General features: G+C 44.5%; 1 protein-coding gene across 1 annotated transcript; it reads right to left on the reverse strand.

The window, feature by feature from the left end:
• Positions 1–2,046: 2,046 nt before the first annotated feature.
• COLQ (collagen like tail subunit of asymmetric acetylcholinesterase) lies at positions 2,047–55,180 on the reverse strand. The gene is made up of 18 exons (XM_054384892.1): positions 55,036–55,180; positions 54,858–54,989; positions 38,125–38,237; positions 36,506–36,610; positions 32,978–33,022; positions 32,272–32,298; positions 30,002–30,073; positions 27,224–27,286; positions 26,144–26,170; positions 25,307–25,351; positions 24,571–24,606; positions 23,678–23,758; positions 19,287–19,383; positions 16,297–16,436; positions 11,970–12,089; positions 7,688–7,808; positions 7,101–7,203; positions 2,047–2,116 (listed from the first exon to the last, which is right to left on the reverse strand). The coding sequence occupies exons 1-18, from the start codon at positions 55,178–55,180 to the stop codon at positions 2,047–2,049; spliced, it is 1,542 nt and encodes a 513-aa protein (XP_054240867.1).
• Positions 55,181–64,007: the final 8,827 nt, after the last annotated feature.

Here is a 64,007-nt window from a genome sequence, read left to right on the forward strand (position 1 = left end):
AAGATTAAAAGGCAGCTATGCTAGTGCCCAGGTTTCCATAGCTCAGGGCAAGTTCCTTGCTCCAGTAGTCCCTTGACCTTTTATTAAGACCTTGGTTAAAAAAAATAAATAATCATAGAATTGTCAGGGTTGGAAGGGACCTCAAGGATCATCCAGTTCCAATCCCCCTGCCATGGGCAGGGACACCTCACACTACAGCAGGTTGCCCAGGACCACATCCAGCCTGGCTGCAAAAACCTCCAGGGCTGAGGCTTCTACCACCTCCCTGGGCAACCTGTTCCAGTGTCTCACCACTCATAATAATACCAAAAAAAAAAACTTAACAAGAAGAAATATTTTGAACTGTTGAACTGGGCTGCAAATGCTGGTGGCTTAGCTTCTTAGCAATATAAATAGCCCAAGTAGGTGGACAGGCACAAAGAGTACACTCATCTTGTTTTGTTTTCTTTCTTTTAATTATTTCCAGCATCAATTTGGACATGCAGAGTTAAAGTCTTCTATGCAGGTGGTAAAAGTTGATTACTTTCTTGATTGCTGTAATGCATTATCCTTACAATGCAACACCCAACTTTGTTTAACCTTCACAGGAGTGCCAGTTCAAGGGCAGCTGTGTGCAGCACTTATTGAGAAGCAGCAAAGAGTGGCTTGTATGAAAAGACCACTTTTTCTTTTCTTTTTTTTTTTTGAGGCTTTTAGTCTTTAATTCTGCACATCCTTCACTTCATTTTCTTCTGTCACAGACTTCTTTTCATGTAACATTCTTCCCACGTGAAATTTGCTTTCTTAATGGTTGCTAATAAATAGTTATATAGTGACCCTGACTGCTTTCAGAGCTAATATGGTTAAGCAAACTTTCTAGAAAAGGAAAATGCATGAACATTGCACAGCATGAACGAGAATCCATCAACAGCCTGCTCCAAGATCTGATTTACAGTGATACAAAAGTGATAATGGACACTGGGGGACCCCTCAACATGATGGAGGAGACAGTGAGGGAGAGAGAGGGGGAGAGAGGAAAGGATGGAACTGGTGAATGCATGATGATGATCAGGTGGCCAAGGGGATGAACCCAAACAGAGCTTCCAGTACAGAAACCAGAGTGAAGGCAATACTACACTGTCAGGCAGGTAACTGAAGCTGTCCCAGCCCCTTCAGGATCATACAGCAACCAGCCAGCTTGACAGAGGTGACAACCAAGGAAAGAAGTTCCTTCTTTATCTTCCTCCCTTGTCTAATTATCAGCTGGGAGAGAACTCTTTGGCTATTTCACAGCTTATTTGTCCACTTTGGCCTTCATGGTCTATGATTTCAGGGCTCCTGTGACTGATGGCACTTCTTGCCATGCACACAGACATACACAGCCCAATGTCTTAGCCTGAGGAGAAGTTAACCAGGTTTGGTGGCTGATTTGCTGATCTTGCAAGCACTTACTGAAGGACCTCCGCTCCTTCCACCCGTGAAGGTGTGTGGTTAACCTTAATGGGGCTGAAGTCATCACTCACGTGGGTACAACCCTTGGAAAGTTCACATTGTAACAGAAGAGAAAGTCTCTATGGATGCCTCATCCAAGCTATGCTCCGTGCTTCTGCAGAGAAGGCTTAAAGACAAAACCCCTGAAGAGCTCACATGGAGAGATGTAACAGTGCTAAGTCGAGGTAATTGTTACACAACATTCCTGGTTAGTGAAGTTCAATTTCCAGTAGCTTGATGTTGCAGTTGTGATGGAGAGCAAGCTGCCATCCACAGCCACACAAAAGTCTTACTGGCAAACACTGTTTGATGGTTCTCTATTAAGACAGGATTCACTGGTCCTATTTTTTTCCCAATCTGACTTAATTTAAGAACAAAACAAAAAAAAAAAAAAAAAAAAAACAACCCACAACAAAACAGAAAAACATCTTAAAATGGCCATCAGCAGCATGACATCCCTTTGTTTGTCTTCACACAGAGATGAGTGAGGTTTTTAAGTCCCAGTCCTTCTCCAAGCAGTAATAGTTAGCACCTAGCACCCCACCACGTGTAGGGTGCTACCCACCTCTGCTCCCCTCATGTGAAGTATCGACACTGTGTAGAGTCAATGTAGCAGTAGGAAGTGCATCTCAATTTTCCATAAGACCTGAAAGAAAAGAGAAGAGCTCACTTTCAATGTATGGCATAGTTCATACTTTCTAGTTTCAGTGTGAGAGCTGAAATCCCCCTCCCCCCACCCCCCAACAATACCCAGGCTAGCTCAGTCTGGAAAGCAAATGCAAGCTGTATTTACAGGCAGATCTATGATGAAATGCGATGAATAGGTACAAATAGACACAATTCACAACATTTACAAATATATACAATCAATAGAAAAGCACAACCAAGCTCCCTTTGCTTCCCCCAAAGGGGCCTTTCCCAAGGGGCCTCTCTCTCCCCCTGCCCCCCCAAAGAAATCCCTCCAGACCCCCCCGGCAGAAGGCAGAGAGATAAGAAGCAGAGAAGCTGTTAGACTTAGCTTGCCAAGGTCAGTGTGTTATCTTCAGCCAGAGGAGAAGAAGCAGCAGCCAGACAGCCCAGCAAGCAAGCTGAGAACTGACTGCCCCAACTTTGTTTTGAGCAGTGGTTCTTAAACATTTCTATCTATCCAATGGAAGTGTTTAGAACAATCATTATTTTGCTTTCTTACACCCAATAGTGACTTATTTACACTCTTTCTCTTTCTCTGCTTGAACTTTGAGAAGAAAAATTAAAGAGTTTTAAACCATCACAGTGGTGTAACTCAGTGGGAGTGGAAAACATCAGCAACTGCCAGGTGCAGCAACATGTGGGAACCAAAAGGAGAGGATAATCTCCATCGGTGCTCAACGGTGCTCCCCCTGGCCAGCAAAATGGGAGTTCAGGAGAAATTGTGAGTGAAGAATGAAGTCCCAGGGAAATCAATTAAAAAAACAACCAACCAACCAACCAAAACCTCCCCATTGTCAGTGGGACTGGAGTGTCAGGCAGGGATGGGTGCAGGAGGCTTTGGCGCTCACCCACAGCAACTGTGCAGTGAAATATCTGAGGCTCTGAGATAAAGGTTTTTTCCAGTTACTTCCAGCAGGTGTGACTGTGCCTGTGTCCTGCAACTTATTTTTCAGGTACTTGAAATAATGACACTGACACATGGGCAGCTTGGAAATTAAACAACAACAACAACAACAAAAGAAGGTAAATGGAAGTGTCTCAGCAAAAAAAGGAAAACCAGGGATTTTTGTCTTTCTGCTAACTTGGAATGAGCTGCAGTCACCCTACCTACTGAAGACCTGACCAGAGATGATAATAAAATAAGCATTAATAAGGACAAGTGCAGGGTCCTACATCTGGGGAGAAATAACAACAGGCACCAGTACAGGTTGGGGGCTGCCCTGCTGGAAAGCAGCTCCACAGAGAAAGACCTTGGAGTGCTGGTGGACAGCAAGTTCTCCATGGAACAACAATGTGCTCTTGTGGCCAAGAGAGCCAATGGGATCCTGGGATGCATTAAGAAAAGTGTGGCCAGCAGGGCTAGGGAAGTTCTTCTACCTCTCTACTCTGCCCTGGTGAAACCACACCTGCAATACTGTGTCCAGTTTGGGGCTCCCCAGTTCAAGAGAGACAGAGACCTGCTGGAGAGAGTCCAAAGGAGAGCCACAAGGATGATTAGGAGACTTGAGCACCTCCCCTATGAAGAGAGACTGAGAGCCCTGGGGCTGTTTAGTCTGGAGAAGAGAAGACTGAGAGGGGATCTGATCAATGTCTATCAATATCTGAGGGGTGGGTGTCAAGTGGAGGGGGCCAGGCTCTTTTCGGTGCTTCACAGTGATAAGACAAGAAATAACAGGTACAAGCTTGAACAGAGAAGATTTCAGCTCAACATGAGGAGAAACTTCTTCACAGTGAGGGTGACAGAGCACTGGAACAGGCTGCCCAGAGAGGTTGTGGAGTCTCCTTCTCTGGAGAGTTTCAAACCCCACCTGGATGCATTCCTGTGCAGACTCCCCTAAGTGATCCTGCTCTGGCAGGGGGGTTGGACCTGATGATCTCTGGAGGTCCCTTCCAACCTCTGATATACTGTGAGACTGTGATTTTGGGGAGTTTTTATTGCTAGCACATGTCTAAATTAGTAGGCCATCCATCACATAATCCACAACTTGTGGATTAAGCAGCCATTAAGTGGGTCCTTAAAGCTATGTTTTCTCCAGCTTTAAGTTGGAGAAGAGCAGATCTAGACTGGATGTTAGGAATAAGTTCTTTACTATGAGGGTGGTGGAACACTGCAACAGGTTGCCCAGGGAGGTGGTTGAGGTCCCATCCCTGGAGATATTCAAGGTGAGGCTGGACAAGGCTCTGAGCAACCTGATCTAGTGGAGGATGTCCCTGCTGACTGCAGGGGTTGGGCTGGATGACCTTTGGAGGTTCCTTAGGGCCTGGACCATTCTATGATTTTATGTAGGCTATCCCACTTTCTCAGAAAACCAAGGTAAACTCTGAGCTGAAGCTGTGTGAAATAGGAGGGACTTGGCGGGGGGGGGGGGTGTGGAAAGAGTAGAAATGGGGAAATGAGTTGCAGCAAGTGAGATGCTTCAAGATGAAACTACCACAGGAGTGCTGTGCTCACGTACTTATCCCATTTTATTCACGAGTCACAGCTTTTTTTCCTTTAGTTTAGCAGATACTTTGCAGGCTGCACACAGAAAAAGAAAGGATCTCAGTTGCTCTTCACAAGTGGATTATGTATGGCAAGTGCCATTTACAAAAGACTCTCAGTTGTGGGGGTGCTATTTCAGAAGATAACAAAGCTCAGAATCTTCCAAGGGAATAGCTTCTACAGTAGAGAACAGCCCCATGCTGCCTGAGAAGGAGACCTCTGTAACACACTGCAGCTTGTTATGTTTGCTGGTCTTGATTTTACACCAGGAGCCCTCCAACCATGGCAGTGGAAGGATTAGCACAGCACTTAATACAGGATGATATTCTGTGGCTTCTTTTCCCTGTCAATTAGCACATTATTCTTCCATGAATGATGAGGGCTCTGTGCATAATTTCATTTGCAGATTAAATGTTTCCTGTTAGCCAGTAACAATACCTGACAGTTAAATGGAGGTACTGCTGGTGGAGGCAAAATGCTGACCAGGGGAAGCTGCTTAAGCAAAGGCAGAGAAGGCAAGCCAACAATAAGCAGATGGTTTAAATGAAGGACATTGCTGAGCAGATGCATGGCTTTGCATCTGCTGCTTAGTGAATTTCCTGGTCTTTGGAAAGGCTGCTGACCAGCTGATTCAAGAAACAAAGATCCCCAGTAGCAGTAAGGGTAAGAGGAGGTTGGTTAGAGGTTTGGGACTGATTTTTTTTTCCCTTTGGTGTGGTAACTCCCTTCTCATGGTCTTTCCTACTGTTGGTATGTTGTGGGTAAACATTTATGCAAGGAAATGTGGGATAGAAGAGCAGACAGTGAGATGGATTAGGAACTGGTTACAAAATAGAGTTCAAAGAGTGGTGGTCAATGGTGCCAAGTTCAGCTGGAGAGCTGTAACCAGTGGAGTCCCCCAGGGATCAGTGCTGGGTCTGGTCCTGTTCAACATCTTCATCAATGACACTGATGAGGGGAAAGACAGACAGACAGAGTCTGCTCAGCAGGTTTGCTGATGATACCAAACTGGGAGGCTTGGCTGAGACACCTGAAGGCTGTGAGGCCATTCAGATACGTGGACAGACTGAGAGCTGGGCACAGAGGAACCTAATGAGGGTCAACAAGGAGAAGTGCAGAGTCCTGCATCTGGGAAGGAAGAATAAACTGCACCAGTACAGGCTGGGAGGGGATCTGCTGGAGAGCAGCCCCAAGGAGAAGGACCTGGGAGTGCTGGTGGAGAACAAGTTCTGCATGGGACAGCAATGTGCCCTGGGGGGCAAGAAGGCCAATGGGATCCTGGGGTGCATTCAGAGGAGTGTGTCCAGCAGATCCAGGGAGGTTCTCCTCCCCCTCTACTCTGCCCTGGTGAGACCTCACCTGGAATATTGCATCCAGCTCTGGGCTCCCAAGTTCAAGAGGGACAGGGATCTACTGGAGAGAGTCCAAGTGAGGGCTACCAGGATGATGAAGGGACTGGAGCACTGCCCTATGAGGAGAGGCTGAGAGCCCTGGGACTGTTCAGTCTGGAGAAGACTGATGTTTTTCAATATCTGAGGGCTGGGTGTCAATAGACAGGCTCTGTTCTGTTGTACCCTGGGACAGGACAAGGGGCAATGGATAGAAACTGCAGCACAGGAGGTTCCACCTCAACATGAGGAGGAACTTCTTCACTGTGAGGGTCACAGAGCACTGGAACAGGCTGCCCAGGGAGGTTGTGAAGTCTCCTTCTCTGGAGACTTTCAAGACTCATCTGGATGTGTTCCTGTGTCATTTGCACTAGATTCTCTGGTCCTGCTCTGGCAGGGGGGTTGGACTTGATGATCTCTGGAGGTCCCTTCCAACCCCTAACATCCTGTGATCTGTGATCCTGTGATAATGCCACCAAAGGAGGAAATCTTCTCAAGCAGTGGGCAAACGTGTGTCTATGTGAGCTTCAACCCTCTTATCCAGCCAGAGACAAGTGCTTATTAGTGGGAGTTGAGATTTAGCCCTTAAAGTTAAGGATGTGCAGAAAAGATCTGATAGGCTCTGGAGTGGCCCCAGTGGAACAAGGTGTAAGTAGATAATGCTTTTCTGGTTTAAGGCTGGAAAAGAAAGAAAGAAAGAAAGAAAAGAAAGGAAAGAAAGGAAAGAAAGGAAAGAAAGAAAGAAAGAAAGAAAGAAAGAAAGAAAGAAAGAAAGAAAGAAAGAAAGAAAGAAAGAAAGAAAGAAAGAAAGAAAGAAAGAAAGAAAGAAGAAAGAAAGAAAGAAAGGAAAGAAAGAAAGAAAGAAAGAAGAAAGAAAGAAAGAAAGGAAAGAAAGAAAGAAAGAAAGAAAGAAAGAAAGAAAGAAAGAAAAGAAAGAAAGAAATAAAGAAAGAAAGAAAGAAAGAAAGAAAGAAAGAAAGAAAGAAAGAAAGAAAGAAAGAAAGAAAGAAAGAAAGAAAGAAAGAAAGAAAGCAACACCCCAAAGCAAAGTGAACACAGCTCATACATACCCAGGGAGATATGTTCTACATGTCAAATATCCAAAATCCTTCCCATCACAGTCTTCAACCCCATCGTGTCTGTAACCATCTCCACAGTAAGCACGGCGGCATCCTAATGAAAAACAGGGAAAGAGCGAGCTTCAGTGCACTTCAGAGGTGAAAGAGGCAGGTGAAGTAGGTGGAACTAGATGGCTTTTTTTTTTAAGGGTAAAGTGTCACTACTGGTCCCTTCCCAGCTTTCTTGTAGCCCCTTTCAGATGCTGGAAGGCCACAAGAAGGTCTCCTTGGAGCCTTCTCTTCTCCAAACTGAACCACCCCAACTCTTTCAGTCTGTCCTTATAGGAGAGGAGCTCCAGCCCTCTGCTCATCCTCATGGCCCTTCTCTGGACACATTCCAGCACCTCCAGATCTTTCCTGTAACAGGGGCTCCAGAACTGGCTACAATACTGCAGCGGGGGTCTCAGCAGAGTGGAGTAGAGGGGGAGAATCACCTCCCTCGCCCTGCTGGCTATGCTTCTCTTGCTGCAGCCCAGGCTCTGGTTGGCTTTCTGGGCTGCAAGCGCACACTGGGCTGCTCCTGAGGCACTGTGACTTACTGATGCAGTCGTCCGTCACCACCGCGTTGCCGTCGTCGCACTCCTCCCCAGCCTGCACGATCCCATCGCCACAGGTGCCTCCGTCCCCAAAGCCGTAATCCACGGGATAGAGAGGGGGGATCTGCCCAAACAAACACACTCCAGTCACTGAGCTGGACCAACAGCAGCCTGGCCAGCAAGCAGAGGTGGAGGGCTGCGGGAGGCAGATCCCACAGCCAGGAGTTCATTCTGCTGTTTGGTGGTTGGCAGTGTTTATACCGAGTCCGATTCAAAGGCCAGTGGACACGAGAAGGATCCTGCTCCTGATTTCAGCAGGGCTTAGCTTAGCTCCTAGAGGCTACGAGGGAACATCTGGATCCTGCTCCTGATTTCAGCAGGGCTTAGCTTAGCTCCTAGAGGCTACGAGGGAACATCTGGATCCTGCTCCTGATTTCAGCAGGGCTTAGCTTAGCTCCTAGAGGCTACGAGGGAACATCTGGATCCTGCTCCTGATTTCAGCAGGGCTTAGCTTAGCTCCTAGAGGCTACGAGGGAACATCTGGATCCTGCTCCTGATTTCAGCAGGGCTTAGCTTAGCTCCTAGAGGCTACGAGGGAACATCTGGATCCTGCTCCTGATTTCAGCAGGGCTTAGCTTAGCTCCTAGAGGCTACGAGGGAACATCTGGATCCTGCTCCTGATTTCAGCAGGGCTTAGCTTAGCTCCTAGAGGCTACGAGGGAACATCTGGATCCTGCTCCTGATTTCAGCAGGGCTTAGCTTAGCTCCTAGAGGCTACGAGGGAACATCTGGATCCTGCTCCTGATTTCAGCAGGGCTTAGCTTAGCTCCTAGAGGCTACGAGGGAACATCTGGATCCTGCTCCTGATTTCAGCAGGGCTTAGCTTAGCTCCTAGAGGCTACGAGGGAACATCTGGATCCTGCTCCTGATTTCAGCAGGGCTTAGCTTAGCTCCTAGAGGCTACGAGGGAACATCTGGATCCTGCTCCTGATTTCAGCAGGGCTTAGCTTAGCTCCTAGAGGCTACGAGGGAACATCTGGATCCTGCTCCTGATTTCAGCAGGGCTTAGCTTAGCTCCTAGAGGCTACGAGGGAACATCTGGATCCTGCTCCTGATTTCAGCAGGGCTTAGCTTAGCTCCTAGAGGCTACGAGGGAACATCTGGATCCTGCTCCTGATTTCAGCAGGGCTTAGCTTAGCTCCTAGAGGCTACGAGGGAACATCTGGATCCTGCTCCTGATTTCAGCAGGGCTTAGCTTAGCTCCTAGAGGCTACGAGGGAACATCTGGATCCTGCTCCTGATTTCAGCAGGGCTTAGCTTAGCTCCTTGAGGCTACGAGGGAACATCTGGATCCTGCTCCTGATTTCAGCAGGGCTTAGCTTAGCTCCTAGAGGCTACGAGGGAACATCTGGATCCTGCTCCTGATTTCAGCAGGGCTTAGCTTAGCTCCTAGAGGCTACGAGGGAACATCTGGATCCTGCTCCTGATTTCAGCAGGGCTTAGCTTAGCTCCTAGAGGCTACGAGGGAACATCTGGATCCTGCTCCTGATTTCAGCAGGGCTTAGCTTAGCTCCTAGAGGCTACGAGGGAACATCTGGATCCTGCTCCTGATTTCAGCAGGGCTTAGCTTAGCTCCTAGAGGCTACGAGGGAACATCTGGATCCTGCTCCTGATTTCAGCAGGGCTTAGCTTAGCTCCTAGAGGCTACGAGGGAACATCTGGATCCTGCTCCTGATTTCAGCAGGGCTTAGCTTAGCTCCTAGAGGCTACGAGGGAACATCTGGATCCTGCTCCTGATTTCAGCAGGGCTTAGCTTAGCTCCTAGAGGCTACGAGGGAACATCTGGATCCTGCTCCTGATTTCAGCAGGGCTTAGCTTAGCTCCTAGAGGCTACGAGGGAACATCTGGATCCTGCTCCTGATTTCAGCAGGGCTTAGCTTAGCTCCTAGAGGCTACGAGGGAACATCTGGATCCTGCTCCTGATTTCAGCAGGGCTTAGCTTAGCTCCTAGAGGCTACGAGGGAACATCTGGATCCTGCTCCTGATTTCAGCAGGGCTTAGCTTAGCTCCTAGAGGCTACGAGGGAACATCTGGATCCTGCTCCTGATTTCAGCAGGGCTTAGCTTAGCTCCTAGAGGCTACGAGGGAACATCTGGATCCTGCTCCTGATTTCAGCAGGGCTTAGCTTAGCTCCTAGAGGCTACGAGGGAACATCTGGATCCTGCTCCTGATTTCAGCAGGGCTTAGCTTAGCTCCTAGAGGCTACGAGGGAACATCTGGATCCTGCTCCTGATTTCAGCAGGGCTTAGCTTAGCTCCTAGAGGCTACGAGGGAACATCTGGATCCTGCTCCTGATTTCAGCAGGGCTTAGCTTAGCTCCTAGAGGCTACGAGGGAACATCTGGATCCTGCTCCTGATTTCAGCAGGGCTTAGCTTAGCTCCTAGAGGCTACGAGGGAACATCTGGATCCTGCTCCTGATTTCAGCAGGGCTTAGCTTAGCTCCTAGAGGCTACGAGGGAACATCTGGATCCTGCTCCTGATTTCAGCAGGGCTTAGCTTAGCTCCTAGAGGCTACGAGGGAACATCTGGATCCTGCTCCTGATTTCAGCAGGGCTTAGCTTAGCTCCTAGAGGCTACGAGGGAACATCTGGATCCTGCTCCTGATTTCAGCAGGGCTTAGCTTAGCTCCTAGAGGCTACGAGGGAACATCTGGATCCTGCTCCTGATTTCAGCAGGGCTTAGCTTAGCTCCTAGAGGCTACGAGGGAACATCTGGATCCTGCTCCTGATTTCAGCAGGGCTTAGCTTAGCTCCTTGAGGCTACGAGGGAACATCTGGATCCTGCTCCTGATTTCAGCAGGGCTTAGCTTAGCTCCTAGAGGCTACGAGGGAACATCTGGATCCTGCTCCTGATTTCAGCAGGGCTTAGCTTAGCTCCTAGAGGCTACGAGGGAACATCTGGATCCTGCTCCTGATTTCAGCAGGGCTTAGCTTAGCTCCTAGAGGCTACGAGGGAACATCTGGATCCTGCTCCTGATTTCAGCAGGGCTTAGCTTAGCTCCTAGAGGCTACGAGGGAACATCTGGATCCTGCTCCTGATTTCAGCAGGGCTTAGCTTAGCTCCTAGAGGCTACGAGGGAACATCTGGATCCTGCTCCTGATTTCAGCAGGGCTTAGCTTAGCTCCCTGAGGCTACGAGGGAACATCTGGATCCTGCTCCTGATTTCAGCAGGGCTTAGCTTAGCTCCTAGAGGCTACGAGGGAACATCTGGATCCTGCTCCTGATTTCAGCAGGGCTTAGCTTAGCTCCTTGAGGCAATAAGGATTCATATGAGTTTAGTTGGCAAGGTTTGCGTTTTTCTGCAGCTCTGTCCCCTGGAGAGTTTTGCCTTATTTTGTAATAAAGAAAAAAAAATGCTTTTCAGTATCTGCTATAATTTGAAGGGGGAACTTTAGCCTAGATCCTGACTGCAAAGACTGAAAAGTAAAATAAATTACCATTGGATACAAAAGAAAAATAATGCTAAGGTCTATATAATTCATTGGATTGCTAACTGGGATATAGAGTAGTGGCATAAACAGTTCTCTCTCTTTTCTTCTGTTGCTTCTGCTTGCCACTTTTCTCTCTCTATCTTCTTTCTATCTTTCTCTCTACTTTATTTCTCTCTATCTTCTCTCTACTTCTTTCTCTCTCTTCTGTGGCCTTGCAGGGGATCTTTGTTTTGACTACTGTCTGAGGTAAGAGGAAGGAGGAAGCGAGTGGGGCAGGAGGTGAATGATCCCCCTGGATCCATCTGGGGGGGTTCTGAGTGGTTTCTGTGCTGTTTATAAATTGTAAATATATCTCTATTGTACATCTATTGTATATTTTGTACATATTCATTGTATTTCATAGTTCTGGATTGTAGTTTGCTTGTAAATAGAGCTTCATTTGCTTCCATCCCAAACTGAGCAATTTTACTTTGGGGGCTAGTTCTCTCTAGTTGGGGGGGAGTAATTTCAACCCACCACAGTATCATAATTTCCCAAACTCAGTCCCAGTTTGTTCACCAGTGGAACCTGGTTCACCTGAAGTGATGAGGAGTGAATACCTCAGTAATTAAGATAACAATCACAGAACTATACACAGTTGTGGCAGCTCTCACAAATGAGCTTTTCCTCCACTGGTTTCATTGTTTCTGTGTGACATCTTGAGGACAGAAGCATTTTCTGCATTTAAAAATGAAACACATACACACACACACACACTCTCACAAGTTTTCTGAGACCACAGCCATATTTTCACCTGGATTGGAAGCCATCCAAAGGTATCCTTGAAATACAAAGACCTCTGATCTCTCCTGAAAGCTAAGGCATTTTCGGTGGTTAGTCGGTCCAGTTCTTCTTGATTATTCACCACAAAAATCTGGAGCACAGAAACAGAGGTGATTGGTAACCCTCTCAAGAGGGGCTGGATTGTCATGGAGTCTAGTCTTGCCAGCAGAGATGTGTTATCTGCAAATAGTTAAATAATTGTACAGAAAAAAATGGTTTGATTGTTTTCAGCAACACGACACCCATGGACTGGCAGACCACAAGAGGCTTCTTATGGCAAGAGGAGATAAGAGTTTCAAAGGACAATTTCTTTCCTGAGCACCTAGCTAGGGCTCCAGTGACCCCCTCGTTTAAAAAGTACATGCACAGGTGATGATCAGGCAAATATTCATGTACAATCATGTTGGCAAAAACTATCAGAGGCTCAGATGTTTGACCAGTTGAAAAATCCATATGAGCATAAGGGCTTTTTGTGGGCTCCTCTATCATTTTTAGGGTACAAAATCATAGAATCACAAAATTCTCAGGGTTGGAAGGGACTTCAAGGATCATCTAGTCCCAACCCCCTGCCACGGGCAGGGACACCTCACACTACATCAGGTTGCTCACAGCCACACCCAGCCTGGCTGCAAAAACCTCCAGGGATGAGGCTTCCACCACCTCCCTGGGCAACCTGTGCCAGTGTCTCACCACCCTCATGGGGAAGAACTTCTAACATCCAATCTGAATCTACCCATTTCTAGTTTTGCTCCATTCCCCCCAGTCCTATCATTACCTGACACCCTAAAATGTCCCTCCCCAGCTTTCTTGTAGCCCCTTTCAGATGCTGGAAGGCCACAAGAAGGTCTCCTTGGAGAATTCTCTTCTCCAACAGCCCCAATTCTCTCATTCTGTCCTCATAGCAGAGCAGCTCCAGCCCTCTGATCATCCTGGTGGCTTCCAGCACCTCCAGATCCCTTCTTGTAACAGGGGCTCCAGAACTGAACAGTACTCCAGGTGTGGTCTCAGCAGAGTGGAGCAGAGGGGGAGAATCACCTCCCTTGCCCTGCTGGCCACACTTCTCTTGCTACAGCCCAGGCTCTGGTTGGTTTTCTGGGCTACAAGTGCACACTGCTGGCTCAAGCTCATCATGAGCCACCAGTGTCCACTTGCAGCCCAGAATTTCACAAAATAAATAATGTAACCTTCACTTTTCTCTTACTACTTTGTACTTAGTTTAGATTTGATTGGCATGGAAATGAATGTTTGTTCACATGCATATACTTTAGTCTAAAGCCAAATCTTCAATTAAACAGAAAAAAAACCCCAACCTAGTTCAAAAAGGAAAAAATTGGATGCCCTGCTCTCTTACCTAATTTTTTTAATGTCTCAGCCACTGAAATTGGCTATTAAGGGCACATTAAAATAATCTCTTCCTTCAGCAGCTTAAATAAATTGATTTTAGCAAGATTCAAACCATTTTTAAATGAAGAAAAAGCAAACGGAGCGCTTGTGAGCAGAAAGGATCCAGAGCTGAGCCTGATTACCACCAGCATAAAGAGAATTGGCTCTTTTTGAAACAAATTGCCTTGGAACTTTTACATAGCAGGACATTCCCACGGCTCTCGACAAAGGCCAATTCCATTAACGAAGCACTGAATAAAAATGCCCTCAAGCTTGAATGAAAGAAAGCAAAGAAACAGAAAGCCAGCAAAGAACTGCTTGAGTACCTGTGCTCAGGAGCTCAGAGCCCTAATTGTCCTCGAATTGGGTAACGGATCTGTGCCCTCCGAAACTCTCAGGTACAGACACTGGCCTTTGAAATTGCAAATTAATTAAAAACCGGGATGAACCGTAGCCAGTGACAGAAAAACAGCTTCCTAGCCTCTTCCCTCCTCTAGCCGCACTGGCACCAGAGCAGTTGACAAATGAGAGAGAGACTGGGGACGTGCTGTGGCCAGATGCTGCTCTGGTGGAGACTGGGGACTGGAAGCACTGAGCACCCTCTCCGGGTCTTTCTCGTGTGCAGCTATAGAAATCCTGACGATAGTTTTTGAGTGCTACAAGGCAGGCTTCAAAGCTGCTGCATGGGGATCTGGACAGCCTAAGTAACAGCAATGTTCAAGCTTCTGCTGCTGACACTTAAAGGAATGAAACAAACAGGGCAGGCAAAAGTGGAGCATGGCTCTGTTAGTGTTGCACTTGGCAGAGCTGAGACTTGCTTCTGTGAAGGCAGTGGTACTTGATCATCATCAGCTGTAGTGTATTTATATTTTAGGTAGCTACATTCTCATTATCATCTTTTAAGACCTGATATAGAATCATAGAATCAGTCAGACCACAAGGATCATCCAGTTCCAACCCCCCTGCCATGGGCAGGGACACCTCACACTAGATCAGGCTGGCCAGAGCCTCATCCAGCCTGGCCTTAAACAGCTCCATAAACCTGTGTGTAATGGAGAAGGAGGGTGATGATACCTAGGTAGAATATTGCAAGCCTTATCCATTTCCTGATGAGTTTTCCATGCTGTGAGGTACCCGAGAGTTTATTTGCCACAGCCTGCAGTGTGATGTGATATTATTTCACTTTTTTCACCATTACCTTTTACCAACCACTGTGCTTTTTTTTCTAATGCAACACAGGTAGGGATAAGCAAGCAGCTGCCAAGACTTGCAGCACATGCATGCAAAAGATTTGAGTTCCATGACAGAGTTTAACGACACAGTGTTGTGAATATGTCCTTTTCACACACCCTAACAGCTTTCTGACAATGGGACGGATGGGAAATTCAACAAAGCTGATTGCTGCTTATTGTCATTCAGAGGTGACCAGACACCACACAATACCCACTGGAGGGAATGGGCTGTGCCGGTACACAGCAGCAGGGCAGCATTTTCGGTGCTGGTTAAGTGCTACAATACACAGATTAATAAGGTAGAGCCCAGCAGAAGGAAAAGTACAGAAATAATATTTACAAAGTCCACAGGAAGCAGACATAAAAATTGCTATGTCATTTGTCACCAGTGACTTCTCCTTTAAATTACTTTGTCCAATTTTCTTATAAAAATGCTTTCAAGAAGGCTAGAGATTGATATTAGCTATATAAACTGTATCTCTAGAGACAGGAGCCCAATAGTCTGACTTCCATGGCTTGTAGAGCCTCCTTTTGATTCAAGACAGAGGGCCTGTGCTTTGGCAGAATATTCTAACATGTATGCAACAATGCTTGACCCCAATATTCGATTCTGAAATCACTGTCTTTGCAGAAATAGGTATAAAAAAAATAAGCAAGAAAGAGATTCTTATTTCACTGACCAACCTTAAATATATTTCACTCTACTAAAATGAAGAGATTATGTCCAGTGTGGATGAAGAGATACATGCAGTAGGAGACAGAAGAGCATCCTCAAGTTTGAAAAAAGAGCAAGTGCTCCATTACTGATGGTTTGAAACAGCTGCATTCAGCACCTCAATCACACAACCCTCTGACCAGTTATGAGACCAAATTCTTGACTGGATCTCAGTGGTTTTGGATGTTAGAAGGCACACATTGCTCACATACAGACATATTCCTTGTTAAATCCAAAACATTGTTGAGTGTACCACCTCTTACACAGAAGTAAGAGTCACTCATGTTGTCTCCCAGAAAACATTCCTTGTTAAATCCAAAACATTATGGAGTGTACCACCTCTTACACAGAAGTAAGATCACTCATGTTGTCTCCCAGAAATTATTCCTTGTTAAATCCAAAATATTAATGAGTGTAACACCTCTTACATAGAAGTAAGATCACTCATGTTGTCTCCCAGAAATTATTCCTTGTTAAATCCAAAATATTAATGAGTGTAACACCTCTTACACAGAAGTAAGATCACTCGTGTTGTCTCCCAGAAATTATTCCTTGTTAAATCCAAAATATTAATGAGTGTAACACCTCTTACATAGAAGTAAGATCACTCATGTTGTCTCCCAGAAAACATTCCTTGTTAAATCCAAAACATTATGGAGTGTACCACCTCTTACATAGAAGAAAGAGCCTCTCATGTTGTCCCCCAGAAAACATTCCTTGTTAAATCCAAAATATTAATGAGTGTACCACCTCTTATACAGAAGTAAGATCACTCATGTTGTCTCCCAGAAATTATTCCTTGTTAAATCCAAAATATTAATGAGTGTAACACCTCTTACTTAGAAGTAAGAGTCACTTGTGTTGTCTCCCAGAAAATACTCCTTGTTAAATCCAAAACATTAATGAGTTTACTGCCTCTTACACAGAAGTAAGAACCACTCACGTCGTCTCCCAGAAGATCTGCTTACCGCAGGGACTTTTGGATGACTGTGTCCAAACACAGATTCCTCATATGAAGGGTTATTCACAGGGTGTGGGGATCTGCAGAGACACCTCCCTGGAGGCCCTGGAAGCCCTCTTTCCCCTTTTGGTCCTATTGCAAATTGCCCTAAGAAGAAAAAAACCCGAGATTGCCTTGTTATGAAGTTAAGACACAAAACACAAGTGCAGCCTTAGTGGGAAAAGTGCAGCCCAGGTGCATGTACCTGAGTTTGTAGATTGCCACATCTCCCACCAAATCCACTGGGAACTGAGGGAAGGGATTACCAGAACCACCAATTCCAGCACTTCGAGAGAAAGCTCTGAATTTGTGCCATTTGTGCCAGTTTTAAAACTAGTTTCAGATAGTTTTTGTATTTTTCCTACCAGCTTTACACAGAATCACAGAATGTTAGGGGCTGGAAGGGACCTCGAAAGATCATCCAGTCCAACCCCCCTGCCAGAGCAGGAGCACCAAGAACAGATCACACAGGAACTCATGAAGGCAGGTCTTGAATATCTCCAGAGAGGGAGACTCCACAACCCCCCTGGGCATCCTGTTCCAGTGTTCTGTCACCCTCACAGGGAAAAAATTTTTCCTCATGTTCACATGGAACTTTCTATGCCTCAACTTCCACCCAGTGCCCCTAGTCCTGTCATTGGGCATCCCTGAGCAGAGCCTGGCTCCATCCTCTTGGCACTCACTCTGCACATCTTTATCAACATGAATGAAGTCACCTCTCAGGCTCCTCCAAGCTAAAGAGCCCTCAGCTCCCTCAGTTTCTCCCCACAAGGGAGATGTTCTGCTCCCCTAAATATTTTTGTGGCTCTGTGCTGGACTCTTTCAAGCAGTTCCCTGAGGTCCTTCCTGAACTGAGGGGCCCAGAACTGGACACAATACTCCAGATGCAGCCTTACCAGGGCAGAGTAGAGAAAGAGGAGAACCTCTCCAGATCTACTAACCACAGCCCTTCTAATGCACCCCAGAATGGCATTGGCCTTCTTGGCCACAAGAGCACATTGCTGGCTCATGGTCAACCTCCCATCCACTAGGACCCCCAGCTCCTTTTCCCCTTCACTGCTCTTCAACAGGTCAGTCCCCAGCCTATACTGATAGTTGGGGTTGCTCTTTCCCAGCTGGAAGACTTTACACACTTGCCCTTGTTGAATTTCTTTCCATTTCTCCCTGCCCAGCTCTCAGCCTGTCTAAGTCTCACTGAATGGTGGCTCAACCCTCCTGTGTCTCAGCCACTCCACCCAGTTTGGTGTCATCAGCAAACTTGCTGGCAGTGCCCTCTGTGCCCTCATCCAGGTCCTTGATGAATATATATTGAACAGTCCTGGTCCCAGTACTGACCCCTGAGGGTCTCCACTAGATACTAGAAAAGGAAGACCATTTGCTTAGCATAAACATCTGCCTGTTTGAAGTTAGAGACACTCAGGGCATGCTGAATACACAAACCACTCTGCAGCAGCTCTGCACCAGGTTCAGAAGAGTCAGTCTCTGTATACATCCACAGCACACTGGACTTGTGCATTTGTACAATCACTTGAGCAATCCTCTTCCAGAGGTTTCTGTACAGAAAAGCCCAATGAGAAATACAGGAGTGCTGCAAACAAAAATAGTGCTTTCTGACTTTCAAAACTTTGGCAAGGATGCACTGCTCTGAGGAATTGGGCTGTGAGCCAACATGTTCATACTGCAAGCAGTGACATCATTACAGAAAGATCTTTTAGTATCAGAATTTATATTCTGAGGGAAAAAGATTAACAGGTCTGATAGAAACTTTCTGTGGATGAAATAAAGCCATCTCAAGGTCTTGGCTGCCTTCCTATTGACAGGGTGAAAATTCTGCCCTCTGAAAACTTTCTTCTCATTTACTCAAGGCAAAGATGTTTTGTAATGGGAGACATGAGATATGTGAAGGTCTTGAAGCATCCCTCAGCTTCACAGAGTACCATTTCCACACCACCACAAGAAGAGACTTCCTGCCCACTGAGGTAAGCAAGGAAAGAAAATGGAAAAGCAAAATGGGAGAGCAAAATTGGGAAAAGCAAAATTGAACAGATCAGCTGCAGCACAAGTAGCTGTTGTCCCTTTGAAGCAACAGTGGTTTCCAACTGCTTTTGCTTTTCTTTTCAGATACTTTAGGATATATCTACATATATATCTGTGTGTGTGGTGTGTGTGTGTTGAGAAAACCCTGCCTGAGAGTTCACTGTCACTGAACATTGTGGGTCACGTGCTGTCCTTCACACCTAGGCTTGGTCTCACAAGCTGCCCAGAATTCCTGGGCACACACAGCTGTGAAGCTCTACAATTATTGGTTACTTTTTCTCCCCACCATGATTCCTACACCATACACAATTGCAGCAAGCATCTCCAGCACCTACTTAAAGAGAGAGTTTTTCTCCACTTCGTTTCCTTCTGACTCCTGTCCCTTTCCCCTTCCTCCCTTCTTCCCTCCCTCCCTCTCTCCCTTCCTGAGTTCCTCCTTTCCTTCCTTCCTTCCTCCTTCCTTCCTTCCTTCCTCCCTCCCTTCCTCCCTTCCATCCTCCCTTCCTTCCTCCCTCCCTTCCTCCCCTCCTTGCCATTGTGAATCTTATCTGTTTTTCTTTTACAGAGCTACCCAGGATGAGTATGTCCTAGCTGATTAGAAATCACCATTTTTCACTGTAAGCTGGGATATCTAGAGAAGCACTAGGCTTTTGATGATGGAGATTAACTGGTCCCTCCAAGGCTGCCAGAGAGCTTTCCATCATCCCTGTCTTGTCCCATAGGAACCACATAAGCCATGGCTTTGTTTTTGTCTGAAACAACAGAATGCATAACGTAGGCTTCAAACTAAGGCATAGAGTCTTCATGGCATGACCCTCAGGAGAAATCCCCTCCTTGCTGTCAGTGCAGAAGTGAAAGAAGCCCTACAGCACTTTCTGTACAGTGCTGAGTCAGGGACTGGAGAGCAGGGATACAGCTTACCTGATCCTGAAGGTCCAGGGGGGCCTGGCTGGCCAGAAGGACCAGGTCTTCCAGGTGGACCCATAACACCTGCAGGTCCAGTGTCTCCCTTTAGTCCCTAGGAGAGAGGAGACAACTATTTATTTGCTAAAGCATTAATAACACACAGCCTCTTCCAGCTCCCACTGGCTTCCCTTTCAAGAAAGCCAGGACATTTGCCAACTGAAGATTGAAGCATGCAGGAGTCACCCCAGGAGGCAAGAGGTGCTATCCTCTTCTACATGGAGAGAGAAAAGCATGTTCAGGAAAGACTTTTGCTCCTAAATGTGAACAGTCCCAAGAGATCTGCTCTGTGTGGAGTCAGAAATTACTCTACTCTGACTTCAACCATTTGCTAGCCTTTCTTTAAGGATGCCTTTTTCTACCCTTGGTAGCTCCCAAGGAGTCAGTGCAGCTCAGAAAGAAAGGGCTGATGGAGATGAAATAGCTGACCCTGGAAATTCTCAGTTTCTGTAACAATATACACTGAGGGGAAAAAAAAAAAGAAAAGAGACAATTCCCTAAGGAATAGGCAAGGTCTTCCACAGTGACATTTCCCAGTCTGAGGGTGCAGTCTTTCAGAAGCATGCTAGTGACTTTTGGAGGTCCACACTGTTTTAAACAATACTTTGGGTGACTGGTATCTCTTTGACTTCACTGTGGGTGTAGATATGTTAGCAAATCCTCTCAAGGCAAGCAAGATCTTGGGTTTATAAAGAGCAAGCTAGCATGTGGCAACACCATGCTGAGAAATTGTGCCCCTCTGGTACCTTGTCCCACAGCCAAAATGCTGTAAAATTACCTGTGGGAGATGAGCTTACACACTGCTGCCATCTGCAAAACCAGCCCTAATTTGCCTCATGGGAGCTTGTTTGTGCAGCCATACCCTTAGGCATTTGGAAGTTTCATCCTAGAACTGTTCAGCACCTTCCTATTTTTGCTCCTGAATCTAATATGGTGACACTTCTTAAAAATAACTATGTTTATCTTCCTGCTCATATGCTCTCCAAGGCTTGGATTTCCCAGCTTTATATTTCAGAGGTGCATTACATAGCTTAAAGTTGAAGGATCTGATTTGATTTTTTTTTTTATGTCACAGCATACATCACTGAGCATAACAAAAAAATGGTATGCACAATACAGACTTTCTTTTAATCAACACAGAGCTGAATTCCTTGAAGATGGTGTGGCCCCAGGTTATTGTGCAGTCACAGGTGCATGATGTGTGGTTGCCTGACTGATTTCAGAGTAATGGAGCAGTGATGCATGCTAAAAGAATTTGCATGCCACTTACACCACTTCAGCAAAGGAGGGGTGATTTTGCCACAGCTTATAAAGAACTAATTGATTATTTGCTTTGCTTAATCCTATTAGGTAAGCTGTGCACCATCAAAATATTCCAGGATTTATGTGAACGTCAGTGATGCTGATCCCTAATTACTTCTTACATTATGCAACACAGAAGCAGCAGACCAGGAGTTTGTAGCTCCAAAGAGGTGGGTGGGAAACCTCTTTCCCTCACACACTAAATAGAGATCTGGAAAAGGCAAGGCAGTGCAGGTCCTACATGTACTGCCTGAAAATGAGCTGTCTTCTGTGTCTGCTGTCTTAGTGGAATGATTGATTAATCACAGAAATTACAGAAGTGGTGGAGTCACCAGCCCTGGATGTGTTTAAAGGTGGTTAGAGTCTTAAGGGTGGGATACAACAGCTTACCCCAGAAAGATCCCCACTGTCCCCATGAAGGTTGAGCTACCCACCCTGTGTAGTTGCCATTTGGAACCACAGTCACATGCCTGAGTGTTTTGTAGTCACAGAATCAGAGAAATATTCAGGCTGGAAAAGCCCCTCAGGATCACTAAATCCAACCCAGAATCCTACTCTACAAGGTTCACCCCTAAACCATAGCCCCAAGCACCACATCCAAACCACCTTTAAACACGTCCAGGACTGGTGACTCCACCACTTCCTTGGGCAGCACATTCCAATCCCTGACCACTCTTGCCATGAAAAATTACTTCCTAATAGTTTGGTTGTTTGGATGTGGTGCTTGGGGCTATGGCTTAGGGGTGAACCTTGTAGAGTAGGATTCTGGGTTGGACTTGGTGATCCTGAGGGTCTTTTCCAACCTGAATGTTTCTCTGATTAATTAATCATTCCTCCAAGACAGCAGACACAGAAGACAGCTCATTTTCAGGCAGTACATGTAGGATCTGCACTGCCTTGCCTTTGCCAGTCTAAACCTACCCAGACACAGCTTGAGGCTGTTTCCTCTTGTTCTGTCACTAATTCCCTGTGAGAAGAGACCAGCACCAGCCTCTCTACTATGTCCTTCCAGGTAGCTGTGGACAGCAATGAGGTCTCCCCTCAGCCTCCTCTTTTTCAAACTAAATGCTCCCAGGAAGATTAAATAATAACACCAGACACTCACATTAAATACTTTTGCTTTGTTTCTTTTTACCTGCACACAGGATATTCAGAGTAGCTTTTCCCATGGACAATATTTATATTTCTGTCTTTCAAAGTAACATTTTCTAAAACTCTGAGTTATTTCTCCTTATCAAGACTGAACCTCTCAAAATGCTTCTTAGGGTCAGTTTCCAAATTGCAAAGCTTTGGGTGTTGTATTTCAGTCAGAGGGCAATGAGTGGTGCTTGTGACTCCCACCTCCTGGCCACCTTTTAGGAAGAGCCTGTCCTAGAGGCAGGGAAGAGCTGAAGAAATCAGTGAGATAATCAAGACAGCACATCAAAATGGAAGTGGAAGTGACACCTTCTTAATTTAGCTGCTCTCATCTAGGAGTGCCAGCCAGATCAAGAGACAGGAAATGGTCCCATGCTGATGGAAACTATCCTCTCAGCTGAACAAGCAGCCAGACAGCTACAGTGCTTAAAGGCAGCAGCCAGATTCACCCAGCCTTAAAATGCAGCTCCCAAGTTTTTGGTTTTGTTCCCCCCCACCCCCCGAGGATTAGAAAAGGGGAAAAGAAATAGCTATCTCACCAATTACAGAAAGGAAAACCCAGTTTACATGCAGAAGATCAGTGCTGAAATTGCTTTCAGGACACCCGCAAAGAGCTTGTGTACTGAAACCTGGACCTGGAAATCCTGGTTCAGGGACAGGCTACAGTTCTTTTAGACACACTAATTCTTGCCTTGAATTATGGCACACCGTATGCCACCACTTTTTGATTAAGACACCCTGTAATGTGATAAAACATCTCAGGTCAAGTGAGAAGTGCACTGGGTTCAAGCTGATTTTCAGGTGCTGCATCCTCTTCATCTTACTCTACAGACAGACATTCTGTGCTTGTTACTTTGGCAGCACAAATCAGCACAGTTCACAAAGAAGAAACAAAGAAACAAAAACCACCAACCCAAACCAAAACAAACAAGCAAAGAACACACATTAGCTTTAAAACCTGTCAGATCAAAGACAACAAACAGTCTTGTGGGCTATCCAGCACACCTACATTGCACTTCCCTACTTGGTGGCTTATTACTCCCTCCCTAGAGTCCAACTTTTAATTTCTCCCCACAATGGCTATTCTTTCACTTCAGTTAGTAGCTGGTGGCATCAGAGCAGCAGTGAAAAGGGAATGTGTCTGTGTTTGCAATGCTGGGCACTACTAGAATGCAAATAAATTACTTTCTGCTAAGCCTGTTAACTACTGCACCTACAAGCTCCTGTGTCTGAGCAGATGGACATTAGCACCAACATTGGTGCAGCCAGATCAGGTTCCCTCTTCTGTTAGCAGAAAGAAACAGGTTCTGCAGCTGGCAATTCAGAGCACCAACTCTCTAGCCATCAGGTGAGGCTGAGAATGTAGCTCTGTATTGCTTAAAATTCAAAGGAAAGCTTCAAGGTCTGCCCCAGCTGTATTCAATGAGTTTTTTACTGAGCCAGGAAAACCAGAAATTTCCCCATGCTGCATGGCCAGGGAGCTGGATGCTGCAGAAAAGGCTCCAGCCTGCAGGCTGGGGTTTAAACTCTTGCAGAGCCTGTGCATGCATGCGAGGTGGATATAAACTACAGCCCAGGAGATTCCACCTCAACATGAGGAGGAACTTCTTCACTGTGTGCTCACAGAGCACTGGAACAGGCTACCCTGCGGGGTTGTGGAGTCTCCTTCTCTGGAGACTTTCAAGCCCCATCTGGATGCATTGCTTGTGACCTGCACTAGGTTCTCTGGTGCTGCTCTGGCAGGGGGGTTGGACTCAATGATCTCTGGAGGTCCCTTCCAACCCCTAACATCCTGTGAGCCTGCGAGGGCTACGTCCCTTCCCCGCGTGATGAAGCGCACAGCACCACGAGAGCACGGATTGCATGGTCCTATGCCAGCAGTTATGGGAAGAAAAACACTGAGGTCCTACTTGTTTGCCTCGCTTTCCAGGTCTTCCTATGGGTCCTCTGTGTCCTGGTACTCCAGATTGTCCCTTCGGGCCCATCTCTCCCTTGGTGGGTGCAGAGGGAATGAAGGAGGATGTGAGTACACAGTTACACCTGCCTTACACAAGGCACTGCTTTCATTCACACAACTCCCCTAGAGCATGCTGGCACTGATTCTTCCTCAGAAACCCAAAATTAGCATAAAATATTTGAAAACAAGTATAAAGTTAAAATAAAAATAAAAATAAAAATATCTCCAACAGTTTACACACATTTCCCTGAAAAAATCTTTTCAAAACAGGAGATCAAAAACATGCTCAAAGACTGGGAGAGGGCAAGGTTAGGAAACTCTCTCACCCCTTGGCAATACCTTGCTTTGCTGGTAATAAGATGCATGTGTAATAAAATCACTCAGGGAAGGGGAGCTGAATTCCCTACTTTGCTAGCCTCCTTAGAAGCAACTGGTATTTCCCCTCCCTAATTTCAGGGATAGTATGGGATTATGTCATAAAATTATCCTCCATAATCCATTATCTATCCATAAACCAACACCTGGAGTTAGATAATTTTGTCAAGCACAGAATAATGATGACATAAAAATGGGTCAGGGTTATCACTGCTAGTTATACCAGTGCCATTTCAATTCAGAGTGTCAAGAAGGAAACCTTTGTTAGCTTCAGGTGAATAAAACCTAAGCAATGAGGGCAGTAATGAATGTGTGATCAAGGCTTTCCTTTGTTAAGGAAGAAAGACATTGAGCAAACCAATCTTCTGGGGTGAAGAGAGAACACCTTCAATGTCTTATACTTTCCAGGATGACCCTGAAGCCACTCTTTGACCCTTTGTCAGCACTCCCCAACATACCATGCCCACTTACTTTTTGTCCTAGCATTCCAGGGAAGCCTATGTCTCCCTACAAAGTAAAAGGAGAAAAAAAAAACATCAAAAAATATAGAGTGATGTTCCTTCCTTGAAAGGAAGAAAAACAAGTGCCATGCACTGATATCAGCTTAGTAACACCACACAGTGATCCAGCACTGCAGGTGACGTAGCAGGTAGAGAATTATAAGCAAAATGTTACTGTAAAGCCCTTTGTACTGTAACACCACCCCTCTGTTTGATCCTCTGACACCTGGTTTCTCTCCTCCAGCAAAAACATCCTGATCTTGGTTTTGCCTATAGGCAACCCTGCCAGATGGACAACTCGCAAAGCCCACGTTTGGGATTGGCATTTCTCCATTTACACCAAAATAAGTTTACATTTTCTTTAACAGAACTCCCAAGCCATGAACCTCACTCACCCCTTCAGCATTATCATGTCACCAGCTAAAATCATTTTGGCAAGCTGTTGAGATTCTGAATTGCAAGGCTAGGAGAGACTGAGGGTAACCTCCAGAGAAATCCCCTTCTGACTCACCAACCCTTCTGACTCACCAACTATGCACAGAGGCTGAGGGTTCACAGCAACAGGGAGGCTGCCTCACAGCCCTTCCAGGAAGATGCCTGCAGGCTCCCTTCCTCCATACCACTCCTAGGGTTTGCTATCAGAAGTACATTAGCCCTCATGTGCACCTTCAGCTAAAGCTTCCAGCCATTTGGGAAAAGAAAATTACCTGGTCTCCTTTGACTCCTTTGTCACCTCTGTCACCTCTGGATCCCTGGAAAGAGATAACAGGGTGACAACATCTTATTTACTACTGTCTCATGAGGAAGCAAAAGATATTTCTTCTACAAGAGGCATTTTTTGGAGTGGCCACAGAATACAGTCAGATCTTCAGAGTGAGGCATGTGATGGCTACACTAAAATGTTTCCATATTATTCTCACTGACATCAGAATTAAGAGTAAAGTTTACAGAAAAAGGGGCTCATTGTTCCCAGATAATTCCTTTAAACAGATATTTTCCTATTTAAACAGATATTTTTTCCCCCCAATTGGCTTCATCCAAGATCAGGTCTCACTGTAAGGTCTTGCAGTAAAAATTGTCTCTGTGCCAGTATCTGCATAAATATCTAAAATATTTAATATTTTATATATCTAATATCTATATTATAGTTATATATTATATATGGTAATATATTTACATATTTGATATATTATATATTTATATATTAAATATTTATATATATTTTATATCAAATATTTTATATCTGTATAAATATCAAAATAAACCAGGCCAACAATTAAGGATTATTATACCCATTCTACAGATGGGGAAACAGTTGTGAGGTGCACTGTAGTGACTTGCTCAGAAGGAGATGCTCTGTAAACCTCACCTATTCAACATCCCTGCCTCAAGACTGCTCCTCCTTGATGCTTGTTTTCATTTCTCAGCAGGACCTTTAGCCTTCATCCCATCCAAATCCGAACTCATTTCTACAGTTACATTTTTTTTTTTTACATAGCTGTTTCCCATTGTTCAATTTTAGATTATTCTATTATCACACTGACCTTTTCTCCTCTAGTTCCAGGAAAACCCTAAAGGGAATGATAGACATTTTAATGCTTCTAGCTTTCAAGATCACCCAAGAAGCTGGACTTTCAAACTTTAAAGTAAAAGGGAAAAAAAAAAAGAATAAAGCACAAATAATTAATTGCATCACCAAATATTTATAGCTTCTGAAATTGCACTGAAACAGGCCTATGAAATGTGAAGGCAAGACAACTCAGCCCAAAAGCCAATGTAAAAACAGCCAGGTACAGCCAGCACTTTTGATATTGCTTTCAAATTGAAACAAGGGGGAAAGAAAGGGGTGGGGGAATGTAACTGAAAGTGAATAAAGCCTTTGATGATGTAATTAATAATCTAAATTAATTTAAGCAATAACCTTCCTCTTTTCTTTTTTTTTTTTTTTTTTTAAGGTTGGTTTGTTTGTTTTTCCCTGTGGAATATCCTTAAATTATACTTCAGTAATCTTCCAGTGTGAAGTTTATTTAAAAAACAACAACAACAAAAAAGGTTTCTTTTAAAGAAATATACAGCAAACAATGATGTTAATTTCTTCTTTCCCACCCTTTATTTGATTAAACTGCTTATTTATTTATTTATTTATAGTACCTTAGAGTGTTGTGGATTAAATGTGTAAAGGCAGGGGCTATGCCATAGACAATGATGTGCAGATACTACTAATAACACATGCATACTTTTAGTAGAGGACCAAAATGACCTCCACAGTCTTGTGAGCTGGGGGGAAAACACTGCAGACATGATTGAATGCTGCAGATATGTTTGTTCATATTTCTAGTGGGATAGAGTTAGGCACGAGTTTGGGTTTTAAATCAATTCTTTGCATTGCAAGAGTTGATTAAAAAAAAAAAAAAAAAAAAAAAAAAAAAGAAGCATTTTTATGAAAAGCCAAAAACCACAGCCAAGCCCAGACAGACAACCTTGCTGGAAGGCGAAAATATCTTTCTAGCTGTATTAGAAAAGATAGATCTTGATAGATGTTCTCCAGCAAATTCATGAGGGAAGCAGCTGTCAGCAGAGCATTAGAAACCAATGTCTGAAAATGCAGCATTTGGTTAACAAACCTTGGAGCCCATTGGTCCTCTTGTACCTGGCAATCCCATCACACCCAACTCTCCCTTTTCACCCTAAAAGGGTCAATAAAGAGAGTTATTGATTGTGGCTCTCTGCTGAGGTCGTAATTGAATGTCTGACAGTTCAGTGGTTCAGGTTTTGTGTCAGCTCTGAGACAAGCCTGACCTCAGTGTAGTACTGCAGTTGCATTCTGCCTGAGCCCTCATATGTTCCCTTATTCTATTTGCTTTCCTTTGGGTGTGTAACTTGTGCTTCAGTTTTTGCCAGCTGCTGATCAAGGGCAGGTGAGCAGATTAGCAGCAGCAGTGCATCCTTGTTCTGCATGAAGGGGCATTCTTTCTACCCAGCATGACTCCCACTGTGCTGCAGAAAAGAAAAGAAAAGGTATTTTGCTGCAAGCCTTTATGGCTTGGGGGAGGCATAGTGATTACTTTTATTCTGTTCTGAGAAATCATGTGCTTTACAGTGCTTTGGAGCCAGTAAATCATGAAAAAAGCTTTAAAACCACCCCTCTGTCTGATGTCAGCTAATTACATTTAGAGTAGTGCCAGCAGATATGCGCCACTGCTACCAGCAGAATGCAGCTGGCTGTCATTCTCCTTTCACTGCTCTAGAATGCAGATGATTTTCACATTGGCTGCTGCTGTGGCAGAAGTTCAGAAAAGACTTGAAGAAATAGACCAGGAGAAACAAGGACTGGACCAAGGCTATGTCAAAGAAATACAAGACAAGTAAGGAGACTCATCTGAAGAAGTACAAGACACAGAGATGATTATGAGGAAACCAACCCAAACAGCATCTTACTGGAGATTTAGATCAAGAAGAGGATGCAGCAAGTTACTGCAGTGAAGAGGAATATCAGGAATTTGGGGAGATCAGAAATCAGAAGAAGACAAAGGAAAGAGACACAACTGATGGAAGTTATCACAGAGATCTGCTGGCCTCTGTTTGAGTGGAGCCTTCACTAAGAGGCAGGAAACCCAATTTTATAATGACTAGAAAAAAGGAAAGTGCAAACTCATCATAAGAACAGAGAAGACAGGTATCAGAGGAGACAATGAAAGCATGAGAATTGGAATCAAACAGTAAGTAGTACAGGAAGTCAAAGTAGAGGAAAATGCATTACTACTGAATGTGAGGGATTACTCTAGGAGTGTGATGAAAAAGCAGAACCAAGAGGAGATCAAAGCAAAATTAGGAAGACTTCTTCAATAAAAATAGGGCTTTTAAAAGGAAAAGGCCAACTGAAGGAGTTTCCTGACTGCTCTGCTTCCAGTACTAGGATTGTGAGCCAAGGATTTAGTTGGATCTTCCTTCGCAAAGTGAACTTTGGCTTCTTTTTAGTATGTACTCTCTTGTATAGTATTCCCACATACTATAATAGAATGTTCTTCACCTAACATAGCTGGTAAGAGTTTGGAGGTCTGAGTCCCAGATGTGGTGTAACTTCAGAAGTCATCTACTATTATTCTTGCAGTAGAAAGAGTACTATGTCATGTCCTCTGAGGTGGGGCAACCAATCTTTATGGAGCAAAATAAGAGTCCAAGATCTACTGGAAAATGCATCTTTGAACTAAACATCGTGGGCAGCCCTTCTGCCTGATGAACACTGAAGAAAAAGAAGTTATCTCAAAAGCTGTAGTAGGAACTCCATATACTGTGACTCCTGTGAAGATCTGTAGACCTTTTGCAGGGACAGGGGTCTGCTAGAGAGAGTCCAAGGGAGGGCTATGGAGATGATGAAAGGACTGGAGAACTGCACTATGAGGAGAGGCTGAGAGCCCTGGGGCTGTTTAGTCTGGAAAAGAGAAGACTGAGAGGGGATTTAAGAAATGTTTCTAAATATCTGAGGGCTGGGGGTCAAGAAGGAGGGGACAGGCTCTGCTCAGTTGCACCCTGGGATAGGACAAGGGGCAATGGATAGAAACTCCAGCACAGGAGGTTCCACCTCAACATGAGGAGGAACTTCTTCACTGGGAGGGTCCCAGAGCACTGGAACAGGCTGCCCAGAGAGGTTGTGGAGTCTCCTTCTCTGGAGACTTTCAAGCCCCATCTGGATGCATTCCTGTGTGATCTGTGCTAGATTCTCTGGTCCTGCTCTGGCAGGGGGAGTTGGACTTGATGATCTCTGGAGGTCCCTTTCAACCCCTAACACCTTATGACGCTCTGACAACACTCAGTGAAGGGGTTCCCCTGCAGCTTTTTTATAATCAGTGCAGGTGAAGCAACCTCTCTGCAGCAGCAAAGCATGTCCTGCCATTTCTTCTGCTCTTGGGTAGTGAAAAATCCCAGGAATGACAGTTTGTTTGTATGGGAATGAACTGCAAGGATGTGATCAGCAATCCTTGTCCTCTGACACCAGCCTGGTATTTTCCCTCTGATCACATGGCCACACAGCTACACTGGCAAGGAGCACACATTGGGGCAAAGAGATCATCATGAAGAACAGTAATAATGATGATGATTAGCTTTGAAACACTTATTCATATGGTTGTGAGACACCAGTGGTTATTAATAGGTCTTCATTAGATTGATTTTCCACTTGACTTTCACATATTTTAACCAACATAGTAAGTGCTACAGGGACTAGGCTGAAGGTGGAGTAATCTAACCCTTAGGGTGGGCAGGTTTTTGCAGAGCAGTAGGTGTCCTTGCACTGCTGCAGCTTCCCATCCTCCAACAGGTAATCCTTTAGAGACTTCCTGAGACAAGTGTTCTGTTCAGACTGTGATGTTGGACAGGTTGTTCCATGTGAATTTGAGTCTTACCTTCGGCCCCACAGGTCCAGGCCATCCTACTGGTCCTGGCATCCCAGGGACACCTGGGGGACCTGGTCTACCCTTGAAAGGGAAAACAATGATTACAATGATTGCCATAACATCATTGCTACACACAGGCCTCCAATACAGGCAGAAGATGTGGAGGAATAAAGTCTTTTCAGCAAAAGACCCCCAAACCCAGGGGTTTTAACACCAAGCCCATCATTTTATATTGATAATACAGTTTGTGTTGATGCTACTGGAGGAAGTGTGGACTTGTAGAAATACCAGGTTGTACTGACTTGAGCAAGAAGATCAGCTACATGCAGTCAAACCAATCACCCCAAACCCCCAATAACACTAACTTAAATCCTCTTTTCATTTAATAATATGATGTAAATAAAACAGACCTGTGTGTGTCAGTCTGAATCAAATTTGTGTTAAAACCAGAACCAAATCTTGAACTCGGATATTTTTGTTCGTTATTTTTCTTATTCTGAACATCCCCATTTTTAGCTATAGTTGTTCTTTATTAGTTACTATTTTACTAGCAATAACTATGTATCTATTTTAAATAACCCCTCTAACTCTTTTAGTATCTTTTAGGATCTTTTTAGTATGGAGAAGACTGAGAGGGGATTTAATAAATATTTTTCAATATCTGAGGGCTGGGTGTCAAGAGGGAGGGGACAGGCTCTGCCCAGTTGCACCCTGGAATAGGACAAGGGATAATGGATAGAAACTCCAGCACAGGAGGTTCCACCTCAACATGAGGAGGAACTTCTTCACTGGGAGGGTCCCAGAGCACTGGAACAGGCTCCCCAGAGAGGTTGTGGAGTCTCCTTCTCTGGAGACTTTCAAGCCCCACCTGGTTGTGTTCCTGAGTGACCTGTGCTGGATTCTCTGGTCCTGCTCTGGCAGGGGGTTGGACTCAATGATCTCCTGAGGTCCCTTCCAGCCCCTGACATCCTGTGAGCCTGTGCTCTCCTAAAATGCTGCAGAGCAGTGAGATTCCACTGCTTTATGCCACTTGGCAATATTGATCTATGAAATATTATCACAATGGTTGGTGCTAAGAGTGTCATGAGCCAGACAGCTTTTAACAAGGGTTCTACTGTTTTACATCAAACCTAAGCAACTTCTCTTTTGGAACCTCTTAGTTTTTGTCAGAAGAGGAAGTGCCAATGTGCTGTGTTTAAGGTTTGCACTCCCTTGTAGGTTGGTGGGTGACTTCCTCTGAGACATTACTGTTCTGAACATTTGGATTTATGTGAGTAAATACTTTTGTGTTAACTGTAGGGCATTTACAGTTGAGATTAAACAAAAGACTTCTCGTTTACGTGTTTCATACTTATTTGAATTACGGATTGGGAGTGGGTATTAAAATTCTTGGTATATTATTAGGAGGCTGTTAAAATCCTGGGTGTATTATTAGAAGGTTATTTCTTTTCCTGGTTAGTGACTAGCTCTGCATATCTCCGATTTCACCCTGCATTTCTCTCCTCCTTTAAAGTTAATTACATTAGATAGAGGCACTTAGCAACTGAGATAACCTGTCCTGTTTCATCACATGTAGGGCCACATATTTTGGACAATATCTGAGGGCTTTAATGTCACCAAGCATAAGATTCTAGTCAGCATATTGCACTGGTGCCAAAACTCTGCAAGTGTAATCACCAAAGGTTTTCCCTCCTTCAGGGGTGTTTGGCTGAGCCTTGCTTAGACTTCAGAAGAGTTAAGTTTGGGTTTGCTATGGGCTCTTCTTAGTACACCTTTAGTGATAGATATTTTCTGTTTCCCTTGTTCACAGAGACACACTACAGGCCATTTCCATTCTGTTTTAACTTTCTAGCCAGAGCAGCATGCTATTGCTGAGGGAAATCATAGAACTGTAGAATTATCAGGGTTGGAAGGGACCTCAAGGGTCATCCAGTTCCAACCCCCCTGCCATGGGCAGGGACACCTCACACTACATCAGGTTGCTCACAGCCACATCCAGCCTGGCTGCAAAAACCTCCAGGGATGGGGCTTCTACCACCTCCCTGGGCAATCTTAAATCCAAACCAGCTGGGACAGCTCACCAAGCCAGAGGGTCCAGTTCTCCAGCCCTGCATCCAGAGCTCCCTACCACCCACCCTGAAGTACCAGGAGAAGCAGTACAAAAAAGGTTAAACCTCAGCACTAGCTAGTTTTTATTTCACTACTGTCTGCAGTTCTCTCTGGCAGTTGCTACTTGTCAAGTATCAGATGGCTTTCTGAGACATCACCTTTGTTCATACCTTTCTTCCTGGCCTGCCAATCTCCCCCTGCCAGAGAAAGGAATATGTTAGTCTCACAGGCACCACAAGAAGCACAGTGGCTCATTAATGAATGCATTTGTTTTAAATAAGGAAGTAAATACTGAGGATATCTTTGTGTTCAAGACACAGAGGTTGCAGAGGTAAAATGAGAAGAACTGCTTTACCAGAGCTCCTTGGTCTTCTCTGTGCCCTCACTCCTAAATGTACAGTCATTCCCTTGTACAGCAAAGCATGCAATTAAATGCCCATCTTCAGCTGTAAGGCTCTTTAAGTATCATCACGGAGCAAATGCCTTGCAGCTCTGAAGCCAGAAGTTAACACATAGGACAGATTTAATATCTGAGCTGACCCATCCAATTACCACTGCGTGGGAGAGAGCTCTGCTGCTCATGTCCTCCCAGGGGCTCAGGGCATGTAAAGGACAGACCTGTACACACGAGCTGGCTTCTGAACACATGCTCTAGACAGAGATGGCTATCATGAGAAGCCATTACAAAATAGTTCAAGGCTGAAAATGAACACTGGAAGATAAATCTTTAAATTACCGCTTCAAACCAATTCACAGCTTTACATTCAAGCTACATCTACAAGGTCTGCTGTTCATTAAACAGCCAAGGAAAAAAGTGAAGCCCCCCACTTTTTGCTCCTCAAAACCACACCAAACTCCATAACAACAGACACTTACTTTCTCCCCTTTTGGTCCCATTATACCAGGAATTCCTCGTGGACCCTGTGGAGAAAAGTAAATGCTGTTATGAAGCTGCATCAGTAAGGAGGCACTGGTGACTGTCTTCCCTCAGCCCCTGGCCCTGGACATGTCTCCTGGGACCACTGTGAACCCAGAGGTTTGAGGTATTGAACATGGCATTTGAATGAGGCCTCTTAAATGCCTGGTCAGAGACACTGCATAATGGCAAAGAGCTGGACTGGCATGAAAAGTGCAGGGCATCTTCAAGATGAAGAAAACTAGAAAGAAATAAGGCTTAGGGCAAAGGAAAGAGAAGAAGTTATTGGAGTCCTGATGACAATGACACAGAAACTCCACATCAGGTGGCAAAGCAGGTGCTAAGGGAAGTGGCATAGTCATGTGGGATACAACATGCAGTGTTGTATGGACATGGAGGATTTCCACTACTTATGAATGCTGAACATATTTCTCTTTCCAATTAGTCTGATTATCCTTTCAGGAGATTTCTTAATTCAGGAGACTTTGAAAAACCCAAACCCAATGAGTAAAACACTTCTATTTCTAGAATGTTTTAGTTCACAGAGCACCTTTTATTTGTTAATTATTAAGGAAAAAAAATCCATTAGCTTACAGCAAAGGAGCATTAAATTCACTATACAAATCACTTACACCAAGTTTGGATCCTAACTGTCTTACACTGCCCAAAACATGAAGCAAGTTGGACATGAATAGGAGCAAAGTGTGCCCTCAAATGCAAACTACTCCAACTACTTTTGTCAGTAGAGTTATTTTTGGGTTTCAGTAGTGTAAATCAGAATGCATCCTGTCAGAGTCAGAGCCAAATCTTATCTTATTGTTTTCATTTTTACCTTTGGTTATACATGGGAGGAATTCTATTCTGAGTTCTATCACTACAAATCTAGTTCTCCTTCTTAGGAAAAAAATGGTTAAAATTCAGGTCTGAGTCAACAGTCTGTGCTTTTACAAGTTCTTTGTAAGCCATGCAAGCTACAGTAGAAAAGAATTCAGGAGTATTTCTTAGATACTTGTTTTGTAATGGTAGCATTTCACAGAAATCACAGAAATTTTCAGGTTGGAAAAGATCCTCAGGATCACCAAGTCCAACCCAGAACCCTGCTCTACTAGGTTCACCCCCAAACTATATCCCCAAGCACCACATCCAAACCACGTTTAAACACATCCAGGGTTGGTGACTCAACCACCCCCCTGGGCAGCACATTCCAATGCCTGACCACTCTTGCTGGGAACAATTTCTTCCTACTGTCCAGTCTAAACCTACGCAGTCACAGCTTGAGGCCATTCCCTCTTGTTCTGTCACTAATTCCCTGTGAGAAGAGACCAGCAGCAGCCTCTCCACAATGTTCTTCCAGGTAGTTGTAGACAGCACTGAGGTCCCCCCTCAGCCTCCTCTTTTTCAAGCTAAATGCTCTCTTGTTTAACACAGACTGGTTAAATAATAACATCAGACACATTAAATATTTTTGCTTTGTTTCTTTTTACCTGCACACAGGACATTCAGAGTAGCTTTTCCCATGGACGATATTTATATTTCTCTCCTTTCTTTCAAAGTAACATTATCTAAAAACCCAAAACTTTTCAGGGGGCCATTGTAGTGACAGTACTGCACAGAGGACAGCTGCCTCTAACACTGCCCTATTACAAGACATAGCCCTGTAATTCATAATTAAAAATTCCAAACCCTGTTATACCCACCCTGCTGTCTGCCATTGTGATAAAAATCTGCCAGCCTGCTCTATTTAAAAATGTTCTCAGAGGGATCATAGATCATTTGGTCTCAAGATTAATATTATTTATAGCATCGAACCTTGTAGAAAATATTGCTGTTCTTCCCATTTGAGTCAGGAGGATGCTTTTTTTAAAAGGGCAGCCAAGTGAAGTAACAACTGCTGCTTCCACATGCACTGCAGCTCTGGGTTATGGCAAACCACACTGCAGGGTTTTTTCATAAGGCAGAGAAGACTTTTCTTCATACAGGACAGATGGATTGAGCTGGGGCTGTCCAGCCTGGAGAAGAGAAGGCTCTGAGGAGACCTTCTTCTGGCCTTCCAGTATCTGAAGGGGGCTACAAGAAAGTTGGGGACTTTTTAGGGTATCTGGAAGTGATAGGAGTAGGAGGAGTGGAGCAAAACTAGAAATGGGTAGATTCAGGTTGGATGTTAGGAAGAAATTCTTCCCCATGAGGGTGGTGAGACACTGGAACAGGTTGCCCAGGGAGGTGGTGGAAGCCTCATCCCTGGAGGTTTTTGCAGCCAGGCTGGATGTGGCTGTGAGCAACCTGCTGTAGTGTGAGGTGTCCCTGCCCATGGCAGGGGGTTTGGAACTGGCTGATCCTTGAGATCCCTTCCAAGCCTGACAATTCCATGACAGGACAAACGCTTCCCAATTCTTCTCTTCATACCTCATCGTTCACATGCTAAATCAATCTGCCTCATCCTGCATCTAAGCAAAAACAAAAAGTAAAGGTTCATAAAACCAGACTTTGTGGCTTTACAAATTCCTTTTGAAGTATTGGCTTCTAGGTAATTAAAGCTAAGCTCTTTGCCACAGACCTGAGCCTTTACTGTGATGTACTGTCCATACTTTTTAAAAGGAGTTTGGGTGCTCGTTAACTTCTCAGGCTTCCAAAGCCTCAGTCACAGCTTTGCTGTAGCAAAGGTCCCATGCCATGTCTGCTGTGGGCTGCATTGTCATAAAAGTGGCTCCCAGAGACTTTGAGGAAGATCATTGGCCCAAAGCACCTGACACAGCACATAGATTGGGATCATCTGTGCTCCAGGAGAAACTGGAAATATATCTCTCCATGAAAAGGTTCGTTTTTGTTTGGAGGGAACAAACTGGCATGGGTGATCTCCACACTATAGAGATGTTTGCAAAAAACATTCCCCCTAGAGGGGCACAACTTCCTCAGAAGATTTCTGTCCTCAGAGAATTTTTGGATGCACTAATTGTAGGAAATTAAATGGGAGGTGAAAAAGACTGGCCCAAGGCTACCCAGCAAGTCAGAGGAACAGATGTTGCAAGTCAGTCTAGGAGATCCCACATCTCCTTAATCATGTTCCACTGCTCTCCTGAAGCTCCAACTTGAATCTGATGTTTACTGTAAGTGTTTACTTTCTCAGGGACCTTTTATGAATACACTCCATGAGCTCATTCCCTCACATAGAGGATAACAAAACTTAAAGCAGAGAAAAAAATAACAAAGATTCCCTGAATGAAGTGACAGCACAGATTTTTGTGAGTGCTACCCACTCTGAAACTCCACAGAAATGGTGAACTTGAAATCAGCTGAAGTAAGCAAGCCAGGGATGAGAACTGGTGGTAAAAGTCCTGCATGATTTATGCATAATAACATCAACACGAAATGAAGGCAGAGCTTGGTGTGCTTATTAAGTGGTAATAAGCATTTGCAATGTTTTACAGCTTTGTAAGGACCTTGGAACAAGTGAGGGAATGATGTGGTTTAATAACAGGTGCATCACTCACCTGGGGGCCAGGAGGCCCTGAAAGGCAATAGGATTCAGGCCGAGAGGAAGCCTGTATCATCTTGAGCTCCTTACATAACTCTTCCATTTCCAGGGCAAGCAGCTTCTAAATAACAGAAGACATACAAGTGAATGTGCAGCCATATGCAGCCTGTCAGAGAGACACATTCAGAAGCAGCCACCAAGTGCTACATCTCAGGAGAGTGTATTTGCTCCCTCAGAGAGGAGCCTAGGGCTTGTCACAAGGTTATCTTCACGGATGCTTGAACATTAGCACTTCAGCATAGTGTCCTGCCCCACACTTCCTTCTCTCCCAGAGGCACATTGCAGCCAGGCTGCTGCCTGGCCCTCCCAGGCCAGTGTGAGACCCTGGTCTATTCTTAGAACTGACCCTGCTCTCTCTGTCCCACTTCACAAGCAGCAGTTCCTCTCCAAAAATAGTGTCTTTGCTCTAATAATAAATGTTATGCTCAGCGAGGGTATAAGCAGTGTGAACTTCACTCCAGCAGTCACCAGCCTAGAACCATTCATTCACTGCAGATGAGAGCCAGTGCCTTTAATTATCAATGAATGTCTCATCTTTTGACTTCAAATACAGGCTTGCAGGAGTAAACTGCCTTATTTATGTCCCATGACAGATGTGATCTCCCCTGGGTACACAGGTGAACTATATTTTTATATAGCGATTTAATAGTAGAATGAAGAATGAGGAATTAATGAGTAGGTAGAAAAAATTCTTCATGTTGGAATGGGCAGGATGTTGGAGTTAGCAGACCCTGGCAATAACAGTAATTGGGTGAACCCAATAGCATATACCCAGTGCTCCCTGCATCTTGCACATGTGGATGGCTACACATCACATAGAGCAGAGAGAGGTGGGTGGGCAAAAACTCCATCCCAGCAATATAAACACATCTTTCTTTCTGAAATGATGGGAAGAGATTCCACAGAAGGATTTCAGGACCTGAGGAAGAAGTTCTTCACCATGAGGGTGGTGAGAGCCTGGAATGGGCTGCCCAGGGAGATGGTTGAGGCCCCATCCCTGGAGGTGTTTAAGGCCAGGCTAGATGAGGCTCTGGCCAGCCTGATCTAGTGTGAGGTGTCCCTGCCCATGGCAGGAGGGTTGGAACTAGATGATCCTTGTGGTCCCTTCCAACCCTGACTGATTCGATGATTCTATTTCACCTACTGGGTAAACATGATGCAAAAGAGGACACATACATCATGCATGTCCTGCAATCACTGAGAAGGATGGAAAATTGCCTTTCTGTCCTTACCTGGTTTATTTCACTGCCATTTCATTATTGCAGTTGCCACTGCCACAGTTCAGGGTTGCCTCACTCTCAGAAAGATCTCAAAACAGAGTAAGGAGAATATTTTTAAATGAATTGAATTGACTGCCTTAACAAATCCAGTCTTGTTTCATTCCTTGGTCTGTTTGAGATTTACCTCAAGCCCCAGTCTGGGAGGTTGAAAGATTGTCCCAACAGAGCCAGGTCAGGACAGCCAAACAGGCTTTCTGAATTGTGCCACGAAGCAGCACTGGAGAGGATGCTTCAGTCTTTGTCATACACAAAAAGTCATGCAAAAAGAAGATAAAGGCTTCATGGCCACACTTACAGTGCTCCAGCTGTGCCTGAATTGCGGTGGTGGAAACAGGGGTGGTGGAGGAGGGATGAGGAGGCAGCACGCTCTCCGCTTGAGCTGTTTCTTCTGTTCCAAACAAGGGAGATCTGTTCGACACAAACACTCAGCTGTTGACTTCAACACCACCAACGTTTCTTACAGAGTAAGAGGAGTTTCCATTCTGCTGGCTTTTCCTACATCCTGTGTACATTGACTGCAACACTGTAATCCAAGCAGGGGTTTACCAGCCTGGGTGGTCCATTAAGTCTCTAAATTCCTTCTTGTGCTGATGGCTGTGCAAAGCTCATAATGTGGCTATGACATAGGTGACTTTTGGAAAAATTCAGATAGGCAACATCAGAAAATAGCCAGTGGTGTCCCCCCCCACTCAGTATCTGAGTGGTGGGTGTCAAGTGGAGGGGGCCAGGCTCTCTTCACTGGTGCACACTAGTAGGACAAGAAACAACAGGTACAAGCTTGAACAGAGAAGATTTCAGCTCAACATGAGGAGAAACTTCTTCACAGTGAGGGTGACAGAGCACTGGAACAGGCTGCCCAGGGGGGTTGTGGAGTCTCCTTCTCTGGAGACTTTCCAAACCCACCTGGATGCATTTCTGTGCAGACTCCCCTGGGTGATCCTGCTCTGGCAGGGGGGTTGGACTCGGTGATCTCTGGAGGTCCCTTCCAGCCTCTAACGTACTGTGATACTGTGAGTTGTCACTTTCTCTCCCCTGTGTTCCAAAAGTGTGTTAGAAATGGCATCTTCCAGTTCCAGCCTGTGTGCCACCAGCAACCACCCCTCTGCTGTTGCCCACAAACATGACTGTAGACCAGGTTGCTTCAGGCCACTTTTGTGATAACAGAGTAGGAAACTGTTCCACGGAACATTGGCTTGCGCTTCCTCTAGGACTCAAACCAAGTTCCCTTATTTCTGATTTGTGCATCACCTCTAAGAATAAACACTCTGCAATCCAGATTTAACAGACAGCTTTGCCACTGAGTGCCTGGCCAGACAGGATCTTGGTTATGTTTGGCAATGCATTTAACTTTTTCTAAGAGGTTAACCTCCATCAACAATTTAGGAAGCTGTGACCAAAGATTTACAGAGAAGTGGTATGAAAATGATGGACTTAGACTGGTTTGTGGTTTTGTGTTTTGGTTTGGTTTTTTTTTTTTCTGAATCTACTTTTTCCTTGGAAATTACATCTCTAACGAGAGGCCTTCTGCAAAGGTTTTTGCCAAGGTGAGCAAACATTTAGTTGTGTCTGCTGGTTTCTTCCTCTGGCTAGTGGCAGATGGAGTGAGTATCTGTGAACTGAAGAGTGGCAGAGAGCCAAATGCAGGCAGGAAGAAAAACCTATGGTGAAGTATCTGGTATTAATAGAAAAATCTCTAAATTAAGTTTCTAGGAAGGCAAATCTGAGAAAATTGCTAGCTTTGTGCGCAAATCAATCACAGGCTGGGTATCAGCCACATCTCAAGGTAAGGCAGATTTTCTAAGGGACAGAAATACTTGCAGTTTTTCAGGTGCCTCAGACAATGTATCATATCAGTTCCACTACCCCACGCTGATGGGGAGAGCATTTTCTCAGTCCTGATGCACCACAAGGAGCTCCCAGAGCAGTGTGATTCAGCAGCAGTTAGGGGTAGTTTATGTTATCCAGATGGTTTTCTCCATCAAAACACTGTTTGTGATGATACCTGTGAGAAATGAGTCAATGCCTGAAGGGATCTGTAATGAAGACTCTTTCTCAGCCTTTCCTCACAAGTCTGAAACTCAACCAGAAGCATCAATTTAAGAAGAAAGGCAGAAGATTTACAATAAAAAAGAAACATAGATTTTTTTCATTGAAAGATTTAAATACCCACTGAAAATGCCAGTATCCTTGAGAAAGTAGCAAAGGTTTGAGTTTGCCTGTCTCCACCTCTGACAAGTAATAAACCATGAGGAGTTGTGAAGTTAAGTTCTCCATCAATGTATCCTGATGCAACTGCAATTAAGGTCTTCAATTTTTACCACACCTGCTTCTAGGGTTGACTTAATTCCAGTAGCGTAGTTGAATATACTGCACTGGGAAGAAACTGCATATTATCAAAGCAAAGGGCAACTTGTCATGGGATTATTTAGGCCACATTCCAGTCTCATCACTCTTTCTTAGTATTACCTTATTCCACAATCTAGCTGAATTTCAGCAGGATTATTATGATTCAACAAGAATATGAATATCAAAGGCTGCTCTCAGGCACAGTGGAAAATGGTTTGCCTTACTGCAGTTGCACTGCTACCTTTTTTCTTTCTTTTTGTCTTTTTATTTTTTTCCTTAAAAAACAAACAAAAATATAAGATTGAAGGTTGTTCTTTAAATATTTTGCAAAGATAAGATTAAAAACAGACACAGAACTGTAGTTTTAATAGGATTGCTTACTATGTACTCATGAGTAAAGTCAAATCCTGTGCTACAAAACATTTGAATTTTCTTTTTTTTCTTTTTTAGAGGCAAAGCCTGAAGTTCTGTAAAAATAGGTTTTACTGATAAGAACACTACAACTAATCAAGCTGGTAGCAAAACAGCCACTGAGTCTTATTCTAATACCACCACAGCAGCAGTGAGGTTAAAATCCAGTTTAGCTTCATTGGTATAAATGGTGAGAACATGTGCTTGATCTCAATGCAGGAATGAGGAAGATCTGTGTCTAATTACTATTATATGTGAGATATATCAGTTACCTAATGCTACAGGTAGTTAATATTTCAGAGGCTCCATCATTAACCTTGGCTATCAGAGAATCACAGAAAACATCCAGCTGGAAGAGACCTCAAAGATCATCCAGTCCAACCTTTGACCCAGCACTGAAGGGTCAACACTAATCCATGTCCCTAGGTGCCAGCTCCACAAGCTGCTTAAACACCTCCAAAGATGGTGACTCTACCACTGCCCTGGGTAGCCTGTTCCAGTGTCTGAGAACCCTCTCTGTGTTCTAGAAGGTGCATTTGTAAAGCAAACAATTAAGAAAAACCTGGTCCTGGACCCAGAGACCTCTCACTCTCAGCTATGACAGGTGATATGATAGCAGAGAGAAACAAAACCAAGTGAGTCACGGAGTGACTATAGTGACTGCTATAATTTGATCTTCCTACAAGCACTGCATTGCATTGGTATGGATTTGGTAACTGGGGTAAGTCCATTCCAGTATTAGCTTGATTTATGTCAGAAAAGGGCTACCTTGACAGGCTCTCTGCAATTGCAGAGTATATTTTTAGGCTCCAGGTTAGCTTTGTGTGCTAAACGCAGACTCAGAATGCTCCAGTTCCCATCAGTGGAAAAAATCTCAGTCCAAGAATAGGACTGTCATAGTTTTCTGTGAAATATGAAGACCCTGCCTACACAGAGCATGTGTTTATATATCTTGTGTGGAAACTGCTCTTTCAACAGCTTCAATATCAAAGAACATATTCGATATGGAATACTGAAGGAAGACAAAGCGAAAACCTCCCTCCAGGACTTCCCTAAGTGGTGGCTGTTTTCAGAACACAAAAACTGCCATAATCAGTTTTAAAATAGAAAGTTTTTACCGTTTTCAAACTCAAATTATTTTTGTGGTCTAGACCATAGCTGGAGAAAGTGAGTCTATGGGTACACTTGGCACTGGTTGCTTCAGAAAAGGGCACATTTTAGACAAGCTGGTGCAATGTGTAGTTTTGTTGCTGCAGACTGCTTGCCTCTGATCACAACTGGCATTTGGGAACTCCTATCCAGGATGATCTAACATAGAACTGGAGAGAAGCCTTCACCCAAGCTGAGTTCCATGGAGTAGGGCTCATATGAGCCCTCCTAGAGCTGATCCTAGAGTTGACCTTCAACCCTATCCCAAACTGCTGCAACAGAGGTACCAGAGAAGTATTGTCCTGGGCTCAACTTAGATTCATAAGATTTCATTGGGGAAAAAAAAATAATGAAGTAAAGCATGAAAGTGACTTTTATCCCAAAATCACAAAGCTGTAGACCAGCTGTCAGGAGGAAAGGACAAGAAAGGAAAAGGGTACTTAACATGTGTTTCCCTTCCTATTTTGCAACCACGTTCATCCAGCAAGCCCTGATGGGAAGCCAGGCTGCTATCCAAAAGCTTGTCACCCTGACAGAGCACTGCTGGCCTGCCCAGCTTGTGACAGGCAGGACCTTGCTAGACAGAGATCTCTGATTGCTGACACCCCATCACAGGTGCTTCTCCCACTTGGATGGCACTCAGAATTAATAATAAACAAGCTGGGCAGACCAGTCAGTTAATGAATGTGGGCTTGTCCAGCTGAAACTGAGACCTTCATCTGCTTTGTTGTCATACATTCAGGATCCCCTTACCCTCCAGGCAAACAGAGCAGCATCCCAAAGACACACAGTCAGCATTGCTGATACATACTTCTTCAAAATGTGTTTTACGAAGCTTTGTGACCCAAAAATGTGCCTTAAGGACATAGAAGCAGAGTTGGGGGTACAGCTCATATGTGGAGCTGGGCTGGACAGTCAGGCTGGCAAATGGTTTGCATCTCTCAGCACTGTTTTGAACTTAGACTTTAGAGTTGATGGCCTAAATACTTCTTTCCCTATAAACCAGTTAATGTAAACATGCCAAGGAAATATATCAAGCTCTACAGCTTAGAGGATGATGTCTGCATGGAGAAGGAAGTGACCCATGAAGCTCCTGTGGAAGCTGGAGATGGAGACATGAGGCTATAACTCTTTCCTCTTTTGGTTTCCTCTTGCTTGAAATGAGGCTTCAGAGTCTTTAAGCAACAGAGCAAAGCTGATCAGAAATTAATTCCTTACCCTTCTGAGAATAAATGAAAAAAAAAAAATCCAGCTGAAACCTTGCAAATTTCTTTTCAGCTAAGAGAGGCTCATAACAATTCGTTAGTGCTCTGTTTTTAATCCCCAAAGTGCCCATGGGCTGTGGCAGCAGCAGTGTGCACTTAACCAGTTGGCTCACACTCAGGAGCTGTCTTAATAAATAAATAGAAAAATAAATCAATAGAAAAATAAATAAATAAATTTCCAGGCAATGTTAAAAAAGCTTAACAACAGCAGCTGGCATACTGCCTGGATGAGGATCTCGGTGTTCACCCAGTTGGAGAAGCAAGGACACTCTGTCCTCCATCCCCACCTAATATTCAGCCCACATCCCCCAGCATCTCCTGGTACCTCCTGCATGCCCACAGGCAGCGAGGCTCCCAGTAAGCCCTTCACAGCCCATCTGGTGAGGGGTAGGTGGCTGCATCTTTGTAGGTCAGCCTTAGAAAACACTGCAAAAATGGTGAGATGCAGGAAAGCAAAGAGGTTAGTGAGATTTCTGGGTGAGGGAAAGGCCTTTTGCTCCCTATGCATAAATATTTCAGACATTTAATCCATGTGTATGTGCATGTAGGAGGATAATACACATGCCAGAAGTTAATATACTCTTCTATCAGATTGATTGCAGAAGGAAAATTCTGAGATCAGTACAGAAAGAGAGGAGCATTTGCTTGCATTGTCTCAGTCCAGTTCCACAAGAGCATGGGAACCCCAATAAAAGCTAAAGGTTGGAACACTTCAGTGGATTCATAAAATAAACCCAACAAGGGGTTAGAACCACAGGAGGTTCATCCAATAACCACAACAAAACTATGTTGTTTCATTTCTGCAAATGGAAGGCAATAGAAAGGAAATGTGGTTTCATTTCCCTTCTATTGCCTTCCATTTACAGAGGTCCAGAGCTCTAGACACTGCTAAATGATGTTGACAACTGAGGCACAGAGAAGTGAAGAAGTCCCTCAAAGCCACAGATGACTCAATTACAATATCAGAAAGAGAGTTCCAGTCTGGTAAATCACAGTATCTCTCCTCAGTCATCTTATGAACCAGATTATAAAATTCAGCTGCTTGTCACACCAGAACAATACTAGAAATACTCTGAGAATTAAAGCCCAAGAATCTATTGCAACCCATAGAAGAGCCCCAAACCCTGCAGACTGATGCATCAGTCAGCCCTGAAAGACTGCTGCCTATCACTCACTGCCACATTCTCCCACTTCATCTCTGAGATCAGCAGCAACCAAGCTGACAGACAGCAGGGCCATCCTTCCACTAATGCAAGATTTGGCATGGCTCAGAAGTGTGCTTGACTTTGCTGTTGCTCCACCATAAGCTCAGACAATCCCTATGAGACTGTGGGTATTGTCATAGGCTCAGAAAGACTTCAGAGAAATGCCTTCAAATTCCTCTTGGAAACTTTGCTACCATGGACTAAATGATGCCCTCAAGATGCCCTCACTGCCGCAGATTCCCAGCCCAGCTGACATTATTCTCCTGTCTTTCACCAAAAAAAAAAAACCCAAAACTCTGTATTAACGTGGTATTTCAAAAAGCTGTTACCTTTGCGGTTTCAAGAAGCCAAAAGAAATCCACTGATGCTTTTCCTTGGGTAGAAGAAAACAGAAATTGTAGTGCTGCCTTCTTTAGGCAAAGCATCTCCCTTTACTGGTGCACATTCCCCAGGCTCAGGCATTCGTATGTACACAGTTCCCCATTCCTGGGAAAAATGGCTCACAGCTTCTTTTCTCTTCCACCCACTGTCTCAGGCCGCTTCTGCATTCTTCCTATAGCAATCTCCTCATCCCAAATGTCCTTTTGCACTTAAAGCCAAATGACCTGCTAGAGAGAATCCAACAAAGAGCCATGAGGATGCTTAGGGGACTTGAGCAACTCCCCTATGAAGAGAGACTGAGAGACCTGGGGCTGTTTAGTCTGGACAAGAGAAGATTGAGAGGATCTGATCAATGTCTATCAATAGCTGAGGGGTGGGTGTCAAGTGGAGGGGGCCAGGCTCTTTTTGGTGGTGCACAGTAATAAGCCAAGGAACAAGAGGTACAAGCTGGAACAGAGAAGATTTCAGCTCAACATGGGGAGAAACTTCTTTCCAGTGAGGGTGACAGAGCCCTGGAGCAGGCTGCCCAGAGAGGTTGTGGAGTCTCCTTCTCTGGAGACTTTCCAAACCCACCTGGATGCATTCCTGTGTGGAATACCCTGGGTGATCCTGCTTTGGCAGGGGTGGTTGGAATCAATGATCTCTGGAGGTTCCTTCCAACCTCTAATGTGCTGTGATACTGTGACTACAGAAAGCCTCCCCCCATTGCCTTTTTATTAAGGCTGTGATTCCTTTGAGAGGATGAAGGAAGAAACAGAACATCTAGATCAGAGTCTGTTAATTCCTGTGGGGATGTTTTTTTAATCTCTCTTCTATTTCTGGTCTTCTTCAAAGAATTCCCAACTGATGGGCTTTCCCAGTTATCTTCTACCTACTAGGCAGCAACATGAAATAGGTTTCCTGGATATGTCCTGGATGAATCTTATCAGAGGATCATGGAATCACAGAAACACAGAATTAACCAGGTTGGAAAAGACCTTCAAGATCCTCAAGTCCAACCTATCACCCAACACCATCTAATCAACTAAACCATGGCACCAAGTGCCTCATCCAGGCTTATTTTAAACACTTCCAGGGACAGTGACTCCACCACCTCCCTGGGCAGCCCATTCCAATGGCCAATCTCTCTTTCTGTGAACAATTTCTTCCTACCATCCAGCCTAAACTTCCCCTGGTACAGCTTGAGACTCTGTCCTCTCCTTCTGTCATTGCTTGCCTGGGAGAAGAGACCAACCCCCACCTGGCTACAACCTTCCCTTCAGGTAGTTGTAGAGAGTTGTTGCATTACAGCTGATTATGTTCCCTGGTGTTGCTATCACACAATATCCTAGCACCAAGAGGTAAAGACTGATGAGAGGCATAGCCTATCCTGACCAAAAAACTTCCTTCTGTATACACACAGACAGTATTTTTTCCATAATTTTAACCTGAAGTAGCAGTTTCCCTTGCTGCAGTCATGTTGCTGATGCTCCCATCCCACATGAACAGGCTTTAAAAAAGAAGGAGGCTAAAACACAAAGTCACAGGCTGTGCCCCCTCCCTGTGCAGGGGTTTGATATGTTGACAAACACACAAATACATTGTCTGCACCAGCAGGAGGGGTCTACAAACACTGGCTAGAAATACACAGAGAATAAGCTGATTGTACAGCACTTTGGGTTGCTTGTTGGTGGAGCTGCCACACTTGCATTGGAAACATTTGGTGTGTTCAGGCAGATTGCTTTGCTCTGCTGGAATTTAAGCCTCCACCTCTCAGTCTGGTCACAATAATAATCTAGCATTCGTTAGCATGTCCAGTGCCCATGGATTCTAGACAGTGCTGTGCTCAGTCACAGCAACAACACAGCATGGACAAGCTTGCTAGGGCCAGTTAGAATCTCCATGCCAGCTGCTGCCAGCTGAGGTTCCTTTTTCGATTGGTTGCTGTGTGTCAGAAACATTCACACTTACTGCTTCCTTCCCTGGAAAACCAAGTAAGCACTGCCTCAGCTCCTGTCCTGACTTCTGTCCCTGGCCACAGGAACACCTGTTCACCACCAGACAACTACCTGAAAAATACTGGCTTTGCTTGGGTTGCACCTCCAAAGGAGCCTCCACAGCCTGAACCTGGACCCCTGCCTTACTTGCAATACAAATGCTACCCAAGAAAAAATAAATCTGCACTGACCACCATTATAGTCCCAGCTTCCCGCAGTTCAGGAGTCCAGATATCAAACCTGGCTTCTATATCTCAGGATGCCTCTGCCCTGATCAGTTCATCACATGAAGCCAAATGAGTTGGCCTTTATATTAAATCAGGAGGAACAGGGGAACACAGAGGGGAACCTATGGTCCTTTGCATTTTCCTATGGTCCTATGCATTTTCTGAAGTGAATGAACATTCATGACACTCACCTTAAGCAGCATTTAACTGACCCCTTTCCCTTGATCTCCATCATAGTCACTGAACCCTTTTTGACAAGCCAGGTTCTGTGCTATGCAGTAATGCCACAAGCAGGTCAGAAGCTGCATGCAAGACCTAGAGCTGTACTTCAGGAGCCTTGTCACAACTGGCTCCCAGCTTCCTGACTAGTAGCTGTGTCTTTCTCTGATTTTTACATACTGAAGCAAAGCAAATGCCACAACCTCCAGAACTTCCTCTGATGTCCTTTCTTTGTCCCTCACCCACAGGATCAAGCAGGCCACTGAAGGAGTTGATTTAGGGACCAGAACCCCAGGCACTGTCTTACTGATAGAAGGAGATGCTTTAACCCTGATGGGCAGCAAACCCTGGGAACAGAGTGCAGCTAGAAAGGAAAACATAGATAGGTTGACTCCCAGTAGTCACTGTGACCTCGGGAGTTATGCAGGGACCTGATAACAGGAACTCGGTAAAAGTTGTAACATCCAAGATGCAGAACTATGGAATCCCTTTATCTCTTGCCTGACGTTTGCTTAAGCCTTCTGAAAAATATATGTGTTCGTGTGATGCTTTCTCTCTGTAGCCAATCATGAATTTACAACTGTAGTGTGGACATACCAATGACCAATTACAAGCTGCCTTCTGATGTTATGTTAACCTATATAAAGAAAAAGCTTTGTGCAATAAATCGACACTTGGCTTGCATCAGGCCTCGTCCCGTCTCTCACATCACGGCAGGCCACTGCCCATTTCATTGGTCTCCTGCTAATTTCAGAGCAACTCTTGGGAGTCCTTTGCTATTGCACCTTGCATTGGCCTTCCCTATGTCCTTCCTGCCACAAAGGTGGGAGCAGGCATGAAGCTGTGGACAGTCTCCGCACTTAGCATGACTGCTCAGCTCTCTCCTGACTCAGCACAGCTGGTACACCACATGCCACCAGAGGGGCTATGACCCCTAAGGTAGTTTCACCCCTGGGTGTTCTTCACATTGATCCCAGCAGGAAATCCAGCTTGGGATTCTCACAGGTTGTATCTGCTAGGGGAGAGACTAGAGATGAATTAACATCAGGTGCTTCTTTACTCTAATTGTGTTTATTTTAAAGAGCCATTTACTCAGAGCAACAGTAACCACACCATAGTAGACTCTTGTTTAACTACCAGCCAAAATCTCCCCAGAGGCTGTTCAGGAGCTGCTCTCTTTATCAGCTTAGAAGGGTAAGCACTACACAACCCTTCTTTTGGCTTTTCTTCCTAGCCACTCATTGGGGATACCAACTGCAAGTAGCCTGTTCCAAGGTTATATTTTTCTCTCGAGCCAAAGAGAGAGGAAAGAATCTTCTGCCTTCCATTCAGGCTTCTGTGACTCACAAAGAAGATAAAAAGTTTTTATATGCTCAGCTGAGTCTAGCTCCAAGACCTTTGCCCAAGCAGATCCACAGCCAGATGGCTGCTTGCTTTTATGGCCAAGATACTTTGCTTTTCTTCCCCCAATGAAGCTGTAACCTCTGCCAGGGGCTCCTTTCCATCAGGAATTTCATTTCAACAAAAGATTTCCTGCTCATGCATGTTCCATGAGACGCCCCATGACTGACAACAGCAGGATGCCCTACTGGGCAGATGCTGCCTTTCCAGAGCAGAACCTGCCTTCCTTACCTGGACTGATATATTTTCCCCTCAGAATTCCACCTCTGCTTGCTAGTCACCCTTTGGGTTGTTTTCCCAATAGGATCTGCCTGCTGCCTGAAAGAGTCTTCCAGCTTTCACTGTTGGTCTTGTTTTAAATTCCTTTTATGTCTTTCTTACACTGCAAGCACTCTGCTCATTTTTCCCTGGGATTTTACAAAGAAAAATGTTTATAACTACTCTCCTTAGAAACAAAAAACCATCCACTTGACACCTCTGCTGTTCATTCTGACAATATTTAGGGTTCCTGCAGGTTGTTTCATTAGAGGTAAAAAAACCCCCAGCCCTGATGACAGGGTCAGCGACTCCTTTTACAGAAAGGCAGCAAAGATCCTGGCTCCCTCTGTGTCAGAAATCACCACTTTGGTTTTTGTGGGTTTTTTTTTTCCTCTCCCACTGTTTCTCTCACAAATGCATAATGTCCTCTCCAATTCAGCACAGTGATCCTGGTCCCCTCCCTGTGCTGCCCAGCCAAATCTTCCACTCTCTTCAGCCTCTGTTTCCAACTTGCCTTGCCCATCACCATGTCTCTTACTGCTACAACAGTGCTGGTCCCAAGAAAGCTGAACTGTTTTCTGTAGCTGTCCCACATGAGGTCTGGCTGCAGGTTAATATTACACCTTCCCAATTCACAGAGGCTGTGCTACACACAGTTTCTTTCCTTTGGGAAAATATGGGGAAAAGGAAAAAAAAAAAGAGTGAGGAATACTGACAACAGTGTTCAGGTGTTACTGTACCATGTAATTCCTTTAATCAACAATATTATTTTCATAAGGCTGTGTATCAATATTGAAAGCAAGAGAAAGTTTAATGAAGGAATACATTTGTGGCATGTGCAAAAGGCAGACTGGGTCAGAAGAGTCACTGAGATATTGTTCTTCTGCTTCAGTTGTTGCTAGTAATTTAAATTCTTTCCTATCTCCTTGTAAAGCCCCAGAAGTCTTCAGAGAGGAGGAGAAAGGAGGGAGAGAAGAGAGTGTTTCTACTACCTGGATTTGGAAGGTGGTTTTCTCCAGGCTGGTTCTTACTGGACCACGTAACCCTACTAAAAATCAGTATAAAATTCATTTTCATTACATGAGAGCAGCAGTGGAGGCAGTCAGAGGTTCACAGGCTCACAGAATGTTAGGGGCTGGAAGGAACCTCTAAAGGTCATCGAGTCCAACCCTCCTGCCAGAGCAGGACCAGAGAATCCAGCACAGGTCCCACAGCAATGCACCCAGATGGATCTGGAAAGTCTCCAGACAGGGAGACTCCACAACCTCCCTGGGCCTGGGCAGCCTGTTCCAGTGCTCTGTGACCCTCACAGTGAAGAAGTTCCTCCTCATGTTGAAGTTCTCCTAAAGCATATGGTGCATGAACCTCATGGGAGGCACAGCTTTAAAAAATGGTAATAAAAGACTCCACAAACATAGTGTCTATAGGGTGAAATACAACAGGTTACCCCAGAAAGATCCCCACTGTCTCCATGAAGGTTCAGCTACCCACCCTAGGTAGCTGCCTTGTGGAACTACAGTCACATGCCTGAGTGTTTTGTAATCACAGAATCAGAGAAACATTCAGGTTGGACAAGACCCTCAGGATCACCAAGTCCAACCCAGAACCCTACTCTACAAGGGTCACCCCTAAACCATATCCCCAAGCACCACATCCAAACCACCTTTAAACACATCCAGGACTGGTGACTCAACCACCTCCCTGGGCAACAGATTCAAATCCCTGACCACTCTTTCTCTGAAAAAATGATTCCTGCTGTCCAGTCTCAATTTACCCAGTCACAGCTTGAGGCCATTCCCTCTTGTTCTATCACTAATTACCTGGGAGAAGAGACCAGCAGCAGCCTCTCCACAAGGTCCTTTCAGGTAGTTGTAGAGAGCCATGAGGTCTTCCTTCAGCTTCCTCTTTTGCAAACTATCCATCCCCAGTTCCTTCAGTTGCTCTTCATCAGATTTATTCTCCAGGCCCTTCCCCAGCTTCCTTGCCCTCCTCTGCACTGGCTCCAGCACCTCCACATCTCTCTTGTATTGAGGTACCCAAACTGGACACAATACTCAAGGTGTGGCCTCACCAGAGATGAGTACAAGGGGACAATCACCTCCTTATTTCCTGAAACATTTCTTCCAGAAATGATGCTTCAGCACCAGGAGACTCAACACTTTGGAGCTGACAAGACATTCAAAATACTTCCAGAAACAAGGATGCACTGTTGCTTGAGGCTGATAGAACAAGGGGGAGTTGGCAGCAGATTATTCTTCTTTCCCCAATTATTCTACAAACACTTCTCCCCACTCCTGTTTGTTTGTCTCTGCTTTCTAGTTAATGCTTTGTGACATGTAAACCTTTTTGTAATCTGTTGCTATGCCAAACGTGTGAGGATAGCAATAAAAGTACCTTCAGCCCTGAGGTTTTCAGATATACCTTGAAAATATCAAAATGCATAGAAGGAAGCCAAATTATTTCATAGGAATGTTCTCACTGTTAAATGTGATTAGTTTTAGGGTTTGCAAGTACAGTGCTGAAATCCATTCTTTAAATGGAAATTACATCCTGGTGCCAGATACCAATAATTGATTTAGCTGACAGACACAGAACATTTGAGAAACCATTAAAACAATTGAGAATTTAAATTGAATTAATCCACCTTCTGTATTCACTGTGAGATTTTTTACCAAAAAAATGGAGAACTTTGGGGTTTTTTCCCCTTAGGAGACATTTCTTAAAATGCAGATGCACTCAAAGTATTACAGAATCACAGAATGTTAGGCGCTGGAAGGGACCTCGAAAGATCACCCAGTCCAACCCCCCTGCCAGAAGAGGATCACCTAGACCAGATCACACAGCAAAGTATCAAGGCAGGTTTTGAATATCTCCAGAGAGGGAGACTCCACAACCCCCCTGGGCAGCCTGTGCCAGTGTTCTGTCACCCTCACAGTGAAACAATTCTTCCTTCTGTTTCCATGAACCTTGCGATGCCTCAGCTTGCACCCATTGCCCCTTGTGCTGTCATTGGACATCACCCAGCAGAGCCTGGCTCCAGCCTCTGGGCACTCACCCTGCACATCTTTATCAACATGAATGAGGTCACCTCTCAGGCTCCTCCTCTCCAAACTAAAGAGCCCTCAGCTCCCTCAGGCTCTCCTCATACAGAAGATGTTCCACTCCCTTAATCATTTTTGTGGCTCTGCGCTGGACTCTTTCAAGCAGTTCCCTGAGGTCCTTCTTGAACTGAGGGGCCCAGAACTGGACACAATATTCCAGATGTGGCCTCACCAGGGCAGAGTAGAGAAGGAGGAGAACCTCTCTTGATCTACTCACCACAGCCCTTCTAATCCACCACAGGATACCATTTGCCTTACTGGTCCCAAGAGCACATTGTACAAAGTACAAAAGGAATTTTTTTATTATGTCATAATAAAACAGACCCAATTAGCAAGCAATAATGGCACACAGGTGTATAACAGATCCCCAAGGTATGGCTCTTAACCCAGCCCTATGGTTATGGGGTTATGACTGAATTGTCTGCCAGATATTATTTTTACACTTACAATACATCTGCGGCAGAAGCTTTGCTAAGAGCTTGCTGGATGGAAAGCTGATTTTCAGTGGCTTGGTCAGACAAGCACAGCACAGGGCTTTCCCCTTGGAGCAGTGTGTGGGATGGGGATTTGCCCAAACCACCACACTGGGAAGAGGTTCACACCTCCTCTGAGCCTGAAACCAGAAGCTGTTGACCTTTGGGAAAGAAGGAGGAAGGGGCCACATGCAACCTCTCCCCAGGGAGCCCTGGGGTCACTCTGGCAGGCAAGCCCCCAGGGCTGTGCTTTGGAAAGCAGCCTAGTGCAAAGAGTAGGGCATTTTCCTTCATATTTGCTTCTCCTACTACATTTTCAGCAGAGATGATATCTCTTTTCTCTTCTTAAAGGGAAAGTAATCTTTTGAACTGCTGTTTTTTTAAGAGAACAGCTTAAATGGCTTCTCTAAACACAAAAGTGTGTGCCATAGGGGGAAGCCAGGCCATGCAGCCAATGAAAATGTGAAATCCTTGTGTGTCTGGGAGCCATCTACAAATGTCAAATATGTGCAAACCTCTTCAAAGCCATTTTTGAGGTCTGGGGATTTAAACCATTGCAAAGCAATTGGTAATGTATGAAAGAGAATAAATCTTGATGATACCTGTACCTCAGCATTAACTAATCTCAATATAATGGAAAAAACCCACATCCAATTAAGCAGAAATGATAACAAATATAAATGCTTTATAGCATCCTACAGAGCTTAGCAGGAAAAAAAATACATTGTTATTATTTCCCAAAGGTTTAAAAAAAAAAAAAAAGAATGAAATTGTCGTCAAAGGATGTGCTTCTCTGAACATTAGGCTTCCCTAGATGTTATCTTAAAAGCTATGTGAAATGACTACAGAACCATAATGGCTGTGTTATTAAATGCTGTAAGACTTTCCCCCAAAGGATATCTACATGACTGTTGTGGCCCTCAAAAATCTTATTATTTTAATATCTTCAAATGAATGGACTGTTCAAACCATTGGGAATGAATTACAGTGTACTAGGTCTGCACATTTTAAAAGCTTTAAAAGAAACAAAACCCCTTGGAAGATATTATGCATAGTGTTACTGTTACTCAGTGCAGAAATCTATCATCTCTTATTAGCTACCCTCCTAATCATCCTTCTCTTGTAAATTCCTTGAATGTAAACCACCAGACTCTGTGGTCACATCAGAGACATTAGAGAGAGAGAGAGAGAGAAAGGCCATGTGTCTTCAGATTCATGCTTAAGGCTCATTTTTATGTACAGGCTTAAAACGTGCACCTTTTTAGTCACTGCCCTCATGTGAAAGACACAGGTAGGACCTGTAGAGGTAGGTGAAATGAGGAGAATACTGTGGAGCAAACAAGACTGAAGTCTACTCTGCCTTAGCAGCAAACATAGGGGACATGAAAAACACTCTAAGGTGAAAGGTTTGCTTAGATTTAAATCCCCAGTAAAGACAAGTCCCTTTGGAAAGCTGTTTGCTAGTCAGAACATCCTAAGAACTGGTGGATATTCCACTTCTTATTTTCATTTCACGAGCCTGGTATTTGAGGTTGCAGAACACATACTCCATATTTACCTGAGGTTCCAATAGCAGAGTAACTTTAAATAAGAAACTCTGAACAGCAAACCAATGCTGCATTGGTGATAGCACACATGGAATTGCTTTTCAGGAGGAGAAAACCAAGGAAGGAGTGAGGAGAAAAAACCCAGCAACGTGGCTCTGCTGCAGACAGAGCAATTCAAGCAGTAATTCACTGCTGAAGACCTTGACAAATCTCAGCTGAACCATCTCATATGTGACACCGAAGGAATCCAGGATGTTAGCTAGAAGCATCTCTATTGACAAACACAGAATAACAGACAGAAGAAGGCGAGAGATGATAGCAATTTGCCATAAAATCTGGGGAAAAGTTCCTCAAAGGAGAGCTGGAGGAACCATCCTCTCACCAACTTTCCCCTCCCTTTGCACCCAGCGTGGCTGATGAAACTGTAAAATCGATATGAAGTGGGATTTCCAGGGCCCTGGCTCAGCTGACAACCAATTTGTTTTGCCTTTGCCTAGCAGGGATTTTCCATGCCATAGCCTCTCGTTTGAGATGTAAGTCATCCCAGCATTTGTTAGTGTCACAGCCAGAGCCAGATGATGTTTATTCTGCTAACATCCAGTCGGACTCTGGCAGTGCCCATTGAGGTCAGGGCTCTATTTATAGAAGCAGATATACATTGAGATTAATTTCCTTTCCTTTGCTGTAACCTACCCAAGCCCATTCAAAACAGAAAGAAACACGCAGACACGCAAGTAATACACTAATAGGGCCAGATCCATGAGTTAGCACAGCACCATAGAAGCCAATGGAAATAAAAGCATGTTAGAGGATCTTGTCTATTATTTCTCAAAGGGAAGGGAGGGGTTTAAAAAAACCCTGAAATTATAAAGCAAAAAACAAAAACAATCAAGCAACAAAATGTCCCAGCATTGGCAGTACAGGTCTGCAATGCAAAATCCCTCCACCAAGATCTGAAATCTGAAGTATGTTTTTTTTTTCTCCTGTGTTCCCAGTCACCAGAAAGTGCAGGAATGAGAGGGCAGAGCGCTCCAAGCAAGTAGAAGTAACAAGACTTAAAGCAATTTACCTGCTGAAACTGAGAAGTCATTGTCAACGTACGTGGTCTGAGAGAAAGCAAAGCAGAAGAAAAGCTGCAGGTAAGATCCCCAGACAAGCAAGCTGAGGACCAACATGCTGGCTGTACCCTGGCAGATCCCAGCTCAGAGGTGCAGGGCTGCTTTGGGGATCTCTCTCTCTCCCCTCACTCCCTCTCTGCCTTGCTAGCTCCCTGCCTCTTCCCTCGCTGTGGGATGTGTGTGTGTGTGTGTGTGTGTGTACGTCTCTCTCTCTCTCTCTCTCTCTTTCCCCTCCCTGTGCCTTTAGGAAGAAAGAATGCCAACCATTTCCCATTAAATCTTCTCCTTACACTAGACACAGTTATATTTAACTCCTGCACTGGATCAGTTGCCCCTATTGTAGCCATTAGCTGCTAAAACTGGGGCTTGGGGGATTCTGGTTTTGATAACAGAACTAAAAAAAAAAAAAATGCACTTTGGATAATAATAATGATGATGATGATGAGCAGGAAAGGGAAAAATGATGACCTGGACTATAAACAGCATCTTTTGTTGCAACCAGACACAGACATAGAGATGGATAAAATCCCTGATTGATAATCTTCTACAGGTCACTAATTGCCTTAATAAGAGGCAGTGACCTAACATCTGCTTATCACTGGTAGCTACAAGCCTTGCATTCATCTCCCGAGCGCAGCCCAGGCAGGGGGATGCCACAAAGACTTCACAAGCTGCAGGACAGATGATTATTTCAGCTTTAAGTGAAAATGACAGTATCATTGATAGTGCCAGGCATCGTGGGACTGCAAAGAATTTACTGACAGGGTGCAACAGGTGGAAGAAACAATATGTGTGCTCTGATGGGGTGAGTAAAACGCTCTCAGCCCCGGGGGGTGGTGACAGTCAACACATGAATGACACAGCGCTGCGGGAAGCAAACAAACCTCTGACTCTCTGAAAAGCAATGTGTGCTCCATGTCACCTGGACAAAAGCCTTCTGTGTCTTATTGCAAGCTTTGAGAAGTTCCCTCACCTGAACAATTAATAGAGGGATCCTCTTTTCTGCCTGGAATCTAACAGTGGTTTCCATGAAAACCTTTTTCCTGTGAACACCATCATTGCTCCCTCCCTTCCAGAGAGAGATGGCTTTCTTTGCCCCTTGTTGACCTCACTGATGTTTGCAAATATGTGAAGAGTGAAATGTTGGGAAGATGGAGCCAGGCTCTTCTCAGGGACAGCCAGAGATCGGACAAGGGGCAAAGGGTGCAAACTGGAGCAGAGGAGGTTCCATGTGAACACAAGGAAAAAATTTTCACAGTGAGGGTGACAGAACACTGGAACAGGTTGCCCAGAGAGGTTGTGGAGTCTCCTTCTCTGGAGGGATGCATTCTTGTGTGACCTAAACTAGGTGATCCTGCTCTGGCAGGAGGGTTGGACTAGATGATCTTCTCGAGGCCCCTTCCAACCCCTAATATTCTATGATTCTGTGATTGTTCCTTCCAAGACAAACATGGAAACCTTTTGATTGATACAGATTTGGATGATGACAAGTCCTCCTGGGTGTTAACTCCTACTGAGTACACCACTAAAGGGCAAAGTGAAGTTCTGGACCCCACAGTTCAAGAAAGATGTTGAGTTCCTGGGATGTGTCCAGAGGAGGGCAACAAGGCTGGTGAGGGGTCTGGAGCACAGCCCTGTGAGGAGAGGCTGAGGGAGCTGGGGGTGTTTAGCCTGGAGAAGAGGAGGCTCAGGGGAGACCTCATTGCTGTCTACAACTACCTGAAGGGAGGTTGTAGCCAGGTGGGGTTTGGTCTCTTCTCCCAGGCAACCAGCGCCAGAACAAGAGGACACAGTCTCAAGCTGTGCAGGGGGAAGTTTAGGCTTGATCCTAGAAAGAAGTTCTTCCCAGAAAGAGAGACTGGCCATTGGAATGGGCTGCCAGAGAGGTGATGGGGTCAGCATCCCTGGAGGTGTTTCAGAAGATACTGGATGAGGCACTTAGTGCCATGGTCTGGTTGATTAAGTACAGTTGGGTGATCAGTTGGACTTCATGATCTTGGAGGTCTCTTCCAACCTGGTCTATTCTGTGATTTCCACAATTCTAGTTAACAGACTTGGCTGTTACTTTCAAGACATTGCAAACATATTAACAAAATCTCTCTAAATGTAATGGCTTGATAGGAACAGTCACAGCTGCCTCATATATTTACATCCTTAAAGGACATGTTTAGTACAACCATAATGCTTTCTAAAAATCTCTTTGCAGTACTGCAATAGTTTGGATAAGTGAATTAATCTTTTAATTTCATCTACTTTATCCTACTGTCTTTTACTTTTTAGCATTTGGCTATTTCTCCTCTGACCAAGATGACCATGGATTAATTAAGTGCCATTAGCTCTCTCAGAACAATGCATCTGAGAGCGAAAGGCATAACTCCTGCAAAGAACATCATGACAAGCCCTAAGTATAGAAGCTGTGAACAAACCCCATGCTAGAGGCCTCAATAGATGCCTGGTAAAAGTTGCTCCCAAGTTAAAATGCCAAAATTTTATCAAAAGATTCACCTCTGAAAGCATTTGATCAGCTCAAGAGCTAGCCAAAGCAACAACTGAGTAATTTCAAATCCTTCTTGAATCCTCCTGCAGTTTTTCAGCAACAGAAAAAATGGCAGAAATTTGTGGTGCAAAAGATGTTTTCTTTGATAAATTAATCCAATAATACAGCAAAAAACTAGGATCACAGAGGAGGACCCATATCATTTCCCTCCTCTGTCACCCAACAGTGATGTTCTCAGTAGCCATTTTAAGTTCCTGGTTCTTTGGCCTAGAACAGAAATGCATGTTAGGAATGTCACTCCCCTGGTCTGGGGGAGCTGAATGTCGTTGTAGACCCCTTACAGGGAGCCACAAGGACGATTAGGGCAGCACCCTTGAGCACCTCCCCTATGAAGAGAGACTGAGAGCCCTGGGGCTGTTTAGTCTTGGGAAGAGAGGGGATCTGATCAATGTCTGTCAATATCTGAGGAGTGGGTGTCAAGTGGAGGGGGCCAAGCTCTTTTCGGCAGTGTGCAATAATAAGCCAAGGAAAAATAGGTACAAGCTGGAATATAGAAGGTTTTACCTCAATATGAGGAGAAACTTCTTTCCAGTGAGGGTGACTGGAACAGGCTGCCCAGAGAGGTTGTGGGGAAGTCAGACTGGATGACCATTGAAGGTCCCTTCTGGACCATTCTGTGATTCTATTTGTTGGCAGGTACTTCATCATCAAGCCAAGGGCATAAGAAGGTAGTTAAAATATGAATGACAAAGTCTTAAGGAACACTGTTCTAGTTAGAAGGACAAAGATAGTCATGGAATAGTTTGGTTGGAAGGAATCTTCACAGGTCATTTAGTCCAACCCCCCTGCAGTGACCTGCAACTAGATCAGATTTCTGAGAGTCCCATCTAAGCTGACCTTGAATGTTCCCAGGGCTGGGGCACCTTTTTCCAGTGTTTCATCATCCTCATTGCCAAAAACGTCTTTCTTCTATCTTCTAGTTAAACTATCTTTTAGTTAAAAATCATTGCCCCCTGTCCTGTGGAGATATTTGATATATGATCAAGGCTGACCAGCCTGAAAAGCTGTTCTGATGAGTGGGGCAAAGGTAGAGCAGCAAGCCAGTGTTAATGCCTTAATTCAATAAGAGTTTATGTGTGCAAAGCAGCACAGAAGAAAAACAATGAATGGCTCATTCAATTAGTGCAGCAGGTGAAAAAGATTCTGTATGCCTTCCATAGCACAGAGTTATTTAGCAACAAGTCTTTCTTGCAATAAAAATACCTGTTGAAGTTGGCACCTCTGAATCAGTTCTGTTTAACTGTCTTGCCTTTACCTGGCAAGACAGTGCTAGCACAGCTTCTGATTGTTCACTGGATGAACAGAACAAAGGCAGGACACTGATGTTCTGCTAGAGGCAGGAGGTTAATGCCTAGCAACTTCCAAAAGCAACCCTTCTTGAAATGAGTCACTCAATGGATTGTATAGATCATACATCTAGTCTTGAGAAGAGCAGACTGAGAGGGGATCTGATCAATGTCTATCAATAGCTGAGGGGTGAGTGTCAAGTGGAGGGGGCCAGGCTCTTTTCAGTGGTGTGCACTAAGACAAGAAACAACAGGTACAAGCTGGAACATAGAAGGTCTCACCTCAACGTGAGGAGAAACTTCTTTACAGTGAGGGTAACGGAGCACTGGAACAGGCTGCCCAGAGAGGTTGTGGAGTCTCCTTCTCTGGAGACTTTCAAAACCTTTCTGGATGCATTCCTGTGCAGACTACCCTGGGAGATCCTGCTTTGGCAGTGGGGTTGGACTTGATCTCTGGCGGTCCCTTCCAACTTCTAAAGTACTGTGAAACGGTCATACATCAGTCAGCGTCCTTTTGCTCTCCTTTTTTGACTTTGTATTTTCACAAATGTACAACTGGCTAGGGAACATGATTTATCTGTACATCTTTCAGAGGTTACTGGTTTCCAGAGGAGCCCAGCTCTCACCCTATTTTTGGAAAGTTCAGCTCAAAACTCCTTGAACTTTTAGCCATATTTCAAAGGGTCAGTCCTTCACTTGTTTCCTCCTATGAGTAATCATCATGCATACATTTCTTTTTCCATTGGGGATAATGGAACAAGCTACAGCATGAAAGACTTATGAACATGATTGAAGATTATGGGGTAATGCCAAGTGACTTCCATCAAGGTGATCCAAAGCACCTCACCGTGGCCTTGAAATATTGGAAGGCATAACAAAGTAGAACGATTTAAAAACAATAATTCAGCCACTGCCCTTTATATTGTCACCACTCTCCCCCTTTCCTCTTTCATCTGCCTTGCAGACCTTGCCTTTCAAGCTACAAATCAGTTAGCATTTACTATGGGATTGCACAAAATTTGGCACAGTGGCAGGGCTGCCATTCACAGCTGAAAAATTGCCCACATTTGTAGAAAAACCTTCCATAGGAAAAAGAAGATGCATACAGAAATCCATGTGCACAAAAGCCTTGCCCATGGGAGTCCTGGCCAGCTGAGATCTACAGTTTCTAGTATGTAAGCAGACAGCCTTTAACATCCTAGGGTAGTGAATCACAAAACAAGTCATAGCTATAACCTAGTCTGTACTTGATATTTACATCTAGAGGAGATGGAAATAATCTTCAGGGTAATTCTTCCATCTTATTTTCATTTGGATTTCCTATGGCTGTTGTTTGGTTCTATTAGTACAAGTCTGCAGAACTCCCTGCCTGTGCTAGTATCACTGCAGTGCTGCTGGAAGCACAGAACAGAAGAATATCTGGCAGTAATTAGCCCTCACAACTTCTAATTTAAGTGATTTATCATCTAGCTTGCCAAAAAGCCCAATCAATTAAACGCCACAAAGCACAGTCTTCTTTTTCCCCCTCTGCTAACATTCTTACAGGAAACAAACATTACCAGTATTGTTTGAATGCTCACATTGGTCTCAGGACTCTAAATTCCAGGGAGCTTCAAGGATACTAATGGAACTTAAATAGAAATGGGTAGATTCAAATTGGATGTTAGGAAGAAGTTCTTCCCCATAAGGGTGGTGAGACACTGGAACAGGTTGCCCAGGGAGGTGGTGGAAGCCTCATCCCTGGAGGTTTTTGCAGCCAGGCTGGATGTGGCTGTGAGCAACCTGATGCAGTGTGAGGTGTCCCTGCCCATGGCAGTGGGGTTGGGACTAGATGATCCTTGAGGTCCCTTCCAACCCTGACAATTCTATGATTCTATGCTGGCAACACAGCATCCTGTTTATGATTTTCATACTGCACTAGAGCCCATTAGACCATTTAGATGCAAACAAACAGGAATCCAAACACCAGTGCAGACACAGCTAGCGGAATGCCTGCTCACACAGGAATTGCAGCCTTCTGTAGAGGATCCCTATCAGATGAGTGGCTAGAGCACCACTGACTCAGGACAAGAGTTAATCATGACTGTGACCTCAGGCATGCAATTGAAATCAATGAAGATGCTCCTGAAATGAAGCATGTGCATAGCTGCCTTGCCAAATCAGAGCCTGAGAAATATCCAGAATCACAGAAACATTCAGGTTGGAAAAGACCCTCAGGACCACCAAATCCAACCATGAACCCTACTCTACAAGGTTCACCCCTAAACCATAGCCCCAAGCACCACATCCAAACCACCTTTAAACACTCTCTGACCAACACTGATTCTGAGGTAGGTTTTCAGGCTATGCTTAAGCTTCACAGAATCACAGAATGTTAGGGGCTGAAAGAGACCTCAAAAGCTCATCCAGTCCACCCTCCCCCCTGCCAGAGCAGGATCACCTAGAGCAGATCACACAGGAATGCATCCAGGCAGGGAGGGAGACTCTACAACCACCCTGGGCAGCCTACTCCAGTGTTCTGTCATACTCACAGGGAAAAACTTTTTCCTGCTGTTTCCATGGAACTTCCTATGCCTCAACTTCCACCCATTACCCCTTGTGCTGTCACTGGGCATCACCCAGCAGAGCCTGGCTCCATCTTCTTGGCACTCACCCTGCACATCTTTATAAACATGAATGAGGTCACCTCTCAGGCTCCTCCTCTCCAAGCTGAAGAGCCCTCAGCTCCAAGCTTCACACTGCTACAAGGAGTCACTGCCCAAAACTCACATCCAGAAATAGTGATTGCTTTCTGGAAGTAAGAGCCACAAAAACTTATTGTGTAGACTGGAGGTGTAAACAGGCATGTATGAATCTTCACCATCTCAACGAAGCTGGTGAGAGGTCTCGAACACAAACCCTATGAGGAGAGGCTGAGGAGCTGGGGGTGTTTAGCCTGGATAAGAGAAGGCTCAGGGGAGACCTCATTGCTGTCTACAACTACCTGAAGGGAGGTTGTAGCCAGGTGGGGGTTGGTCTCTTCTGCCAGGCAACCAGCAACAGAACAAGAGGACACAGTCTCAAGCTGTGCCAGGGGAGGTTTAAGGCTCGAGGTGAGGAGAAAGTTCTTCACAGAGAGAGTTGTTGGCCACTGGAATGTGCTGCCCAGGGAGGTGGTGGTGGAGTCACCATCCCTGGAGGTGTTCAAGAGGGGACTGGACATGGCACTTGGTGCCATGGTTTAGTGGTCATGAGGTCTTGGGTGACAGGTTGGACTTTGATGATCCTTGAGGTCTTTTCCAACCTTATTGATTCTGTGATTCTATCTTCCTCATGTGGTAGCATTACCAATACTAAGCCTTAGAGGAAATCTATCCGTAGCTATGTGCAAAGATGCTCTGAGATACCAGCCAATAACTCATGTATCTGTGCTCATTTACACAACCCTGGATGTGTTGTAATCCATTTCTTTACCTCCAAAAACCAGCAGTTCAAATCCTGGCTTTGAAAGCATCCCTTCTCTGCATCTAGTTTAGTATTTTGCTGAGGGTATCGCCCAACTAATTGCTAGTTGGATTGCTCAGACATCCTGTAGCTGACAACAAGAAAAATAAAAACAAAAATAAAATAATAATACAAAATTTAAACATAAAAATGAAAATAATATAAAAATAAAAAATATTTAAATTAAAAATAAAAATGAAAAATAAAAATTAAACTTAACAAATAATTTTAAAATAAATAATAAAAATAACTAAAAAAAAAAAAGAAAAATTAAAAAATCCATATTAAACTATTCTATGCAACATTTTCAGACATTCTGTAGCTGAGAAAAAGTAAAACAAACCCCCCCCCCCATATTAAACATTCTATGCATCTGTGCTTCCTTATCTTCTCTATTACGTCCTTGAAAAGATTGATGGAAAATATTTTTTTTTCTGAAGAGTATTGACTCAAACCAGCAAATTGTCATTCTTTTAATTTTTCTGGCTTATTCCTGCACTGTTTCAGGCAGCCTAGAAATTCCTGGAAAGAGGAGACACTGACATCTCATTTATATTAACATGTGCCATAATTAGCTGGAAGGGTCTGCTTTGCTGAAGGCCTCTCTAAACCTTGTCTGGTTTCCATCAAATCATCAAAAGAAGCAGCAAATGGTTCCTCTAGAGAACCTGTTTCTTACTCATTACAACACTCAGTTATAAATCAATCAGCCAAAGTCATGCTGCCTATATGTCACAAAGATGGTCACTTCTGATGCCTGCTCTGACCTCAGAACATCATTAAGGAGGGGAGTGTCAGTGCTCTTTTCTCTGTTAAGCACAGCCAGCAAGTTCTTTAAATAGTATAAAAAGAGCTGCAACAGGAATTTTGATTCTAACATATAGAGGGATGCTGTAGTCAGGGCAGAATCACATTTCAGAAGAGGACTCTCACTACAGCTTACAGCCAGGGAGTGCCAGTTTCTTGGGCACAGAGTGGTAGGCCTGAGGATCGTAGAATCATAGACTAATAGAAGAGTCTGGGCCAGAAGAGACCTCCAAAGGTCATCCAGTCCAACCTCCCTGCAGTCAGCAGGGACATCCCCACCTAGATCAGGTTCCCCAGGGCCTCGTTGCTGCTCAGCTTAGGTGCACTTGAGACTCTGCATCTGTGCTCAAAACCAAATCTAGCCAGCCCAGGTACACATCTGATTCTTCCACCAAATGGAGGTATAGCTATGGGGCCATAACAACTGAAGGCCAGCACACCCAAATGTTCACTGGGCAGAGCCTACAGGATTCACTGCAGAATAAGGGTGAAACAGAATTATTAAAAAGTCAGTAATTATTGCAAACTAAACCTGTTAGCAAGCTGAGCATACCAAGAGGCTGCAGGAACACATACTCTGCACTTTGGACTACCTTGTGAGATGCTAAGACAATAACAAATCTCACTTCTTATTCCTTACCTGTGGCCATTTTGTTGTGGCTGCTGATGGTTTCACCTGGGCTCCCCATAGTTACGTTACCTGCTGGGTTGTGGACCTCTCTTGTTGGTACAAGGTTCCAATCCTTTTCACCCACGCCATTCTCCTCTCTTTGAAGAGGACACATGCTGCTGGCCTGAATTTCTGGGGCTCCCAACCATGTGAACCAAGCAGGGTCCTGTAAGAAAAGTTTTCACAGAAACCAGACCAATAATTGATGAAGGTCACCCCAAATAGGTATGTAGCAAAATGGCAGATATCTTTTATTTACCTGAAAAAGGCTCAGAACTCTGCCTTATTTAAACACATA

Source organism: Indicator indicator, chromosome 11, assembly GCF_027791375.1.
Source record: "Indicator indicator isolate 239-I01 chromosome 11, UM_Iind_1.1, whole genome shotgun sequence".
NCBI classification, from domain to species: domain Eukaryota; kingdom Metazoa; phylum Chordata; class Aves; order Piciformes; family Indicatoridae; genus Indicator; species Indicator indicator.

What these genes read in the sequence shown, in the direction of transcription:
- COLQ (XM_054384892.1), bottom strand. Translation starts at nt 55,180, where the DNA reads ATGGGAAATGGTTGGCATTCTTTCTTCCTAAAGGCACAGGGAGGGGAA. An exon ending in CTGGAACTAGAGGAGAAAAG is followed by an intron (nt 25,352 to 26,143) that starts GTCAGTGTGATA and finishes ATCTCTTTCCAG; the next exon opens with GGATCCAGAGGTGACAGAGG. An exon ending in CCCTGGACCTTCAGGATCAG is followed by an intron (nt 16,437 to 19,286) that starts GTAAGCTGTATC and finishes TTTTCTTCTTAG; the next exon opens with GGCAATTTGCAATAGGACCA.